Raw genomic sequence first — 72089 nt, 5'->3', positions numbered from 1 at the left:
GTGAGGGCGGTGACAATGATGATGTATGTACAGGGGGTGGAGAATGGTGAGGGCGGTGACAAAGATGATGTAGGTACAGGGGGTGGAGAATGGTGAGGGCGGTGACAATGATGATGTACATACAAGGGGTGGAGAATGGTGAGGGCGGTGACAATGATGATGTATGTACAGAGGGTGGAGAATGGTGAGGGCGGTGACAATGATGATGTAGGTACAGAGGGTGGAGAATGGTGAGGGTGGTGACAATGATGATGTATGTACAGGGGTTGGAGAATGGTGAGGGTGGTGACAATGATGATGTAGGTACAGGGGGTGGAGAATGGTGAGGGCGGTGACAATGATGATGTATGTATAGGGCGAGGAGAATGGTGAAGGCGGTGACAATGATGATGTATGTACAGGGGTTGGAGAATGGTGAGGGCGGTGACAATGATGATGTACATACAAGGGGTGGAGAATGGTGAAGGCGGTGACAATGATGATGTATGTACAGGGGTTGGAGAATGGTGAGGGTGGTGACAATGATGATGCATGTACAGAGGGTGGAGAATGGTGAGGGCGGTGACAATGATGATGTATGTACAGGGGTTGGAGAATGGTGAGGGCGGTGACAATGATGATGTACATACAAGGGGTGGAGAATGGTGAAGGCGGTGACAATGATGATGTATGTATAGGGCGTGGAGAATGGTGAAGGCGGTGACAATGATGATGTATGTATAGGGCGTGGAGAATGGTGAAGGCGGTGACAATGATGATGTATGTACAGGGGTTGGAGAATGGTGAGGGTGGTGACAATGATGATGCATGTACAGAGGGTGGAGAATGGTGAGGGCGGTGACAATGATGATGTATGTACAGGGAGTGGAGAATGGTGAGAGCGGTGACAATGATGATGCATGTACAGAGGGTGGAGAATGGTGAGGGTGGTGACAATGATGATATATGTACAGAGGGTGGAGAATGGTGAGGGCGGTGACAATGATGATGTACATACAAGGGGTGGAGAATGGTGAGGGTGGTGACAATGATGATGTATGTATAGAGGGTGGAGAATGGTGAGGGCGGTGACAATGATGATGTATGTACAGAGGGTGGAGAATGGTGAGGGCGGTGACAATGATGATGTATGTACAGAGGGTGAAGAATGGTGAGGGCGGTGACAATGATGATGTATGTACTGGGGATGGAGAATGGTGAGGGCGGTGACAATGATGATGCATGTACAGAGGGTGGAGAATGGTGAGGGTGGTGACAATGATGATGTATGTATAGAGGTTGGAGAATGGTGAGGGCGGTGACAATGATGATGTACATACAAGGGGTGGAGAATGGTGAGGGTGGTGACAATGATGATGTATGTATAGAGGGTGGAGAATGGTGAGGGCGGTGACAATGATGATGTATGTACAGAGGGTGGAGAATGGTGAGGGCGGTGACAATGATGATGTATGTACAGAGGGTGAAGAATGGTGAGGGCGGTGACAATGATGATGTATGTACTGGGGATGGAGAATGGTGAGGGCGGTGACAATGATGATGTATGTACAGAGGATGGAGAATGGTGAGGGCGGTGACAATGATGATGTATGTACAGGGGGTGGAGAATGGTGAGGGCGGTGACAATGATGATGTACGTACAGAGGGTGGAGAATGGTGAGGGTGGTGACAATTATGTATGTACAGGGGATGGGGAATGGTGAGAGCGGTGACAATGATGATGTATGTATAGGGTGTGGAGAATGGTGAGGGTGGTGACAATGATGATGTATGTACAGGGGTGGAGAATGGTGAGGGCGGTGACAATGATGATGTATGTACTGGGGATGGAGAATGGTGAGGGCGGTGACAATGATGATGTACATACAAGGGGTGGAGAATGGTGAGGGTGGTGACAATGATGATGTATGTATAGAGGGTGGAGAATGGTGAGGGTGGTGACAATGATGATGTATGTACAGGGGATGGAGAATGCTGAGGGCGGTGACATTGATGATGTATGTACAGAGGGTGGAGAATGGTGAGGGCGGTCACAATGATGATGTATGTACAGAGGGTGGAGAATGGTGAGGGCAGTGACAATGATGATGTATGTACAGGGGATGGAGAATGCTGAGGGCGGTGACATTGATGATGTATGTACAGAGGGTGGAGAATGGTGAGGGCGGTCACAATGATGATGTATGTACAGAGGGTGGAGAATGGTGAGGGCGGTGACAATGATGATGTATGTACAGGGGATGGAGAATGCTGAGGGCGGTGACATTGATGATGTATGTACAGGGGGTGGAGAATGGTGAGGGCGGTCACAATGATGATGTACATACAAGGGGTGGAGAATGGTGAGGGCGGTGACAATGATGATGTATGTACAGAGGGTGGAGAATGGTGAGGGCGGTGACAATGATGATGTATGTACAGAGGGTGGAGAATGGTGAGGGTGGTGACAATGATGATGTATGTACTGGGGATGGAGAATGGTGAGGGCGGTGACAATGATGATGTATGTACAGGGGGTGGAGAATGGTGAGGGCGGTGACAATGATGATGTATGTACAGGGGGTGGAGAATGGTGAGGGCGGTGACAAAGATGATGTAGGTACAGGGGGTGGAGAATGGTGAGGGCGGTGACAATGATGATGTACATACAAGGGGTGGAGAATGGTGAGGGCGGTGACAATGATGATGTATGTACAGAGGGTGGAGAATGGTGAGGGCGGTGACAATGATGATGTAGGTACAGAGGGTGGAGAATGGTGAGGGTGGTGACAATGATGATGTATGTACAGGGGTTGGAGAATGGTGAGGGTGGTGACAATGATGATGTAGGTACAGGGGGTGGAGAATGGTGAGGGCGGTGACAATGATGATGTATGTATAGGGCGTGGAGAATGGTGAAGGCGGTGACAATGATGATGTATGTACAGGGGTTGGAGAATGGTGAGGGCGGTGACAATGATGATGTACATACAAGGGGTGGAGAATGGTGAAGGCGGTGACAATGATGATGTATGTACAGGGGTTGGAGAATGGTGAGGGTGGTGACAATGATGATGCATGTACAGAGGGTGGAGAATGGTGAGGGCGGTGACAATGATGATGTATGTACAGGGGTTGGAGAATGGTGAGGGCGGTGACAATGATGATGTACATACAAGGGGTGGAGAATGGTGAAGGCGGTGACAATGATGATGTATGTACAGGGGTTGGAGAATGGTGAGGGTGGTGACAATGATGATGCATGTACAGAGGGTGGAGAATGGTGAGGGCGGTGACAATGATGATGTATGTACAGGGGGTGGAGAATGGTGAGGGCGGTGACAATGATGATGTATGTACAGGGGGTGGAGAATGGTGAGGGCGGTGACAATGATGATATATGTATAGAGGGTGGAGAATGGTGAGGGCGGTGACAATGATGATGTATGTACAGGGGGTGGAGAATGGTGAGGGCGGTGACAATGATGATGTATGTACAGGGGGTGGAGAATGGTGAGGGTGGTGACAATGATGATGTATGTACAGAGGGTGGAGAATGGTGAGGGCGGTGACAATGATGATATATGTATAGAGGGTGGAGAATGGTGAGGGTGGTGACAATGATGATGTACATACAAGGGGTGGAGAATGGTGAGGGTGGTGACAATGATGATGTATGTACAGAGGGTGGAGAATGGTGAGGGTGGTGACAATGATGATGTAGGTACAGGGGGTGGAGAATGGTGAGGGCGGTGACAATGATGATGTATGTACAGGGGTGGAGAATGGTGAGGGCAGTGACAATGATGATGTATGTACAGAGGGTGGAGAATGGTGAGGGCGGTGACAATGATGATGTATGTACAGGGGGTGGAGAATGGTGAGGGCGGTGACAATGATGATGTATGTACAGGGGGTGGAGAATGGTGAGGGCGGTGACAATGATGATATATGTACAGAGGGTGGAGAATGGTGAGGGCGGTGACAATGATGATATATGTATAGAGGGTGGAGAATGGTGAGGGCGGTGACAATGATGATGTATGTACAGGGGGTGGAGAATGGTGAGGGCGGTGACAATGATGATGTATGTACAGGGGGTGGAGAATGGTGAGGGCGGTGACAATGATGATGTATGTACAGGGGGTGGAGAATGGTGAGGGTGGTGACAATGATGATGTATGTACAGAGGGTGGAGAATGGTGAGGGCGGTGACAATGATGATATATGTATAGAGGGTGGAGAATGGTGAGGGTGGTGACAATGATGATGTACATACAAGGGGTGGAGAATGGTGAGGGTGGTGACAATGATGATGTATGTACAGAGGGTGGAGAATGGTGAGGGTGGTGACAATGATGATGTAGGTACAGGGGGTGGAGAATGGTGAGGGCGGTGACAATGATGATGTATGTACAGGGGTGGAGAATGGTGAGGGCAGTGACAATGATGATGTATGTACAGAGGGTGGAGAATGGTGAGGGCGGTGACAATGATGATGTATGTACAGGGGGTGGAGAATGGTGAGGGCGGTGACAATGATGATGTATGTACAGGGGGTGGAGAATGGTGAGGGTGGTGACAATGATGATGTATGTACAGGGGGTGGAGAATGGTGAGGGCGGTGACAATGATGATATATGTACAGAGGGTAGAGAATGGTGAGGGCGGTGACAATGATGATATATGTATAGAGGGTGGAGAATGGTGAGGGTGGTGACAATGATGATGTACATACAAGGGGTGGAGAATGGTGAGGGTGGTGACAATGATGATGTATGTACAGGGGGTGGAGAATGGTGAGGGTGGTGACAATGATGATGTATGTACAGAGGGTGGAGAATGGTGAGGGTGGTGACAATGATGATGTAGGTACAGGGGGTGGAGAATGGTGAGGGCGGTGACAATGATGATGTATGTACAGGGGTGGAGAATGGTGAGGGCGGTGACAATGATGATGTATGTACAGAGGGTGGAGAATGGTGAGGGCGGTGACAATGATGATGTATGTACAGAGGGTGGAGAATGGTGAGGGTGGTGACAATGATGATGTAGGTACAGGGGGTGGAGAATGGTGAGGGCGGTGACAATGATGATGTATGTACAGGGGTGGAGAATGGTGAGGGCGGTGACAATGATGATGTATGTACAGAGGGTGGAGAATGGTGAGGGCGGTTACAATGATGATGTATGTACAGGGGGTGGAGAATGGTGAGGGCGGTGACAATGATGATGTACATACAAGGGGTGGAGAATGGTGAGGGCGGTGACAATGATGATGTACATACAAGGGGTGGAGAATGGTGAGGATGGTGACAATGATGATGTATGTACAGAGGGTGGAGAATGGTGAGGGCGGTGACAATGATGAAGTATGTACAGAGGGTGGAGAATGGTGAGGGCGGTGACAATGATGATGTATGTACAGGGGTGGAGAATGGTGAGGGTGGTGACAATGATGATGTATGTACAGAGGGTGGACAATGGTGAGGGCGGTGACAATGATGATGTATGTACAGAGGGTGTAGAATAGTGAGGGTGGTGACAATGATGATATATGTATAGAGGGTGGAGAATGGTGAGGGTGGTGACAATGATGATGTACATACAAGGGGTGGAGAATGGTGAGGGTGGTGACAATGATGATGTATGTACAGGGGGTGGAGAATGGTGAGGGTGGTGTCAATGATGATGTATGTACAGAGGGTGGAGAATGGTGAGGGTGGTGACAATGATGATGTAGGTACAGGGGGTGGAGAATGGTGAGGGCGGTGACAATGATGATGTATGTACAGGGGTGGAGAATGGTGAGGGCGGTGACAATGATGATGTATGTACAGAGGGTGGAGAATGGTGAGGGCGGTGACAATGATGATGTATGTACAGAGGGTGGAGAATGGTGAGGGTGGTGACAATGATGATGTAGGTACAGGGGGTGGAGAATGGTGAGGGCGGTGACAATGATGATGTATGTACAGAGGGTGGAGAATGGTGAGGGCGGTGACAATGATGATGTATGTACAGGGGGTGGAGAATGGTGAGGGCGGTGACAATGATGATGTACATACAAGGGGTGGAGAATGGTGAGGGCGGTGACAATGATGATGTACATACAAGGGGTGGAGAATGGTGAGGGTGGTGACAATGATGATGTATGTACAGAGGGTGGAGAATGGTGAGGGCGGTGACAATGATGATGTATGTACAGAGGGTGGAGAATGGTGAGGGCGGTGACAATGATGATGTATGTATAGGGTGTGGAGAATGGTGAGGGCGGTGACAATGATGATGTATGTATAGGGTGTGGAGAATGGTGAGGGCGGTGACAATGATGATGTATTTACAGGGGTGGAGAATGGTGAGGGTGGTGACAATGATGATGTATGTACAGAGGGTGGACAATGGTGAGGGCGGTGACAATGATGATGCATGTACAGGGGATGGGGAATGGTGAGGGCGGTGACAATGATGATGTAGGTACAGGGCGTGGAGAATGGTGAAGGCGGTGACAATGATGATGTAGGTACAGGGCGTGGAGAATGGTGAAGGCGGTGACAATGATGATGTATGTATAGGGCGTGGAAAATGGTGAGGGCGGTGACAATGATGATGCATGTACAGGGGATGGGGAATGGTGAGGGCGGTGACAATGATGATGCATGTACAGGGGTTGGAGAATGGTGAGGGTGGTGACAATGATGATGTATGTACAGAGGGTGGAGAATGCTGAGGGCGGTGACAATGATGATGCATGTACAGGGGATGGGGAATGGTGAGGGCGGTGACAATGATGATGTATGTACAGGGGATGGGGAATGGTGAGGGCGGTGACAATGATGATGTATGTACAGAGGGTGGAGAATGGTGAGGGCGGTGACAATGATGATGTATGTACAGAGGATGGAGAATGGTGAGGGCGGTGACAATGATGATGTATGTATAGGGCGTGGAGAATGGTGAAGGCGGTGACAATGATGATGTATGTACAGGGGTTGGAGAATGGTGAGGGCGGTGACAATGATGATGTACATACAAGGGGTGGAGAATGGTGAGGGTGGTGACAATGATGATGTATGTACAGGGGGTGGAGAATGGTGAGAGCGGTGACAATGATGATGTACATACAAGGGGTGGAGAATGGTGAGGGTGGTGACAATGATGATGTATGTATAGAGGGTGGAGAATGGTGAGGGCGGTGACAATGATGATGTATGTACAGAGGGTGAAGAATGGTGAGGGTGGTGACTATGATGATGTATGTACAGGGGATAGGGAATGGTGAGGGCGGTGACAATGATGATGTATGTACAGGGGGTGGAGAATGGTGAGGGCGGTGACAATGATGATGTATGTACAGAGGATGGAGAATGGTGAGGGCGGTGACAATGATGATGTATGTACAGGGAGTGGAGAATGGTGAGGGTGGTGACTGTTGTGAATTTGGATTCTGGGCTCCCCCGGTGGCTACTGGTGGAATTGAACTGGTGTCTTCATCTTCTCTGTTCACCTGTTCCCATCAAGATGTGGGAGTCGCTATATAACCTTGCTGCTCTGTTAGTTGCTTGCCGGTCAGCAATGTTATCAGAAGCCTCTCTGTGCTTGTTCCTGCTCCTAGACAACTACTAGATAAGTTGGACTCTTGTCCATGTTTGTTTTTGCATTTTTGTTCCAGTTCACAGCTGTAGTTTCGTTACTGTGTCTGGAAAGCTCTTGTGAACAGGAATTGCCACTCTGGTGTTATGAGTTAATGCCAGAGTTTTAAAGTAATTTCTGGATGGTGTTTTGATAGGGTTTTTAGCTGACCATGAAAGTGTCCTTTCTGTCTTCTGCTATGTAGTAAGTGGACCTCAAATTTGCTAAACCTATTTTCATACTACGTTTGTTATTTCATCTTGATTCACCGCCAATACATGTGGGGGGCCTCTGTCTCCTTTCGGGGTATTTCTCTAGAGGTGAGCTAGGACTAATATTTTCCTCTGCTAGCTTTATTTAGTCCTCCGGCTGGTGCTGGGCATCTAGAATCAACGTAGGCATGCTACCCGGCCACTGCTAGTTGTGCGTTAGGTTTAGTTCATGGTCAGCTCAGTTTCCATCTTCCAAGAGCTAGTTCCTATATATGCTGATGCTATGATCTCTTGCCATTGAGATCATGACAGTTTGACCGGCCCACCAAAGGGTTAAAATCCTTGGCTGAGAAAGGAGAGAAATAAGTAGTCTGCTGAAATTTTTTTTTTTTTTTTTTCTCTCCTTTGAATGGCTCTGTGTTCACCTGTTTGCAATGGATCTTCAGAGTGTAACTGCAGGTTTGAATAATATCGCCACGAAGGTACAAAATTTGCAAGATTTTGTTTGTTATGCACCTGTATCTGAGCCGAGAATTCCTTTGCCGGAATTTTTCTCGGGGAATAGATCTGGGTTTCAGAATTTTCGAAATAATTGCAAATTATTTTTGTCCCTGAAATCTCGCTCTGCCGGAGATCCTGCACAGCAGGTCAGGATTGTGATTTCCTTGCTCCGGGGCGACCCTCAAGACTGGGCTTTTTCATTGACACCAGGGGATCCTGCGTTGCTCAATGTGGATGCGTTTTTTCTGGCCTTGGGGTTGCTTTATGACGAACCTCATTTGGAGCTTCAGGCAGAAAAAACTTTGATGTCCCTATCTCAGGGGCAAGATGAAGCGGAAATTTACTGCCAAAGATTCCGTAAATGGTCTGTGCTTACTCAGTGGAATGAGTGCGCCCTGGCGGCGACTTTCAGAGAGGGTCTCTCTGATGCCATTAAGGATGTTATGGTGGGGTTCCCTGTGCCTGCGGGTCTGAATGAGTCCATGACAATGGCTATTCAGATCGATAGGCGTTTGCGGGAGCGCAAACCAGTGCACCATCTGGCGGTGTCCACTGAGAAATCGCCAGAGAGTATGCAGTGTGATGGAGTTCTGTCCCGAAGCGAGCGGCAGAATTTTAGACGGAAAAATGGGTTGTGTTTCTATTGTGGTGATTCTACTCATGTTATATCAGCATGCTCTAAGCGCACTAAGAAGCTTGGTAAATCTGTTTCCATTTGCACCTTACCGTCTAAGTTTATTCTATCTGTGACCCTGATTTGCTCTTTGTCATCTATTACCACGGACGCCTATGTCGACTCTGGCGCCGCTTTGAGTCTTATGGATTGGTCCTTTGCCAAACGCTATGGGTATGATTTAGAGCCTTTGGAGACTCCTATTCCTCTGAAGGGGATTGACTCCACCCCATTGGCTAATAATAAACCACAATACTGGACACAAGTAACTATGCGTATTAATCCGGATCACCAGGAGATTATTCGCTTTCTGGTGCTGTATAATCTACATGATGATTTGGTGCTAGGATTGCCTTGGCTGCAATCTCACAACCCAGTCCTCGACTGGAGAGCTATGTCTGTGTTGAGCTGGGGATGTAAGGGGACTCATGGGGATGTACCTGTGGTTTCCATTTCATCATCTATTCCCTCTGAAATTCCTGAGTTCCTGTCTGACTATCGTGACGTCTTTGAAGAATCCAAGCTTGATTCGTTACATCCGCACCGAGAGTGCGATTGTGCCATAGATTTAATCCCGGGTAGTAAATACCCAAAGGGTCGTTTATTTAATCTGTCTGTGCCTGAACATGCTGCTATGCGTGAATATATAAAGGAGTCCTTGGAAAAGGGACATATTCGTCCATCGTCATCTCCCTTAGGAGCCGGTTTTTTCTTCGTGTCAAAAAAAGATGGCTCTTTGAGATCATGTATTGATTATCGGCTTTTGAATAAAATCACTGTTAAATATCAATACCCATTGCCGTTGCTGACTGATTTGTTTGCTCGCATAAAGGGGGCCAAGTGGTTCTCTAAGATTGACCTTCGTGGGGCGTATAATTTGGTGCGAATCAGGCAGGGGGATGAGTGGAAAACCGCATTTAATACGCCCGAGGGCCACTTTGAGTATTTAGTGATGCCTTTTGGTCTTTCAAATGCTCCGTCAGTTTTCCAGTCCTTTATGCATGATATTTTTCGCGATTATTTGGATAAATTTATGATTGTGTATCTGGATGATATTCTGATTTTTTCGGATGACTGGGACTCTCATGTCCAGCAAGTCAGGAGGGTTTTTCAGGTTTTGCGGTCTAATTCTTTGTGTGTGAAGGGTTCTAAGTGTGTTTTTGGGGTACAGAGGATTTCCTTTTTGGGATATATTTTTTCCCCCTCTTCCATTGAAATGGATCCTGTCAAGGTTCAAGCTATTTGTGATTGGACGCAGCCCTCTTCTCTTAAGAGTCTTCAGAAATTTTTGGGCTTTGCTAACTTTTATCGTCGATTTATTGCTGGTTTTTCGGATATTGCTAAGCCATTGACCGATTTGACTAAGAAGGGTGCTGATGTTGCTGATTGGTCCCCTGATGCTGTGGAGGCCTTTCGGGAGCTTAAGCGCCGTTTTTCCTCTGCCCCTGTGTTGCGTCAGCCTGATGTTGCTCTACCTTTTCAGGTTGAGGTCGACGCTTCTGAGATCGGAGCTGGGGCAGTGTTGTCGCAGAAAAGTTCTGACTGCTCCGTGATGAGGCCTTGTGCCTTCTTTTCCCGTAAATTTTCGCCCGCTGAGCGGAATTATGATGTTGGGAATCGGGAGCTTTTGGCCATGAAGTGGGCTTTTGAGGAGTGGCGCCATTGGCTTGAGGGGGCCAGACATCAGGTGGTGGTATTGACTGACCACAAAAATTTGGTTTATCTTGAGACTGCCAGGCGCCTGAATCCTAGACAGGCGCGCTGGTCATTATTTTTCTCTCGGTTTAATTTTGTGGTGTCATACCTACCGGGTTCTAAGAATGTTAAGGCGGATGCCCTTTCTAGGAGTTTTGAGCCTGACTCGCCTGGTAACTCTGAGCCCACAGGTATCCTTAAGGATGGAGTGGTATTGTCAGCCGTTTCTCCAGACCTGCGGCGGGCCTTGCAGGAGTTTCAGGCGGATAGACCTGATCGTTGCCCACCTGATAAACTGTTTGTTCCTGATGATTGGACCAGTAGAGTCATCTCTGAGGTTCATTCTTCTGCGTTGGCAGGTCATCCTGGCATTTTTGGTACCAGGGATTTGGTGGCAAGGTCCTTCTGGTGGCCTTCCCTGTCACGAGATGTGCGAGGCTTTGTGCAGTCTTGTGACGTTTGTGCTCGGGCCAAGCCTTGTTGTTCTCGGGCTAGTGGATTGTTGTTGCCCTTGCCTATTCCTAAGAGGCCTTGGACGCACATCTCGATGGATTTTATTTCAGATCTGCCTGTTTCTCAGAAGATGTCTGTCATCTGGGTGGTGTGTGACCGTTTCTCTAAGATGGTCCATTTGGTTCCTCTGCCCAAGTTGCCTTCTTCTTCCGAGTTGGTTCCTCTGTTTTTTCAAAATGTTGTTCGTTTGCATGGTATTCCTGAGAATATCGTTTCTGACAGAGGGACCCAATTCGTGTCTAGATTTTGGCGGGCATTCTGTGCTAGGATGGGCATAGATTTATCTTTTTCGTCCGCTTTCCATCCTCAGACGAATGGCCAGACTGAGCGGATTAATCAGACCCTGGAGACATATCTGAGGTGTTTTGTGTCTGCTGACCAGGATGATTGGGTTGCTTTTTTGCCATTGGCGGAGTTCGCTCTCAATAATCGGGCCAGCTCTGCCACTTTGGTGTCCCCGTTTTTCTGTAATTCGGGGTTTCATCCTCGATTTTCCTCTGGTCATGTGGAATCTTCGGATTGTCCTGGAGTGGATGCTGTGGTGGAGAGATTGCATCAGATCTGGGGGCAGGTGGTGGACAATTTGAGGTTGTCCCAGGAGAAGACTCAGCTTTTTGCTAACCGCCGTTGTCGTGTTGGTCCTCGTCTTCATGTTGGGGACTTGGTGTGGTTGTCTTCTCGTTTTGTCCCTATGAGGGTCTCTTCTCCTAAGTTTAAGCCTCGGTTCATCGGCCCGTATAAGATATTGGAGATTCTTAACCCTGTTTCCTTCCGTTTGGACCTCCCTGCATCCTTTTCTATTCATAACGTTTTTCATCGGTCATTATTGCGCAGGTATGAGGTACCGGTTGTGCCTTCCGTTGAGCCTCCTGCTCCGGTGTTGGTTGAGGGTGAGTTGGAGTACGTTGTGGAGAAAATCTTAGACTCTCGTGTTTCCAGACGGAGACTCCAGTATCTGGTCAAGTGGAAGGGATACGGCCAGGAGGATAATTCTTGGGTGAATGCATCTGATGTTCATGCCTCTGATCTGGTTCGTGCCTTTCATAGGGCCCATCCTGATCGCCCTGGTGGTTCGGGTGAGGGTTCGGTGCCCCCTCCTTGAGGGGGGGGTACTGTTGTGAATTTGGATTCTGGGCTCCCCCGGTGGCTACTGGTGGAATTGAACTGGTGTCTTCATCTTCTCTGTTCACCTGTTCCCATCAAGATGTGGGAGTCGCTATATAACCTTGCTGCTCTGTTAGTTGCTTGCCGGTCAACAATGTTATCAGAAGCCTCTCTGTGCTTGTTCCTGCTCCTAGACAACTACTAGATAAGTTGGACTCTTGTCCATGTTTGTTTTTGCATTTTTGTTCCAGTTCACAGCTGTAGTTTCGTTACTGTGTCTGGAAAGCTCTTGTGAACAGGAATTGCCACTCTGGTGTTATGAGTTAATGCCAGAGTTTTAAAGTAATTTCTGGATGGTGTTTTGATAGGGTTTTTAGCTGACCATGAAAGTGTCCTTTCTGTCTTCTGCTATGTAGTAAGTGGACCTCAAATTTGCTAAACCTATTTTCATACTACGTTTGTTATTTCATCTTGATTCACCGCCAATACATGTGGGGGGCCTCTGTCTCCTTTCGGGGTATTTCTCTAGAGGTGAGCTAGGACTAATATTTTCCTCTGCTAGCTTTATTTAGTCCTCCGGCTGGTGCTGGGCATCTAGAATCAACGTAGGCATGCTACCCGGCCACTGCTAGTTGTGCGTTAGGTTTAGTTCATGGTCAGCTCAGTTTCCATCTTCCAAGAGCTAGTTCCTATATATGCTGATGCTATGATCTCTTGCCATTGAGATCATGACAGGTGACAATGATGATGTATGTACAGGGGGTGGAGAATGGTGAGGGTGGTGACAATGATGATGTAGGTACAGGGGGTGGAGAATGGTGAGGGCGGTGACAATGATGATGTATGTACAGGGGGTGGAGAATGGTGAGGGCGGTGACAATGATGATGTATGTACAGGGGTGGAGAATGGTGAGGGCGGTGACAATGATGATGTATGTACTGGGGATGGAGAATGGTGAGGGCGGTGACAATGATGATGTATGTACAGAGGGTGGAGAATGGTGAGGGTGGTGACAATGATGATGTATGTACAGAGGGTGGAGAATGGTGAGGGCGGTGACAATGATGATGTAGGTACAGGAGGTGGAGAATGGTGAGGGTGGTGACAATGATGATGTATGTACAGAGGGTGGAGAATGGTGAGGGTGGTGACAATGATGATGTATGTACAGAGGGTGGAGAATGGTGAGGGCGGTCACAATGATGATGTATGTACAGAGGGTGGAGAATGGTGAGGGCGGTGACAATGATGATGTAGGTACTGGGGATGGAGAATGGTGAGGGCGGTGACAATGATGATGCATGTACAGAGTGTGGAGAATGGTGAGGGCGGTGACAATGATGATGTATGTACAGAGGGTGGAGAATGGTGAGGGTGGTGACAATGATGATGTATGTACAGAGGGTGGAGAATGGTGAGGGCGGTGACAATGATGATGTAGGTACAGGAAGTGGAGAATGGTGAGGGTGGTGACAATGATGATGTACATACAAGGGGTGGAGAATGGTGAGGGTGGTGACAATGATGATGTACAGTATGTACAGGGGGTGGACAATGGTGAGGGCGGTGACAATGATGATGTATGTACAGGGGTGGACAATGGTGAGGGCGACGAGGATGATGATGTAGGTATCATGGATGATGTAGGTATCATAGATCAAACAGTTTGGCAACCCTGTAGTCAGCACTATTTTCTTAACAATATGGACAACAATCATGTTGGAGATAGTGCTGCCAGAAGGCACTTATGGGTCAGTCTCTTTCATGAGGTGCAAGTTCATAGTGTGTTGGTGGCGGGATAACACTCAAGCTCTTTTCCCAATCCCCTCCTGGCAACCACGGACAACTGAGAGGGAATCATTATCCTCTTCATCTCCTAACTGTTGTGCGTCCATCACCTCATCCTTCTCGTCCTTCTCCTCATCCTTCTCTACTTGTTCTTCCCATGGCAAACGTCTGTGAGACGACAGACCTGAACTTAGAGATGTTGTTAGCCCTTCCGCATCCTCCTCTGCTTCCTAATCTTCTACCAGGAATACCACCACCTCCTCCTGCAGCATGTAGATGACAGTAATAGTGATGCTGATGACGGCATTGTCAGTGCTAACCGTCTTAGTAGCCATTTCAAAAACGTGCAGAAGGGTGCAGAGGTCCTTCATCTGTGTCAACTCCTTGGGTCGCAGTTTTCGTCTGCCACTTATTCGAGTTGGGATTTGGTAGGTCACCTAGTTACACCCCTCCAGGCTTTCCGAGGGCTAAGGCACAGTGGTGACACCACCTTGCTTGTTACAGTCTACATCTACTGTAGTGGAAGTCCTGTCTGTCGGTCCCCATTCTACTATATCTACTCTGGTGAAATTGATGCCACTTTGGTGTCTGCCAGTAATTTTTGGAAAGGTGAACACTCCTGGTTGGGTCTCCTTCATGTGTATTGCCTGTAGCAGTAGGCCTCCGAGACATCAGGCCTCCACCTCGTTGGATTCAACTACCCGCGTTACTATCCTTAGATTTTTCTGACAATAGAAGTCTACAAGAATATTTGTGCCACCTGAGTGTGGCCCAGCATGAAAGCAGGATGAGCTGTTGCATGTGGTATCAGGGCTCCCAGCACAGGAGGTCTACACCGATCCCTCACCCTCCTCGTCTTAAGGTACCTTCACACGAAACGACATCGCTAGCGATCCGTGACGTTGCAGCGTCCTGGCTAGCGATATCATTTAGTTTGACACGCAGCAGCGATCAGGATCCTGCTGTGATGTCGCTGGTCGCTGAATAAAGTCCAGAACTTTATTTGGTCGTCCGATCGCCGTGTATCGTTGTGTTTGAAAGCAAAAGCAACGATACCAGCGATATTTTACACTGGTAACCAGGGTAAACATCGGGTTGCTAAGCGCAGGGCCGCGCTTAGTAACCCGATGTTTACCCTGGTTACCAGCGTAAAAGTAAAAAAAACAAACAGTACATACTCACCTGCGCGTCCCCCAGCGTCTGCTTCCTGACACTGACTGAGCTCCGGCCCTAAAGTGAAAGTGAAAGCACAGCGGTGACGTCACCGCTCTGCTGTTAGGGCCGGAGCTCAGTCAGTGTCAGGAAGCAGACGCTGGGTGACACGCAGGTGAGTATGTACTGTTTGTTTTTTTACTTTTACGCTGGTAACCAGGGTAAACATCGGGTTACTAAGCGCGGCCCTGCGCTTAGCAACCCGATGTTTACCCTGGTTACCCGGGGACCTCGGCATCGTTGGTCGCTGGAGAGCGGTCTGTGTGATAGCTCTCCAGCGATCAAACAGCGACGCTGCAGCGATCAGCATCGTTGTCGCTATCGCTGCAGCGTCGCTTCGTGTGAAGGTACCTTTACTGTGACGTTTATTGGAAAGCTGTAAATGCTGTCCCAGACCCCGATACCTCATGCCTGGCTGAATGCTGCAGTGCCATGCTGCAATCTGTTCTGTAGGTGAATTGAGGCCACTTTCCTGGTGTCTGTCCCTCATTTGATGTGTTTTGGCAGCTTTTGGGCTTTTTTAAGGTGTGCATGCATTTGATTTTGCCTCCCATTGACTCCAATGGTGTTCGGCTATGTTCGGCAAATATTTGACAAATAAATAGGTGAATACTGCAAAATCGGTGATCATAATCCGGACCGAACATTGAAATATTCGCTCATCTCTAAACCCAACCACAGTCACATTAGACAATCAGCAAATGTTTGCTGCTGCTGCATGCAGTGACTACAGGACTAGTGTTGAGCGATACCTTCTGATATTGAAAAGTATCGGTATCGGACTGGATCGGCCGATATTCAAAAAATATCGGATATCGCCGATACCCGATACCAATGCAAGTCAATGGGACCAAAATATCAGAATTAAAATAACCCCTTTCTTTCCTTGTAGGTTCATTCTACATGAAGGAAAACAACTAAGAATAATGTAGGATGTATTGGGGGAGGTGGAGGAGACAGTAAAGGCACAGAGGTTTAGCCCAATCAAATGGAATAGCAGGAATTAAGGTTTTTTTTAAGACGTTCGGAGTTACAAAGATATTGACTATGTTAAGATTTTTTATATTTTGTCAGATATTGATGTTTCACTAATTCCATGCTCTCCACCTTCTTTTTTACCTCTTCGACACTTTCTTCATTATCATCCTCAGCAGCAGCATCTTTTACATCAACTTTTTCTTCACCTTATTCATCTTCTTCTTCATCTTCTACCTATTATTCTTTTTTGTTACATTCTTCACATTCTTTTTATTCAACTATTATTCTTCTTCATATTCTACTTCTTCATCATATTCTTATTTGTGACAGGCATTCCTGTCGTTGTTATTTATAAAAGTTTGAAGATTACACCTTCCGTTCTGCCTGTCACAAAAGAGTTACAACAGGATGTGTCCGCGTTCAGTTTGGCCTGCAGCAGCAGGCTTTTTCCAGGGGCACCACGAGGAACAGACTCACCCCCATACACTGCTTAGTCTTCGTCTGCTTATAATTTAGATAATATCTTTTGCTCTGATTTTTAGTCTTATGCTTAATGTTCTTCTGCTCTTTGTTCTGCAGCTTCTTGTTCTTCTGCTTCTTGGTCTTCAGGGTTGTCGTCTCCAGGGTCATCGTCTCTAGGGTCGTCATCTCCGGGGTCGTCGTCTCAGCGGTCATCGTCTCTGGGGTTGTCGTCATCTTAGGGGTGGTCTTCCGGGTCGTCGTCTTTAGGGTCTTGAACTTGGAAATGTAGCAGAAGGTACAAGAAGGCTAAGGAAATGCCGAGAACCAGCTGATGGTACTGGAACCCATATGGCTACCCGAAGGTCCAAGAGCCAATGGAACTACCGAGGACCAGCTGACGGTACTGGAACCCGGTTACTAAGCAGGAGGTACCCATGCCAGAAAGCACCACCAAGGACCACCTGACGTTAGTGGAACTCGGATACCCAGAAGGAGGCACCTAAGCCAATGGCTCTGCCTGGAACCAGCTGACGGTGCTGGAACCAGGGGGACCTATTCAAGATTGTCTTCCTAAGAACCAGCTAATGGTGCTGGAACTCAGATAGGCAGAAGGTCAACAGGAAAAACAAAAGTTGCTAGGCCGCGAGCCGGCCGTGGTTGCCGAAAATCCACAGTCCTACAGGGGGAGCTTGTCCTATTGGCACTATGGAACCAGCCTTGATTGCCAGTTCCTGCAGCCCACATAAGAAGCACCTAAACTGCAGGCACCATGGAATCGGCTAACCCGACCTCAACCCGACAGGACAACGAATTGGAGGCCAAGTGACCTTGATACTACCCGGAAACAGCTGGAGTGCTGTAACCGGGCAGGGCAGGAGGTAGTACCTGTGCCAAAGACACTTTTGAGCAGCAACTAGTGGTGTTGGAGCCCAGGGACAGCAGGAGGAGCAGGGTAGAGTTATTGCCGCAACACAGCAGGGGCGCAGCTGGCGTTACTGAACCCCACTAACACAGGAGCGAGTGTTTTTTTCTGTGCAGACAGCACTTCCGAGCAGCAACTAGCAGTGTTGGAGCCCAGGGTCAACAGGAGGAGCAGAGTGTATGCCGAAGCATGCACTTAAGGCAGTTTTATATCTGTTGTTGTGTCAGCGTGGCGGTCGCAGGACACATTGCTGGAAACACAGCTGGGGATCAGCTGACGTTACTGAAACCCAATAACACGGCAGCAAGTGTTGACTGTGCAAACAGCACTTCCGAGCAGCAACTAGCGGTGTTGGCACCCAGGGTCAGCAGGAGGAGCAGAGTGTAGGCCGAAGTCTGCACTCGAGGCAGTTTATTATCTGTTGTTGTGTCAGCGTGGCAGTAGCAGGACACATTGCCGGATACACAGCTGGGGATCAGCTGACGTTACTGAAACCCAATAACAGAGGAGCAACTGTTGACTGTGCAAACAGCACTTCTGGGCAGCAACTAGCGGTGTTGGAGCCCAGGGACAGCAGGAGGAGCTGAGTGTAGGCCGAAGCCTGCACTCGAGGCAGTTTAATATCTGTTGTTGTGAAAGCGTGGCGGTCACAGGACACATTGCCGGATACATAGCAGGGGAGCAGCTGGCGTTACTGAACCCCACTAACACTGGAGCAAGTGTTTTTCTCTGTGCAGACAGCACTTCCAGGAAACAACTGGCGGTGTTGGAGCCCAGGGAATGCAGGAGGAGCAGAGTGTAGGTCAAGGCCTAATTGGAGCAAGTTGAAAGGGAACCTTTACCCCCCGCAGGCGTTAGTAACTGAAAGAGCCATCTTGTGCAGCACTCAGGCTGCACAAGGAAAAGGTGGCTCTTTTAATTATGCTCTTTGCAAACACAGAACTAAACACTTATAAAATGTGTCCCCTGATACGGTGAAACCGTCCTTCGTAATGAGACACAACACAGCCGTCATTCCTACCCCCTTGTCGCCGTGCGCCGCCTCAGCGTTGTTTGAATCTGTCCCGGAGCCTGCGCTGTTATGTTCAACCTTGGCCATGCGCAGTTAGCGCTGTCCGTCTTCTGACATCATTTGGTGTCAGGCTGGCTGCGCCTGTCCGGTCGCACTGCCCGAGAACCCGCCTCGCAGTGTCTTCTGATTTAATCCCACTGCGGGCCTGTGATCCATGGGCATGCGCAGTGCATATCTTCGCCTTTCACTCATCTCCTTCTGCCTTCTTCAGACTGTGCGGCGTCACAGCCGTGGCATGTGATTAGGGATCAGCTGATGCCGCACACTACCATGCTGCAGCACTTCTCTCAGTTGGACTGGAGAAGATGATGGAATTCACCAGTGTGTCTTGGTACTCCCGCATTTTACGCTCCCGGTTCAACGGTGTTATGAGGCTTTGTAAGTTGTCCCAGTAGCGAGAATCTAGGAGGGTGTACACCAAATAATCAGCCGTGTTCAGAATGTGGGCGATGCGGCGGTCGTTTCTCAGGCACTACAGCATGTAATCAACCATGTGCTGCAGACTGCCAACTGGCCAAGAAACGCTGTCCCCTGCTTGAGGCGTGATCTCTGCCTGCTCTGCATCACCCCACCCTCGCTCTACACACTGACTACTGGAGAATTGTGTAACTCCCTCTGTTCTGTCTTCATACACGTTGATACGGTGTGTGATCCAACATACAGCATAAACCACTTCTGTCTTCCGAAATAAGCAGACTGTTTTCTGTAGTCTAACTTGTTTATTGGTAACAGGTATTTAAATGTGGTAAAACTATAAGAATACAAATGATTTGGGTAAGTATTGGGCAAATAACAACACAACTGATACTTATAACTAGCAGGGAAAGCATACAGGATGATGCAACTTCTACATATAACTACATACAGCAAGTGACTGATAATAGATTTCCCAGGTACTAGTTGCTATACAGTAATCACATTCTATAGAACACTATATTGCAAGAACAGGGATAGCAATCTTACCGGATAAACTAACCAGGGTGGCAAGTAAGTGAAGTAGTTCCAACACAGCAGATTAACACGAGTGTACAGGAAAATACACAGAGAGAAAAATGGGGGATTCCCCTATCCCATGATGCTTTGGTGCAACCCAGAATGCAACACTCTAATGATTACTAAGAAAAACACAGGTAATAAATTTATCCACCACTGGGTGGTGCTATAACACAGCAAAACCAAAACTATAGCAGTGAAACTTTAATGCTTGGACGAACCCCTGTCCTTCATTAGGAAGGGCAGAACACTCCCCGCTTGGCATCAACCGATGCCACCTACAGGTTCCTTTGGCGAAAACAGTAAGACAAGTTCCGCCACCGGTCTGAGGAATAGTTTACTTTCCCCGGACTTGCCTACTTTGACCTCGACCTTACGGACCTTCCCATCTTTGCTTGGGAATACTTTAGTGATGAGGCCTAGTGGCCACTCATTACGGTGAGACTGGCTGTCTTTCATGAGAATGACATCACCGGTTTTGATGTTTGGTCTGTCGGTCTGCCACTTCTTCCTTGGTTGAAAGGTGGAGAGGTACTGCTTCCTCCATCTGTCCCAAAAGGTATTGGAGAGACTTTGGACTTGTCTCCATTGCCGTCTGTAAAGGTCCTTGTTGCTAAATTCTCCAGGTGGAGCGCTGAGAATGCTGGCTTTCTGAGTAAGTAACATGGCAGGAGTGAGAATGGTCGCATCCTCAGAGTCACTAGAAAGCGAAGTCAATGGTCTGGCATTTTCCATGTTTGGAACGGTAAAGGCAAGCTTGCAGTGATGCCAACTCTTGCAAGGTTTCTGAATGGCGGGTGACGTTGACTTATAGGACCGAGCCACATGAATCAAACAAACGAGGGCACGAACAAGCGAGTTCCAAGTTGAGAACTTATTGAAATGGTGGGATTTGAGGTGATTGTCTTTAGTCACCATACGTAGAACGGATACCTGAGGGTGGATTTCCTCATCTGCCTCTGGATCTACCAGTTCAAAGATGTTTGACTCGTCCATGTATGGCGTCGAACGGTATAAGAATGTAGGGCCAGTAAACCAGGTCGTGTCCTTAAGGTGACTTGCTTCAACGGATTTGGTTGCGTGGTCCGCAGGATTGTGGTTTGTGGACACATAGTGCCACTGTTTAGGTTCGATGGGTCTCCTGATCCTTAGCACCCGATTGCTGACATAGACATAGAAGCGACGAGTTTCATTGCAAATGTACCCCAGCACTACCTTGCTGTCAGTGTAGAACTCGACTTCTTTCATTTCCAGGTCCATTTCTGTCGAGATAAGCTCAGCTAACTCTACTGCTAGCACAGCTGCACAGAGTTCCAGTCTGGGTACTGTGTGTTCACGGAGTGGGGCCAGTTTTGTCCGACTCATAACAAGCCTTACGTGGCATTGTTCATTGATGTCAGTTATTTTCAAATATGCCACTGCCGCAATTGCTTTGGTTGAGGCATCGCAGAAGATACAAAGCCTTTGCATCTTGATTTCTGTTGATGGCACAGAAGCATATGGTCGTGCCACGTAGAGACTTGACAAGGCTTCTAAAGAGTTCTTCCATCTTACCCACAAGTCTCTTTTTTCGCTGGGGAGCGGATCATCCCAATCGGACGTCTCTCGGGTGAAGTGTCTCAACATCATTTTACCTTGGATAGTCACAGGGGTTACAAATCCCAGAGGATCGTACAAGCTGTTCACAATGGACAGGACGCCTCTACGCGTGAAGGGTTTCTCTTCTTCGCTGATCTGGAAGGTGAATGCATCCTTTTTCAAATCCCAGAGTAAACCCAGGCTCCGCTGCATGGGAAGGGAGTCCGTGCTTAAATCCAAGTCTTTTAAATCGGTTGAGTAATCTTGAGAGGGAAAGGCTGCCATTAGTTTCTGGCTGTTGGAAGCAATTTTGTGCAACCTCAAATTGGATGAAGCGAGCATTTCTTGTGCCCTTTTCAGGAGACTGACTGCCGACTCCTCTGTGGGTGTGGATTTCAGGCAATCATCTACATAGAAATCCTTTTCCACAAAAGATCTTACATCCGATCCATACTTTGCTTCACCCTCTCTGGCTGAATGTCTAAGGCCATAGATAGCGACAGCAGGGGAAGGGCTGTTCCCGAAGATGTGTACTTTCATACGATATTCCACGATGTCCTTGTAGGGGTCATTATCACGGTACCAGAAGAACCTCAAGTAGTTTCTGTGTTCTTCTTTAACAAGGAAGCAGTGAAACATCTGTTGTATGTCGGCCATAAATGCTACTGCATCTTTGCGGAAACGAAGAAGTACTCCCAGAAGTCTGTTGTTGAGGTCTGGACAGGACAGGAAGACGTCATTTAAAGAAACACCTTCGTATCTGGCACTTGAGTCAAATACCACTCTTATCTGACCTGGTTTCTTCGGATGATACACGCCAAAAATAGGTAAGTACCAACATTCCTCGGAATCTTGAAGTACAGGTGCAATTTCCGCGTGGCCACTCTGGAATATTCTCTCCATGAAGGTAAAGAAGTGTTGTTTTGTTTCTGGTGCCTTCTGCAGTTTGCGTCTAAGGGAGACAAATCGACTGTAGACAAGTTCTCTGTTGTTGGGTAAGCATTGCCTCCGTGGTTTGAATGGTAAAGGTGCGACCCAACTCTTTGATTCGTCTCTTACTATCTCTCGCTCCATGATGTCCAAGAACAGTCTGTCCTCTATGGACGTTGCTACCTTTTTGTCTTCTCTTGTCCTGTGGAAAACTGTGCACCCTGTATAATTTTGCTCACCGTCGCATGCATGGTCTTCACAGGAAGGATCAGCTAATGGACAAGGTGGAGGGGTGTGGTGTGGCAATTCTTTAATCAGAAAACTGCTCTCGAATGGCTGGAAGAGAGACGGGCGTCCATTCTCGAGGGTATTGGTGAGCATGCTGTTGACTGATGTCGGCCTGTGTGCTCCACCCAAACAGACATCTCCCACAATGACCCATCCTAGGTCAAGTCTCTGAGCGTATGGGGCGTTTTGTGGGCCGTTGATCTGTCCTCTAGCCTTGTGGACCCGTAGTATGTCTCTTCCGAGAAGTAAGACGATAGGAGCTCCTTGGTCAAGCTCTGGTATCAGGTGAGCTATACATCTCAAGTGGGTGTGATAAGCTGCTACTTCTGGTGTAGGTATCTCAGACCTGTTGTCGGGAATCTGGTTGCACTCCAGTATTGATGGCAAGGATAAGCAGGTTTGACCATCCATAGACTCTACTTTGAATCCAGTTGCTCTCCTCCCCGCTGTCTCGACAGTACCTGCACATGTCTTCAAGGAGTACGGAGAGCCGGGACCAGCAATGTTGAAGGTGTCGAAGAGAAAGGACTTAGCTAGAGACCTGTTGCTCTGATCGTCCAAAATTGCATATACCTTGATTGCCTTATCCCGTTGGCTTGCTGGGAATACTCTGACAAGACAGATCTTTGAGCAGGATCTTCCTGCTACAAGTTCCTTGCAGATCTCTGTGCACTGAGAGGTGACCACTGGGGTGTCCATGTCAGTGTCCATCTGTTTTTCGGCAGACTCTTCTACTCGCGATGATACCCCTGAAGGTGGTCCAGGATGCAAGGCCGTGTTGTGCTCCACACTACTACATTCTGTGCATTTCACACTGGTTTCACAGTTCTTGGCGAAGTGTGAGGTTGTCGCGCAGCATCTGAAGCATATCTTGTTTTCCTTTAGGAAACTCTTACGGTCCTCTAGAGACTTCTCCCTGAAGGCTCTACATTTTAGCAGAGGATGAGGTTTCTTGTGTAGGGGGCAGTGTTTGCTGAGATCCTGCGGTTTGTCCTCTTCTGGAGAAGACTTACTTTCCCTGTAAGGAAAACCTGTGGAGGTAACATTAGTTTTGTGGACTGCCACTGGTGTTTTACTGGGTTTTACACCAGAGGCAGTGGTACATGACATAGTGAAATCGAAACTAGGGTCATTTCTAACTTTAGCCTGCTGAGCAACAAAGTCTACAAACACCCTGAAAGGAGGAAATGGTACCTTATGAGCCTGTTTGTAACGGGACCCGTGACTGACCCACTTTTCTTGTAAGTTGCAAGGGAGCTTTTGGACAATCGGGTTGACACCTCTGGCAGTGTCCAGGAATGCCAACCCTGGTAGATCACCTTCTGCCTGAGCAGCATGTACCTCCATTAACAAGTCGCTCAGTTCCCTGAGCTTTTGATAACCCTTATTTGCTATCTTGGGGAAATCCTCAATTCTTTTATACAAAGCATTTTCTATAGCTTCTATTGACCCATAACATTCTTCGAGTCTCTCCCACACCATACGAAGTCCTGTGTGTGGGTACTTTATGTTAATGTTCCTGATTCTTTTGGCGTGTTCAGCTGACTCGCTCCCAAGCCACTTAACCAGTAGATCTAACTCTTCACTACTGGAAAGATGCAAGTCTCTGGTGACATTCTGGAAAGAGGCTCGCCATGCTCTGTAGCTTTCAGCTCGATCAGTGAACTTTACAAGTCCCTTGGTCACCAGCTCCCGGCGGGTAAAGAACCTTGCAAAGTTCATAGTGGCTGAGTCAGTGCCAACGTGAGCTGGTGTGCTGTTGTCATGCGGTGTATGTGGTGCATCCTCATACCTGGTAGGAGCTTCTGGCTTAGGAAAGTCTGTATAAGCCCGTTCAGTGGCGAAGGGTATCCCTGTCAGTCTGGGCGGAGGCCGTACCTTCTGTTCCGTAAGACGGTAGTGGTGGTCAATGTCGTTTCGCAGTATACCTTCCTGCTTCCAGTACGGTGTTTGGAGGAAAGATCTCTGGTAATCTGTATAGGCTGGTTGGTGTAACGGATCAGAGTTGTCTTCCACTTTGGGATGTTGGCGGACATATTCTGAGACGCGTTGAGCAGGGTCCTGACGATCAAGGTCTGGTCCACGTACGTCACTGTCACGCTCAGATTCAGGAAACTCCACGGCTTCTAAGAACTCAGCTTTGGCTATTGCGGCTGCTGCTTCTTTTTCAGCGGAAAGCCTTTCTAAGGTCGCTTGCAGGCGGGCTCTTTCTGCTTCTTGTTCTGCTTGCAGGCGGGCTCTTTCTGCTTCTTGCTCTGCTTGCAGGCGGGCTCTTTCTGCTTGTTGGCGGGCTCTTTCTGATTCTTGCTCTGCTTGCAGGCGAGCGCTTTCTACTTCTTGGTCTGCTTGTCTTAACTTTAACTGCATCTCTTGTGCGGCGAAGGAGGATCTTACTTTCGCCGCTTCAGCTTCTGCTCGGGCGAGGGTGACAGACCTTTTCGAGGAAGACTTGCTAGAGCGGCTTGTTTGGGACCTCGTCCTGAGTGAAGATGTTTGACTTGCAGACATTTTATGTCCGTTTGCAGGCTGTAGGACATCTCAGAGCGGGTAGGGGTGACTTGAGCGTGGTCTGAGACGTGTGGTGCTTGGTGGGCTGCACTCTCGGTACTTGTGACCGTATGGCGGCCGCTGCGGTATCTGCAGGCAGTGCGGTGTGGTACAAGCGGCTGCGTAAGTGGTATTTGCTATCACTGGCGTCTAGCCTCCTTCCTGGCCTCCGCTGGTATTTAGCCTCCGTTTTACTGTCATCCCGGCATCTAGCATCCGTTTTACTGTTCTGTCTTCATACACGTTGATACGGTGTGTGATCCAACATACAGCATAAACCACTTCTGTCTTCCGAAATAAGCAGACTGTTTTCTGTAGTCTAACTTGTTTATTGGTAACAGGTATTGAAATGCGGTAAAACTATAAGAATACAAATGATTTGGGTAAGTATTGGGCAAATAACAGCACAACTGATACTTATAACTAGCAGGGAAAGCATACAGGATGATGCAACTTCTACATATAACTACATACAGCAAGTGACTGATAATAGATTTCCCAGGTACTAGTTGCTATACAGTAATCACATTCTATAGAACACTATATTGCAAGAACAGGGATAGCAATCTTACCTGATAAACTAACCAGGGTGTCAAGTAAGTGAAGTAGTTCCAACACAGCAGATTAACACGAGTGTACAGGAAAATACACAGAGAGAAAAATGGGGGATTCCCCTATCCCATGATGCTTTGGTGCAACCCAGAATGCAACACTCTAATGATTACTAAGAAAAACACAGGTAATAAATTTATCCACCACTGGGTGGTGCTATAACACAGCAAAACCAAAACTATAGCAGTGAAACTTTAATGCTTGGACGAACCCCTGTCCTTCATTAGGAAGGGCAGAACACCCTCCTCTGGACCGATGTCTTCCTCCTCCATTGACTCCTCCTCATCCTCCTCACAAAGTGTCCCCTGCCTAGGCCTTTGTGAGGAACCACGTTGCGCTGACTGTCCAGAAGCTGATGGAATTGGTGACTCCTCATCCTCCACCTCTTCCACAACATCATCCCTTAGCGCTTGCAGTGTTTGTTGAAGCAGGCAGATAAGGGGGACAGTCATGCTGACTAGTGCATCATCTGAACTCGCCATCCGCGTGGAATCATCGAAGGAATGCAAAACCTGGCAGACGTCCTTCATAGTGGCCCACTCAGTGGTTGTGAAGTCTGAACGGCGCGCAGTGCGACTTCTTTGCGCCTGATGCAGCTGGTACTCCATTACTGCTGCCTGCTGCTCACACAACCGCTCCAACATATGTAACATGGAATTCCACCTGGTGGGTAGGTCACATACGATGCGATGTTCCGGAAGGCGGAATCGGCGCTGCAGAGCTGCAATGCGCGACCTTGCCATGCTGGAACGCCGCAAGTGAGCACACTCTAGGCGGACCTTGTGCAGCAGTGCATCAAGATCCGGATAGTCCCTCAAAAAACTCTGCACCACCAAGTTGAGCACATGTGCCAGACATGGGATGTGAGTGAGGTTGCCGAGGCCCAGAGCTGCCACCAGATTTCGGCCATTATCACACACTACCATGCCTGGCTGGAGATTCGCTGGCACAAACCACAAATCGCTCTCCTGCTTGATGGCATTCCAGAGCTCCTGCGCTGTGTGGCTTCGATTCCCCAAAGAAATTAATTTCAAGACAGCCTGTTGATGTTTTGCCACAGCTGTGCTCATGTTGGTCGGAACAAGTAAACGCTCATGGGTCCATGTGGAGGTGGACTGTGACGGCTCCTGCAGCGATGATTCTGAGGAACTTGAGTATGAGGAGGAGTCAATGTGTACAGACTGGATTCCTGCAATCCTTGGAGTTGGCAGAACACGTCCTGCACCACTTGCACGATCTGTACCCGGCTCAACAACATTAACCCAATGGGCAGTGAGGGAAAGGTATCGCCCCTGTCCATGGTGACTGGTCCACGCATCGGTGGTGAGGTGGACCTTGCTACTGACGGCGTTCAGTAGCGCATGTGTTATGTGTCCCTCCACATGCTTGTGCAGGGCAGGGACGGCTTGCCTGCTGAAATAAAAGCGGCTGGGCACATTGTACTGTGGGACTGCTAATGCCATCAAGTTACGGAAGCTGTCAGTCTCCACCAGCCTGAATGACAGCATTTCAAGGGACAGTAGTTTTGCAATGCCAGCATTCAGAGCCTGTGCTCGGGGGTGGTTTGCCGAGAATGGCTGCCTTTTCTCCCATGCCTGTACTACCGATGGCTGTAGACTGGCCTGGGAGTGTGAGGATGACTGGGAACGTGGAGCTGCAGGTGGAATTACAGTGGGTCTCTGGACAACAGTGCCAGAGGTTCTTCCATGGCGATCCTGTGAGGAAGCCAAACCAGCTGTGTGTGAGCTGGAGGAAGAGGCAACACGAGCTGAAGAGGTGGTAGCTGCCGCTGTTGGTTGGCCTAGCTCTTCAGTGTGTTTCTGTAACTCCGCCGTGTGCCTGGTCCGCACATGTTTCCACATATTTGTGGTATTGAGGTTGCTGACATTTCTCCCTCTTTTGACTTTCTGAAGACACACCTTGCATTTGACAAAGCAAATGTCATCTGCAACTGTGTCAAAAAAGGACCAGGCACTGCAAGTCTTGGGAGCGCCCATTTTGGGTTTTGGAAGAGGCATGCTCCTAATGGGTGCCGAAGTGGAGGCTACAGGATCCGCAGTCTTCCCCCTCCCTCTTTGGCCCATTCGGGGAATCTCTTCCTCAGAGCTGCTCCCACCACTTTCCTGTCCCTCACGCCACGATGGGTCAAGGACCTCATCATCTACACTACCCTCTGCCACCAACTGCTCCTCCTGGGTAGTCTGAGCAGCAGAGCACGCACCAGAAAGTGGTACCTGAGTGTCATCAGCGGATGCGTCCTGCGATGTGGTGACCGGAGCCACTGGCCCACCCGCCTCTTCAGAGGAAGATAGAAAAAGCTGTTGGGCATCACTGCACACTGCCTCTTCTTCCATTTCTCCAATGCTGCTTGGCTGGCCCCCTGTTTCCAAGCCAAGAGATTCAGAGAACAGAAGTAGAGACGGCTCCTGTCCTGGGCTCTCTGTCTGCCTGGGCAATTTGGCAGGTGGTGAAGAGACAGATGGCTGCTCTCCAGTGCTCTGTGCCTGAGAGGATGTGGCACTAATTGAAGTCGATGCATTAGCTGCCATCCATCCGACAACGGCTTCAATTTGTTCTTCACGCAGCAGCGGTGTACGGCGAGCTCCTACAAAGCTGCACATGAAGGACTGTTCCCTGCTGAAACTGGGTGATGATGAGTCACCGATGCCCGCAGCAGGCACAGAATCCCCACGTCCTCTCCCTGCTCTGCGCCCACGCCCACGTGCCTTACTCCCTGCCTTCTTCATCTTGGTAGACTGATAAAGATAAGCAGAAAAGTACTAACGGCTTAGTGTGCTTATTCCTGAACAGCTCCTAACAGGTATAAGAAACACTAATTTTCTAAAGTGTGGACTAGACTTTAATATGAGCTAATGTGGCCTACACAACTGTAAAGTGGTGTGTTTGGTGAACTTTATTAACTTTTTTTTTTTGGCAGAACGGACTACAGAGTGAGCTGCACTCACACAGAGACCGTGCAGACAGCCATGAACGCCACTGCAAGGCCAAAAAAAGCTCCTGTACGTAATGCTATGTAGTGTTTTTACACAATCTAGCAGGATACGGATGGAAAGCCACTAATAGGAGAAATTTGAAAAAAATGTGCAGCAGGCAGCACTAATTGAGAAACAGACAATGGATTGAACAGTATGAGGCAGTGAAGCACCCTGAGCTGACTCCAACCGGCTGTGGCTGCACACAGACTACAGAGCGATGTGCACTCACACAGAGACCGTGCAGACAGCCGTAAACGGCGCTGCAAGGTTCTCACACAGCGGTTGCTAAATTAGCCTGGGTAAAGCACAATGAAGCAAATCGCTATCTCTAAACTGGCCCTCAGTCAGAACACAGCGTCCTGTCCCTAACTGAATTCACAGCAGAGTGAGCCCAAAATGGTGGCGGCGACTTTTATAGTGCATCATGACATCATTTCAGCAGTCAATCACAGCCATGCCAGTAGTTACATGCCCACCATGCCGAACAGGATGTGCCCACACTTCTAATTAGTCCTCATTGGCTGAATTCTGGCTATGTGAATTATGGGAACTTCCGATTCCGGTATCTGATATACTGAAAGTATCGGAACTCGGTATCGGAATTCCGATACTGTGAATATCGGCCGATACCCGATACTTGTGGTATTGGAATGCTCAACACTATACAGGACACAGCACAGATCAATGATATGGTGGGCACACAATGTAATGACAAGGTGGTGTTCAGACTGATGTGACAATATAGTAATATAACATACTAGATGGTGGCCCGATTCTAACGCATCGGGTATTCTAGAATATGTATGCAGTTTATTTATGAAGATTTCAGAATAATGCAATGAATACACAGGATTCGGCCGGCCGGGTAACTCGTGATGATGTAGAGGTCTCATGAGACCGCTACATCATCTCCGGTCATTACCACAATGCATTCTTGGGACCGGAGCGTCGCGAGGAGCGGGAAAGGCTGCCGCGGACGCCGGAAGTTGAGAATATAATGATTATTTTTTTATTATTATTTTTAACATTATGTTTTTACTATTGATGCTGCATAGGCAGCATCAATAGTAAAAAGTTGGTCACACAGGGTTAATAGCGGCGTTAATGGAGTGCTGAAACGCTATGTGTGCGCTGACTGGAGGGGAGTATGGAGGGGCCAATTCGCGGCCGGACTGTGCCTGTCACTGATTGGTTGTAACCAATCAGCGATGCGGGATTTCCAGGACAGACAGACAGACGGACAGAAGTGGACCTTAGCCGATTATATAGAGAGATCAAGGTAAATATAAGTTGCGGTTTGGATCCTCAGTGGTTACATCTCAGTGAATGGTGCTATTATACATATAGTTTGGTTTTAGTTTTGTTTTTATCCTTTCCACAATATTTGATCATTCCAAATCCACTTGTCTGTGTGTGCAATTATCTATATGGTCTCTTCAGAGAGGGAGAGGACTAGAACTCTAGCGCCACCTACAGGAAGTAGCAATCCTAACAGTCAATGTTGGCCCTTTAACGAGCCTTGTCACATGACTCAGGATGAAAGCCAAAACCAGAATCTCAATTTGCAGACACTGTGTTTCGGCGTCCTGCCCCTCGTCAGTGCAAAGTGTGAGTAATTATCTGCACACACTTATTGCTGTCTTGGCATTTGTGCACCTCACGTCTCCACAACATACTGTACACATTCGCCTTTCTCGCCCCTCACTGCCACACTTTCTCTCACCTCCTCACTCCTGTAGCCTCAGCCGGCTGGGCTCGGTTGCCATGGGAACGAATCCCCAAGTTTCATCCTCCCCTCCTGCCTTCTGATGCATCAGGGGATGGCGGGGATCGATGGCGTAGGATGCTGGAACCGCAGCTTCCGGCTCTTGTCTGACCGTCTCAGCGCTTTCAACCTGCTGAACAGCTGTGATGCCCTTACTGAAGGATCGCACTACCACTATAGCCATCTAAGCCCCCAGGAAGAAGTGATTGTGAAACGCGCGTCGGGGCCCTTTGCCTGCCCAAGAAGACATACCAATATACAGGTTTATGTCTGATGACTTTATTATTCATATATATATATATATATATATATATATATATATATATATATATACGTATGTACTGTATGTTCTAGCTTTCCAGCTGCCGCTATAATATACACAGCGGATTTGACTTTCCTATTTGCTGCACGTGCACTTTATTATCTATTATCTCATATATCCACATTTATATACTTTTCTGCACCTTAGAATGACCAATATGGACTTGATTAAACATTTATTTTTGCATTGTTCACCTTATCTGCATTTGACATTGGGATACAAGATAGTAGCACTATTCATGGAGATGTAACCACAAATCGCAACTTATATTTACCCTGATATAGTCCTTCAGTGTTATAAATCTGAATACTGCCTTGTCATTACACTGTGTGCCCACTAGGTGGCCTCAGCACACCATGTGATTGATCTGTGCTGTCTCCTGTAGTCTCTGCTTGTCTAGGGTGACTGTGGTTGGGTTTCATGCTGCGCCTGGACCATCCCCAACTTTATAACAAATGTTACTGTTCTTTAAGAAATAATTGTTCAATAACGATTACTATATTTTACTATTTGGGTTTCCCTACTTTTCCGCTTCGTTTGGTTATTATACTTTTTGGAAGTACCCACTCCATTATAAGTATAGCAGCCCAATGTCGATCATCTAGAAGCTAGTGCAGCGCCCCAGGGTTCTGGTTGTCACAGTGGTATTGCTCTCCTCTTGGGGAGAGTGATGCTTCGTTTGGAAGCAAAGAAGGATAACTGCATCCAGGTATCACAAACATGCAACACATTCACCCTCCAGGCCAGCAGGGGGAGCTTTTGCTGCTATTTATTAGGTCACTCCCCACATATATATAACTGGTAGTCTGTAGGGAAAGTAGTTAGTTGCTGGCTGAGCTCAGCTCAGTTAGTTCCAGACCGGAGTCTGAGGAGGACAGAGGGTCCATGTAGCTGTGCGTGCCCTCAGAGCTGCAGCTCCCAGAAAGAGACATTCAGAAGGAGAATTGTATTGCAGCGAGCGTGAAGGACGTCAAAGCAAAGGAGAGGATACCAGAAGGGGACCAGCCCCGCTCAGGCTGCCTCCTTCTGAGGTGCAAAATCCCGGTAGCCGGAACACCGAGGGAGTAAGGACCTCTACGCCTTATTTCAGAGACCGGCAGGACAGCTAATTACAGGTTACCTGTCCGCACCTACACCCACGAGGCACGGTGACACCTACAGAGCCGGGTTATCTAAGAGACCCTATAAACAGGCTCAAGTCACCAGTCATACGGGGGTGTCCTATCCTATACGGGGGACCGAGAGAGAGACATTACATCTGTGAGGACCTTATGTGAAGCCATAGGCAGTAAGGAACTACAACACTGCAGCGCAAGGGAAGGCTGCTGATTTCCACCTGGACAAGGGAACTCTGGACTTGCCTCCCAACCGGCCGGACTCTGCCTGCCCTGTGATCTGGTGCCCTGGACTGTGGATGCACAAGTCCTCAGTAAAGGTAAAGAGACTGCAACCTTGTGTCCTCGTTATTCACTGCGCCTCTCATCATCTACACACCGGGAGCCCTGGGGACATACTTCACCTGTGGGAAGGTATACCATCTAGCTGCCATAACATCACCCCAGTGGACCCCTTAAGTAGCATCGGTCACCCTGACCGAATACCACAGGTGGCATCACGAACACAAACTTTATCCCTTTAAAGACCTTTTCCCTTTTACACGGACGTGCCAGGGCCACGGACCGGGTCAGCCACCATGACATCCCCCTATGAAGTACCGGACCCGGTACCGAGTACCACTAATGTCTCATCGGACCACCACGATGGACAGAGCACAGCAATAGACAGTGATTATAAATCTCACCTCTTGATCACAGGTTTGACCATTTCTGGTGAGCTGTAGGAGTTCATGTCTTCCTGAAAGTCTGTCTCTTTGATATGCCTTCCTTTATCCTCCAGCAAAGGATAAATCCCATGTCCAGCTTTTAAAAAGTGATGAAATATGCAAACTGTCTCTTCAGAGAAGAAGAGGACTAGAACTCTAGCGCCACCTAATGGAAGCAATATCGGCTCTTTAACAAGCCTTGCTACATGACTTAGGTAAAAAGCCAAATTATTACACTAAGTCATATTGCAAGGCTCGTTAAAGAGTCGATATTGACTTTTAGGATTACTGCTTCCAATAGGTGGTGCTAGAGTTCTATTCCTCCTCTTCTCCTCTGGAGACAATTTTCATATTTAATTTACCAGAGGATCATGGATGGCTTATAAGTCTCCTCACTCTGACATGCCAGGTCTGGCATGTAACTCTCCACAAGAAGAAACATTACCCCTTATATCCCTAAAAGTGATGAACAAATGTGTCTCATGCAGAGAATTGTCCAATTGAGAGGATCGTCTTGCAGAAAAGAACTCACAGATAAACTGTTCCTGAAAACACCTGAGTGAATCAATTAATGATCAACCTAGAAATGTGCAAATTGCCTCTTCTGAGAAAAAGGACTTAACTCTACAGCGCCACCTGTTGGAAGTAGCGATCCTACAAGTCACAATCAACCCTTTAACGAGTCGTGCAATATGACTTCGGATAAAAGCCAAATCAGTATCTCAATTCGCAGACACGGTGTTTCGGGCTGTTGGCCCTCATCAGTGCGAAGCATGAGAACTGATTTGGCTAGGTGGCTACTTCCAACAGGTGGCGCTATAGAGTTAAGTCCTCTTTTTCTCAGAAGAGGCAATTTGCATATTTAAATTCCCAGAGGAGCATTGTATGGCAAATAAGCCTCCTTACCTTGACAAGCCAGAGATGGTATGTCACTCTCCATAAGGAGAAACGATACCCCTTAGACCCCAACCTAGAAATGGTCATCCAAAAATTCCATGTCATTTTGGCCCTTTTTCTGTCATCAGTGTGCCCATTGGAGCTTGATCAATCTTTGAGGCTGGATGATTCAAGAATATCTGGCTCTTCCACATCCTCAGGAAGTGTTTTGCATATGAAGGGATGCAAGATGCCCCCATAGCGGTTCCCTTGATGTGCAGATAGAGAGTTTCCTACAAAATTAATCAGCCACCTTTTACCCCTTTAAAATTAAATATTAAATGATTTTTAAAATGAACATATTTGTTATCTCATTTCCATAAAAGTCAAATCTATCACAATACGTTACAGAAACCATAAGCTAGACATTGAAAAAAAAAGAAAATGTTTTTTGCACTTTACATAAAAAGCGCTGAAAATTGATTAAAACATCGTATATAAACCCTAAATTGGTATCAATAAAAGTATCAGCTTCATGAGCCAAAAAGCAAACAACCTGTTACCTAACTTACTGGAAAAATATAAAATGTACAGTCTTTCTTTGCCTGCTGGTTTTCCTTTTTTTCTCAGTCTGTTGACTCTCTGATGTGATGGTGTTTTATTCTGCCCCGTGGACATGTATGATGACACCCATCTACACCTTTTTATGATAATCTGGTCTTGGTTTATTCCCTTTTAACCCGTTCATTTCTGACTCCCAAAAGTCCCACAGGAAATTCTAAATTTTCTGGCCCAAAAACTCATTTACGTTTTTGAAGTCACACCCCAGAAAGCTGAGATAAGAGTCAAAAGCCAAACTGAGGCGGATTCCTGGAGATGCCGAATGTATGAAGATCAGGTCCCCGATGCACACATGATGGCCAGAGATGTCAAATATTAAGTATCATGATGCCTGCAAAGACGCTGTGTGACAGATACAGATGTGTCCCTCACATGAGCTCCTTCCTTCTCTCTGCATCCTGCACATGAGCTCCTTCCCTCTCTGCATTCCGCACATGAGCTCCTTCCTTTGCATTCCGCAAGTGAGCTCCTTCCCTCTTTGCATCCCGCACATGAGCTCCTTCCCTCTCTGAATCCCGCACATGTGCTCCTTCCCTCTCTGCATCCCGCACATGAGCTCCTTCCCTCTCTGCATCCCGCACACGAGCTCCTTCCCTCTCTGAATCCCGCACATGTGCTCCTTCCCTCTCTGCGTCCCGCACATGAGCTCCTTCCCTCTCTGCATCCCGCACATGTGCTCCTTCCCTCTCTGCGTCCCGCACATGAGCTCCTTCCCTCTCTGCATCCCGCACATGAGCTCCTTCCTTCTCTGCATCCCGCACATGAGCTCCTTCCCTCTCTGAATCCCGCACATGTGCTCCTTCCCTTTCTCGTCCCGCACATGAGCTCCTTCCTTCTCTGCATCCCACACGTGAGCTCCATCCCTCTCTGCATCCCTCACGTGAGCTCTTTCCCTCTCTGCATCCAGCACATGATCTCCTTCCTTCTCTGCATCCCGCACATGAGCTCCTTCCCTCTCTGAATCCCGCACATGTGCTCCTTCCCTCTCTGCGTCCCGCACATGAGCTCCTTCCTTCTCTGCATCCCGCACATGAGCTCCTTCCCTCTTTGCAACCCTCACGTGAGCTCCTTCCCTCTCTGCATCCAGCACATGATCTCCTTCCTTCTCTGCATACCACACGTGTGCTCCATCCCTCTCTGCGTTCCACACGAGCTTCTTCCTTCTCTGCATCCCACGTGAGCTCCTTCTGAGTCACCCGCCAAGGCCGTGGGGTACCCATTACCAGGTCCGGTGTTCACAGGGGGATGTCACGGTGGCGACCCGATCCGTGGCCCTGGGCGCTCATATAAAAGGGGAAATTGAATAAAGTTTATGTTCGTGATGCCACCTGTGGTATTCGGTCAGTGGGGACCGACGCTGCTTTAAGGGGTCCTCTGGGGTGATGTTATCGCAGCTAGATGGTATAACTTCCCACAGGTGAAGTATGTCCCCAGGGCTCCCGGTGTGTAGATGGAAGATGATGGTGAGTGGTGCAGTAAAGAACGAGGACACAGGTTTGCAGTCTCTTTACCTGGTTTACTGAAGACTTCAGGCAACCACAGTCCAGAGTACCAGATCACAGGGCAGGCAGGGTCTGGCCGGCTTGGAAGCGAATCCAGAGCCCCCTTTACCAGGTGGAGTAGAAAGCCTTCTTCTAGTGCAGTGGTGTTGTAGTCCCTTACTGCCTATGGCTTCTGATAAGGTCCTCAGTTCTCTCTGTCCCCCATATGGGATAGGACAATACCTGCATGACAGGTAACTCGAGCCTTTTTACAGGGACTCGACTCTATCACGCCCCGGGCTCTATGTGTTACTGTGTCTTCAGGTGTGTGTGGGAACAGATAACTTGCAATTCAGCTGTCCTGCCGGTCTCTGCTATGTGTCTTAGAATCCCACAAAAGCCTCGGTGTTCCAGCTACCAGTGATCTGCACTTCAGAGAGGGATCGCTCATTCGCAGCTGGTCTCCCCGATGTCACTCTCCTGTGCTTCGCTCTCCTTCATGCTCACTGAATATTCGGCTTTCTGTATGTCTCTTTCCAGGAGCTGTAGCACTTCAGACTACACGACCCCTTCAGACCTTCTGACACTCTGTCGGTCTGCTCTCTTCTCCGTCTGTAACTTTCTGAACTCTCTGACCCTTTTCCTCCAGATCACAATGTATTTATAGGGGAGTTCACCCTAAACTAGGCTTAGAGCTCCCCCTTCTGGCCTGGAGTGTGAACATGTTGTATGCATTGTTATTACCTGTTAAAGAAGATCTTTCATCGCTTCCAAACGTAACATCACTCTCCCTGTGAGGAAAGCAATACTACTGTGACGACCAGGACCCTGGGGCGTCACACTTCCCTCTCTGCATCCCGCACGTGAGCTCCTTCCCTCTCTGCATCCCGCACATGAGCTCCTTCCTTCTCTTCATCCCGCACATGAGCGCCTTCCCTCTCTGCATCCCACACATGAGCTCCTTCCTTCTCTTCATCCCGGACATTAGCTCCTACCCTCTCTGCATCCCACACACGGGCTCCTTCCTTCTCTTCATCCCGCACACGAGCTCCTTCCCTCTCTGCATCCTGCACATTAGCTCCTTCCCTCTCTGCATCCCACACATGAGCTCCTTCCCTCTCTGCATCTGGCCCGTGAGCTCCTTCCCTCTCTGCATCCAGCGCGTGAGCTCCTTCCCTCTCTGCGTCCCGCACGTGAGCTCCTTCATTCTCTGCATCCAGTACGTGAGCTCCTTCCCTCTCTGCATCCAGCACGTGAGCTCCTTCCCTCTCTGCATCCAGCATGTGAGCTCCTTCCCTCTCTGCATCCAGCACGTGAGCTCCTTCCCTCTCTGCATCCAGCACGTGAGCTCCTTCCCTCTCTGCATCCCGCACATGTGCTCCTTCCCTCTCTGCATCCCGCACATTTGCTCCTTCCCTCTCTGAAGCACTGTTATGGAGGATCTGAGAATGATGCACTGTTATGGGGGATCTGAGGATGATGCACTGTTATGGGGGATCTGAGGATGATGCACTGTTATGGGGGATCTGAGGGTGACGCACTCTTATGGGGGATCTGAGGATGATGCACTGTTATGGTGGATCTGAGGATGACGCACTGTTATGGGGGATCTGTGGATGACGCACTGTTATGGGGGATCTGTGAATTACACACTTATGGGGGATCTGTGGATGATGCACTGTTATGGGGGATCTGAGGATGACGCTGTTATAGGAGATCTGTGGGTGACGCACTGTTATGAGGGATTTGTGGATGACGCACTGTTATGGGGATCTGAGGATGATGCACTATTATGGGGGGTCTATGGATGACGCACTGTTATAGAGGATCTGTGGATGATGCTGTTATAGGGGATCTGTGGATGATGCACTGTTTTGGGGGATCTGTGGATGATGCTGTTATGGGAATAATGTAACATGAGGGGACATAATTTATGGTGACACATGGTCGCTGGAGGAACAGATTTTCACACCACACATAAATCTGCTAAAGTCTTTATTTGTTAGAATTTCTGATGATCCGACTGGACAATCGTCTTTAGATCACTCTTTGGGTCACGCTTAGATCGCAGTCACATGATCTGTCATATTTCATCTCTCTTGTCCGGTCGTCTCCACGATTATTATTATTTTGGGAAATTAGACATTTGTGTTATGGGATTATTGTCACCTCATTGCCGCCCACCTGAAGTCCTCACATGGATCCCTCGGGCTGATCAATGACTGTACATGGTATGATGAGAATATTCAGTGTTAGGGAGAGTTGATGATAAATTAGGAGCGAGGGTCTGCTAGGGCAGAGGACAGGGTAGCAGTCTGTAGAGGTGTAATGCTTGTTGGAGAGGATTGGGAATCTTGGATGATAAGATCGTTGTCATGGTATAGGACATGGTTCATGTCCTGCTCTCTCAGGGTTAATATTGCTGGCCTCTATTTGGATCTGGGAGGGGTATTTATATACACTCCAAACTAGGATTCCCTGTCAGCTATTCTTTCATTTAGTCTGTGTGTCTGACCCCTTGAGTGTGTGCTCGGTTTGCATTGGCTTGTTTTGCTCTCCGTGCTTTACTGTGCTTGTTTTGCTCTGTTGGCTTTCTGACCTTTGGCTCCCTTTCTGACTACCCTCCGTCTTATCCCTCGGTTACCTCATTATCTCCTGATTTTGATCTTGGCACGTTAAATTATTCTCCAGTGTATGTTGTCTCCCCTACATCCCGGTCGTCTGGCGTCACCCTCGACCACCTCCTACCCTGTCATGTGGTTCAGGTCCTGTTTGTTACTCGGTGAGTTCTCCGCCGCTCTTCTCTCTGCTCCCTTGCTGCAGCAAGCAGCTCTCCCCACAGCAGTATACCCAGGAGTCCTGACAATCGTGACATCATGACTAGGGTCCTCACGGGCAAGGTCCTCTCTCCTCCTGTACCAGTTGTGACTTGTATTGTGTAAGATTATTGTACTTGTTTTTATTATGTATACCCCTCCTCACATGTAAAGCGCCATGGAATAAATGACACTATAATAAATAATAATAATAATAGGGTGTAGGGATCTGTGGTGGTGAGCAGGACTCTACAATGACAAGGTGAGGTGTAGGAAGAGAAGCTGCTGCTGGTGGTGGGTGGTGTTGACGGCAGGCTGCGGTCTTGGAGATGGTGCCAACGTGATTTCAGTTTCCAGGGATTGTTTATTTCCTTGTGGGAATGATGTGTAGAGAGTGGTAAGCAGACTGTGGTTTGTGAGGGCAGGGGGTTAGCTGAAGAGCATTGAGTCTCTTCAGGTGGTGAAAAGGATGAGTTATGTACGGTGATCTTCATGATGAAGGATCTGCTACGAAGTGAGAAGTTGGGGTTTGGGTGACAGATTGGGTGGCATGGTATTAGCTGTTCACTATTTTGGGGGTAAAGTATTGTGATTCTTATTACAGTAGGGTAATGCTTCCCCCATGAGGGTGTGACCTGTAAACTGTGAGGGTCCTTGGGGATCAGGTTCTTTACATGTGTGGTGTGACAAGATGCCGTCCACCCTAAGACTCAATCACTCATTATGAATGTGCAAATGTGTAGCTATGTCTATCCACAGCTCTGGCTGTCCACACAGGTTAGACCTAGTGTTGTCCACAAAGCCTCCAGAGATGCATACAAAGTTTCCAAACATACCTAGGAAGCCTCCTGAGATAAGAAGTCTCCTGAGATACCCAGGAAGCCTCCTGAGATACTATTGCAAGTTGTTCTCGGTCATTGCCATGGTTTCCGGGGTTTGTTCCATCCAGAAATTATTATGTTTAGCAATAAATTACCGTAATAACACCAATTTCCTTTTGGCATTTTGTGTTCTTCTCCATCAGTGAGGTTCTCGGCATAGACATGGAGTCAGCAGACACTGCTCAATGCATTCCTGGAAAGATTTAGCAGGTTTGCGACCAATGACAGGAAACTGATCAGCAAAGAGATTTCCTTCTCTGGGCCGTTTTACCATTAAAGACCAGATCTTTACAGAGCTTAGGGTCATTGGATCGTCCAGAGCGCAAGACACAGAGAAGGTTCGTCTTACAGGCCTCTTGGCATACCTCACTGACATGTCCCTTGTGATGGAGAAACCAGAAGGTCTGGAAGAGTAGATCATCCTGGAAGAACCTCTGCACCAGCTGGTCCCAGTCAGAAGGATAAGAGGATTTCAGGTTGTAGGTGTTGAGTGCGCTGTACAGGAGCGTCCACTGCGGAGTCACGCTCGGCTTCCTGTTGGCCTCAGTCAGGTTCAGTATATATGTCTCGTGGTCTAATACCACGTGTGAGCTGTGAGGGTACTCACCATCCACGAGGTATACTCGAAATCCTGGAGAAGAAGATAACACGTGAGATCCACCACAAAGACAAGAGAGAGAGATAAGACACAAAAAGACAAGAACAATAGGAAAGTATCCATGACCTTCACCTGCAAACTCACCACCAGAATTCCCCTATTGGGTTTGCACTGGTGAAGATGGTGATCAGCGAATCTGCTAAAATTTGGTTTGGCGGGTCAACACAAATGTGGATGGAAAGTGTGATTCGTTATCGATTAAATTTGCTATAAATCAGATCAAATGTGTCTTATTATTCTCAGAGGTTTCTCCAAACCCCAGAGCATGATCAATGGGGTTAGAGGTAAATTCCCCCCCCCCACACACTTCCCCGGCCCCCATCTGTCCAGCTGTGTTGCCCTTCTCTGGTCTGGTCTTCAGTCAGCCCAGGCATCTGGCATTTCGCTAACTATGCTCTGAAATGTCATGACGTTACCCCACAACATTGGGGTAACGTCATGACAGTGTGGAGGAGCAAAAGATGTCAAGATGTGGCGGCAGTGTGGAGAGGGGCTGTGTGGATGGACAGGTGGGAGCTGGGGGCAAGAGGAGTATAATAAAAAAAAATGAATAACATATAACCCCTTCCCAGCTGTGGAGAATCTCCCAAAATCCAACGAATCGCCTGAAATTCTAATTCATGTGAATCCACAAATTTTGGGAAATTCTAAGGCTGTGTGCACGAGTTGCAGATTCGGTGCATTTTTTCCTTGCCGTTTTTCTCGATAATTCTCATGGCAGCAAAGTGAATGAGAAACCTGAAGTTTCATTCACAGGTGGAGTATGTTTGACTTGCAGATTTGGTGCAGAAAATAATCTTAGGCCTCAATTCTCTGTGCGTTTTACAGTAGTGTTTTTCCTGCCAAGAGATGCAGAAGTTGTACTCCACGTGTGCACATAGCCTTAGACTTTGCCCTGTTTAGAATGGATCCACTCATCTCAGGTCGATGTTGCCCACGGACCATAACGTCAAGAACACAACCTGCTAGAGCAGCAGAAGGTGTGAGAGCCGGCCGGAGCACAGGACTCATCTCCAGTCCAGGGCTGTGTGTCTTTACTGCAAACCCTGACATTGTCCGGTCCATCACCACTTACAAAAATGTGACCTATAGCAGTTATACCCCGAGATCTGTCCACCCATGACACCTCTGGTGACCCAATAACGTCTTGTGTTATTCACTGGTATGGACCCACAAGGGGCATAACACCTAAACACCTTCTAAGAAATACAGGGGTGGAGGTTACCTGGGTTCAGGTTGATGAAGGTGGTGACGCTTGGTGCAATGAAGGCCACGGACAGCGGCCGGGACAAGGTCTCCTCATCGTAGAAGATCTCAAACTCATCCAGGTGAGTGTGTCCAAAGAACTGCGCAGCGATGGAGGCCTCATACCTGTGGAAGAAGAAAGGGGAAAACTACTAAACAAATCTTCTGAAGAAGGCAGAAATACTGCAGAAATGTCATGATCAGAGGGAGCCACAGGACCACGTTAGATCAGACACGAGGAATGTGACAGTAGGACAATGTACAGCAAAGGATGTAAGCAGGGGCAGGACAGGGAGCCGTAAGCCCATCACACTTGTCCATACCGTTACCTGCCCCGGTATGGACCAGTGACATCTGCCCCAGGAGCACATGGAGATCATCTCACCACAATCCTAGGTATCAGATCGGAGGATGGCCGGGCTCACCTGTTCACAATCCGGTAATAATTCCAGCTCCAGCTCTTCAGGCAGATTCCAGGGGGGATGTGACCGATAATGTGAACCTAGGAGTAACGATTAGAAGGATAAGACCTCGCCACACCGACCTACAGAGATGACACTCTACACTGATCTTAGAACCTTCACTTTCCTCCATTTTGAGCACGTCGACTTTCCAGCCCCCTGACTAAGCCAATACAAAGAGGTTTATCAGTGAGCACATCATTATATTACAACCCCAAGTCCAATAATGTCTGACCACTGTAAAATGTGCAGAAAAACATAATGTGATGATCAGGAAACCTCTTCTCTCCATATTTCATCACACGGATCAGAGAACAGATCAAAAGTTGAATGTTGGACATTTTTCCATTTCATTAGAAACAAATGTTGTCAGTGACACATCTCAAAAAGATGTCAGCTCTCTGTCTGAGAATGTTGAAGGTGATTGTTTCAGCTTCTTTTGCTTGGTGTTGATGCCGAGAGGTTCAATGAGACATGGCAGCGGCTTCAGTCTGATCAGAATGATGACTAAGACCCTCATGTTCAGCCCTGTAGATCTCTGCAGTAATAGGTGAATGTATAAGGTTTGGATGTGCGGCCGGGGGCTTTTTCTACAGCTATGGAACACATCTGAGAACAATTGTGATGTGGCCATGTCCACCATTGCCCAGTGTCTCCTCTTCATCTTCTTACACCAGCCTGTAAATGTTGGTAAAGTGCAGAGACAATTGCTGAAGTTTTAGGAGAGGAACGTTGTCCCCTTCTTGTATGATGTCAGATTCTCGATGCTACACAATTTGGGGTCTTTCAGATTTTTGTTTCATAATATTTTCTATTGGTGAAAGGTCCAGACTGCAGGAGACCGGTTCATCCCCTGGGACACGTCTTCTGCTAAGGAAGGATGAAAGCCTCGGATGGAGGCAGTATGTGTTTTACCATTGTCCTTCTGAAATATAAAAGGTCTTCTCTCACGTAGATGTCTGGATGGAGCAGATGTTCTATAACCTTTGGAAAATGGTCAGCATTGATGGCGCTTCTCATGTGTGAGCTGCCCCTGCCATAGGCACTAATGCCCCCATATATTAGAGATGTTAACTGTGAGCTGATAACAAGCTGGATGGTCCCTCTCTTCAATAACAAGCTGGATGGTCCCTCTCCCCTATAACAAGCTGGATGGTCCCTTTCTTCGAAAACAAGCTGGATGGTCCCTCTCCCTGATGATAAGCTGGATGGTCCCTCTCCTCATAACAAGCTGGATGGTCCCTTTCCCCAATGACAAGCTGGATGGTCTCTGTCCATGTTGACAAGCAAAATGGTTTCTCTCTTCCTTTAGAAGATGGATGGTCCCTCTCTTCGATTACAAGCTGGATGGTTCCTCTCTTCCATTATAAGATGGATGGTCCCTCTACTCGATAACAAGCTGGATGGTCACTCTCTTCTATTAGAAGATGGATGGTCCCTCTATTCGATAACAAGCTGGATGGCCCCTCTCTTCCATTTGAATCCTCGATAACAAGCTGGATTGTCCCTCTCTTCCATTAGAAGGTGGATGGTCCCTCTCATCGATAACAATCTGGATGGCCCCTTTTCTCCATAGAACATGGCATCATAATAAATGAGCTTAGGCCCAGAGAAGATGGCTGCATTTCTGTATTGTGACATTTGGCTTCTTATTTACATGACAGAGCTGTCACTTACATTTGTGGATTACACAGTGATATGTGATCACATCGATTTCTGGATTGTGTCTGACCCCATGCAGGAATTCATGCCTGTATTTAGTACAGTGAGATCTGAGAGACCAGCGATCATAAGCTTCCAACAAAGCGTCAGCCTCATCCCTCGTGCACATGGATTTCTCCAGAATCTCTGATAATATCTGCTTTAGATGGAGGATATTCAAAGTCTTTGTACTTTTATGGTGAGGAATATTTTTCTGAAGTAGTTCCATAGATTTTCTATGCAGTTGTTCCCAGATTGGTGACCTCTGATCATGTTTGCTTCAGAGAGACTCTGCCACTCTCATATGCTCTTCTTATATTGACATGTGGCTTAGTTGAACATTTACCCTCCAGCTATTTGCCATTGGTCCCACTTCCTTTTCCAGCCTTTTGTTATCTAGGTCACGATTTTTCTGAGATTTGCCATCAATCTTTAAATGAGCTAATTCAAATGAAAAGGAGAAATGTCTGACCTGTTCTGTGGGATAAAGCTTCACTGAAGAGAGGCCACTGATTCCCGACTCTTTCTGTTGTCTTCTGATCTGGGGGTTGGGGCGTATATGGGAACCATATGCCATTGTTCTGATGGTCCTCTAAGCCCCCATCATTGTGGGATGTGGCACCAGAGTGGGCACTGTATGGCAACTAGTGATGAGCGAATCTGCCCAATTTCCAAGTTAATAGCTCACCGTTGGCCAGGAGATTCAACTTGTGAATCAAATGTTCCTCAATGTTTTTAGTAGCATGACCCTCTACAGATCACAACAAAAATTTGGATTCGATTTTTCATGAAATTTCAGGCAAATTAAATTTGGACATTTTGGCAGTATATGGCTTCATTATATGGATTATTATGACAGCACTCCGTAGTTTCACTATGTAGGGGGCACAACGTGGCACTGTTATTTCAATACTTTGTTGTGGCCATATTATGTGAGATTTCGTCAGTTGCATGGGCACAGTATTACAGAACTATCTGGGAAAACTATCTGGCACTATTAGGTGTCACCTATCATTTCTGTACTGCCCTCACCTTCTCGTGGTTGTTCTCCGCCTCTTGCAGGACCCCAACCAGCCACTGCAGCTGCCCTGCGGGGTCTGTGTAGTTGACCATAAGCCAGAAGTTCTCTGTGGCACAGAAGTTCATGTTAAGTGACACCAGACGTAAGCCAGGTGCGATCTTCGTTGTGTAAAATCCAGAGGTCCTGTAAGAGTGGGAGGCAAAGGTGCGGGAATAAGTACAGACAATATGTATGGGGGGATCATGAGTGAAGGTGGATGGTCTCACCTGAGCGTCTCCAGTGAAGACGTCGGCAGCCATCCTTCCCATTCCTGTGCCATGGCGTCATAGAGCCAGTGAGACGACAGGTTTCCATAAATAGAGGGTGGTGGGAAGCTGTTGACTGGGGCACTTTCATGGTTGCCCACAGCTGGGTACACGGGTACTGGCCCCAGATATTTCCTAATGAGGCCAGTAATGATCCGCAGGGCATTCAGCTGCTGTGCCCGGGTCTGCTCCCACACATTGTGAGCCGGGATGTCACCCGTCCAGTACACCCGGTCGAACGGGCCATTGCTGGCAACATGTTGGAGAAGAGACTCAATGGTGTGCAGAGGAAGGTCGCAAGTGCTATACTCCCCCCAGTAACCGGCGGGGTTGTGACCACCTGATGATGACTGGTTGCGACAGCACAGTGGCTCCTTGCAAGTAGCGGTGGCCCCAGGAGAATAGCTGTGGTCCCAATGTATGTCAGTGAGAAACAGCACTCTGGAGACAGGGGACCCTGGTGGAGGTGGCACAGGAGGGTGCAGCGGAGGTTTGGGCACAGGTGGAAGGGTAATATTCCAGTCTGACCCAATGTCCCAGTGTCCACACTCTTCGCCCAGAAGAAGCCCACAGACCTCTGAGGGGCGCAGCACTGACATCACCCAGGCAGTAATAACGTCCTGCTTAAAGAGCTGCACCGCCTGCTGGCAAATATCGGGCTCCGCGAGATGCAGAGTCTTACACACCTTCACGGCTACCTCGGCCACTAGATCCATGTTACTCTCCACCTGCAAACATACAAGAGCGGTAATCACAGTGATGGATCATAAGCCCAAGACAGGTGCATTCTGCTGACCCAGACATGGAGAGGAGGGGGAACAAAGAGTCTCCATGGAAGAGGACAGAGGGGTCTGGAGGAGGAAGAGACCAGAGGGGTCCGGACGATGAGGAGGAAGAGGTCAGAGGGGTCAGAAGGAAGAGGACAGAGGGGTCCAGAGGATGAGGACAGAGGAGTCCGGAGGAGGAAGATAGAGGGGTCTAGCAGAGGAGGAGGACAGAGGGGTCAGGAGGATGAGGACAGAGTGGTCCAGAGGATGAGGAGGAAGAGGCCAGGCGGGGTCGGGAGGATGAGGAGAAAGAGGCCAGATGGGGTCCGGAGAATGAGGAAGAAGAGGCCAGGCGGGGTCTGGAGGATGAGGAGGAAGAGGTCAGAGGGGTCCGGAGGATGAGGAGGAAGTGGTCAGAGGGGTCAGAAGGAAGAGGAAGAGGACAGAGGGGTCCGGAGGATGAGGAGGAAGAGGTCAGAGGGGTCTGGAGGATGAGGAGGAAGAGGTCAGAGGGGTCCGGAGGATGAGGAGGAAGTGGTCAGAGGGGTCAGAAGGAAGAGGAAGAGGTCAGAGGCGTCCGGAGGATGAGGAGGAAGAGGCCAGAGGATGAGGAAGGAGAGGACAGAGGGGTCCAGAGGATGAGGACAGGGGAATCTGGAGGAGGAAGATAGAGGGGTCTAGCAGAGGAGGAGGACAGAGGGGTCAGGAGGATGAGGACAGAGTGGTCCAGAGGATGAGGAGGAAGAGGCCAGGCGGGGTCGGGAGGATGAGGAGAAAGAGGCCAGATGGGGTCCGGAGAATGAGGAAGAAGAGGCCAGGCGGGGTCTGGAGGATGAGGAGGAAGAGGTCAGAGGGGTCCGGAGGATGAGGAGGAAGTGGTCAGAGGGGTCAGAAGGAAGAGGAAGAGGACAGAGGGGTCCGGAGGATGAGGAGGAAGAGGTCAGAGGGGTCTGGAGGATGAGGAGGAAGAGGTCAGAGGGGTCTGGAGGATGAGGAGGAAGTGGTCAGAGGGGTCAGAAGGAAGAGGAAGAGGTCAGAGGCGTCCGGAGGATGAGGAGGAAGAGGCCAGAGGATGAGGAAGGAGAGGACAGAGGGGTCCAGAGGATGAGGACAGGGGAATCTGGAGGAGGAAGATATAGGGGTCCAGCAGAGGAGGAGGACAGAGGGGTCCGGAGGATGAGGATGGAGAGGACAGCGTGGTCCAGAGGATGAGGAGGAAGAGGCCAGGCAGGGTCCAGAGGATGAGGAAGAAGAGACCAGGCGGGGTCTGGAGGATGAGGAGGAAGAGGCCAGGGGGGTCTAGAGGATGAGGAGGAAGAGGTCAGAGGGGTCCAGAGAATGAAGGGAAGGAGGACAGCTGGGTCCAGAGGAGTAGAAAAAGGCCAGGTGTGTTAGGCGCGGGGATTCTCCTGCTGCACAGGGTTGATCCCAAGCCTTGTCTGCCTCAACGGTTTCCCATTCGGACTCGGCCGCTGCTCAGCCTAGATGTCAATCCCAGCGTCTAGCTCAGGCTCGTGGTATACGGTTGGTTACTGCAGGCTCTCCAGCCAAGTCCTTTGTAACCAGTGTTATACAGGAGCAACCTGACACTCTGGAGCGGCGGAGCCGAAGTCCAGAAATCACCTTGCTGAGCATGTCCGTGATGTGGCGTCTTCTCATTGGTGGTCAGCCGTCAGCTGCTCTGGTGATGTGGCAGTGCCGGATTGGTCCAAGGGCAAGGTCCTGTCCGACTGGACATGAGCCTAGTGTATAAAAGCTTCCAGTGGCACCTGTGCTAGTATCTTTTGTGTGTGGCTATATGTGTGGAGGCTCTACCACTCTGACTGCAATTGTCGTAAGTCTGTCCAGCTTTGGGACTGTACACATACCTCCCAACCGTCCCGGATACAGCGGGACTGTCCTGATTTTGACAGTCAGCCCCGCGATCCCGGGCGGGACATTAGTTGTCCCGCAGTGGTTGGGAGGTGTGCTGCAATATCAGGCGGTGACTGCGGTCAGCCTCTTCCCTGCACCCGCAGAGCTGCCTGAGCACAGCACAGCACATATTGGCTGCTTCGTGGCCACAGGACCTGTGATGAGGTCACAGGGGGGAGGAGTCAGGGGTCACATGATCGGGACCTCGTGGATTGCAGGACTCGGCTTGCTGGTTGCCAACTTGCCATGCTGCCTGCTGGATGAGGTAAGCTGCCGTGTGTGGGGTCAGGAGGTGTACAGTGTGGATGTAGCGGAGCCGTGTGTGTACGAGGTGTACGGAGCAAAGCCACGTGTGTACGAGGTGTATGGAGCGGAGCCGCGTGTGTACGAGGTGTATGGAGCGGAGCCGCGTGTGTACGAGGTGTATAGAGCGGAGCCGTGTGTGTATGAGGTGTATGGAGCGGAGCCGTGTGTGTACGAGGTGTATGGAGCGGAGCCGTGTGTGTACGAGGTGTATGGAGCGGAGCCGTGTGTGTACGAGGTGTATGGAGCGGAGCCGTGTGTGTACGAGGTGTATGGAGCGGAGCCGTGTGTGTACGAGGTGTATGGAGTGGAGCCGCGTGTGTACGAGGTGTATAGAGCGGAGCCGTGTGTGTATGAGGTGTATGTAGCGGAGCCATGTGTGTATGAGGTGTACGGAGCGGAGCCGTGTGTGTACGAGGTGTACGGAGGGGAGCCGTGTGTATACGAGGTGTATGGAGCGGAGCAGAATGTGTACAATGTGTATGGAGCGGAGCAGAATGTGTACGAGGTGTATGAAGCAGAGCAGAATGTGTACGAGGTGTATGGAATGGAGCCGTGTGTGTATGAAGCGGAGCCGTGTGTGTACGAGGTGTACGGAGCGGAGCCGTGTGTGTACGAGGTGTACGGAGCCGTGTGTGTATGAGGTGTATGGAGCTAAATGTGTACGAGGTGTATAGAGTGGAGCGCGTGTGTACGGAGCGCAGCCGCGTGTGTAGGAGTAGCTATGTGTGGCCATTATACAATATGGAGCATCATGTGTGGCCATTATACTGTATGGAGCATCATGTGCGGTCATTATACAGTATGGAGCATCATGTGCGGTCATTATACAGTATGGAGCGTCATGTGCGGTCATTATACAGTATGGAGCATCATGTGCGGCCATTATACAGTATGGAGCATCATGTGTGGCCATTATACAGTATGGAGCATCATGTGCGGTCATTATACAGTATGGAGCATCATGTGCGGTCATTATACAGTATGGAGCATCATGTGTGGCCATTATACAGTATGGAGCATCATGTGCGGTCATTATACAGTATGGGGCATTATGTGCTGTCATTATACAGTATGGAGCATCATGTGCGGTCATTATACAGTATGGAGCATCATGTGCGGCAATTATACAGTATGGAGCATCATGTGTGGCCATTATACAGTATGGAGCATCATGTGCGGTCATTATACAGTATGGAGCATCATGTGCGGCAATTATACAGTATGGAGCATCATGTGTGGCCATTATACAGTATGGAGCATCATGTGCGGCCATTATACAGTATGGAGCATCATGTGCGGCCATTATACAGTATGGAGCATCATGTGCGGCCATTATACAGTATGGAGCATCATGTGCGGTCATTATACAGTATGGAGCATCATGTGTGGCCATTATACAGTATGGAGCATCATGTGCGGCCATTATACAGTATGGAGCATCATGTGTGGCCATTATACAGTATGGAGCATCATGTGTGGCCTTTATACAGTATGGAGCACTGTGTGGCCATTATACAGTATGGAGCACTGTGTGGCCATATTTTTTTGTTTATAATTATTCTTTATGAAACAGTGTGATCAGCAGTACTAAATGGGTGTGGTTGGGACGTGGATATGGGTGTGGCTAGTTATGAACAGGTGTGGTCAGAGGCGTGGCCTCTTCAAAAGTTGGGAGGTACGCTGTACATCTAGACAGGCAGCTAGCATCAGTGGGGGCAATTAGCCATTTAGCTTAGCATCTGTTACCTACTTGTGTGTGGTTAGCACAGCAGAGTTTTCAAGCAAGCTCAACCCTAGTCGGGGTATTATACTGAGCATCTGTTCTGTTTCTGTGTGCAAGTGACACAGCTCAGTAGCAGAGCATATGTTTTGTTTCTGTGTGCAAGTGACAGCTCACTTGTAGAGGATTGGTTACGTTTCTGTGTGCGAGTGACACAGCTCAGTTTTAGAGCATCTGTTTCGTTTCTGTGTGCGAGTGACAGCTCAGTAGCAGAGCATATGTTATTTTCTGTGTGCGAGTGACACAGCTCAGTTGCAGAGCATCTGCTTCGTTTCTGTATGCAAGTTCAGTTCATGTGCTTGTCCTGTGCTGTTTTAACAGGACAAAGCACTTTGTAATCATTGCACTGTTCCTTCCTGTGGAGTAACAGAGTTTGGATCTCAGCGTCCTGTTCACACTGAGTGATGATTTTCCCAGTGCGTACAGGCAATTGCTCGCCGTGTGTTCCGTCATTGTACACTAGCAGCAGTTTTCCATCTCTGCACGGTGGACCCTGGGTTGGATTGCGCTTCATTGTTTATTTTATTTAGTACAATCCGCCAAACCTAACAAGGTGGATCTGGGGGATTAGGAGGAAGAGGCCAGACTGGTCCGGGTAATGAAGAGGAGGAGGAGGACAGATGGGTCCAGAGGAGTAGAAAGAGGCCAGGTGGATCCAGAGGATGAGGAGGAAGAGGCCAGACTGGTCTGGAGAATGAAGAGGAGGAGGAAGACAGATGGGTCCAGAGGAGTAGAAAGAGGCCAGGTGGATTCGGGGGATGAGGAGGAAGAGGCCAGACTGGTCCGGAGAATGAAGAGGAGGAGGACAGATGGGTCCAGGGGAGTAGAAAGAAGTCAGGTGGATCCAGAGGATGAGGAGGAAGAGGCCAGATTGGTCCGGAGAATGAAGAGGAGGAGGACAGATGGGTCCAGAGGAGTAGAAAGAGGCCAGGTGGATCCGGGGGATGAGGAGGAAGAGGCCAGACTGGTCTGGAGAATGAAGAGGAGGAGGAGGACAGATGGGTCCAGAGGAGTAGAAAGAGGCCAGGTGGATCCAGAGGATGAGGAGGAAGAGGCCAGACTGGTCTGGAGAATGAAGAGGAGGAGGAAGACAGATGGGTCCAGAGGAGTAGAAAGAGGCCAGGTGGATTCGGGGGATGAGGAGGAAGAGGCCAGACTGGTCCGGAGAATGAAGAGGAGGAGGACAGATGGGTCCAGGGGAGTAGAAAGAGGTCAGGTGGATCCAGAGGATGAGGAGGAAGAGGCTATACTGGTCCGGAGAATGAAGAGGAGGAGGAGGACGACAGATGGGTCCAGAGGAGTAGAAAGAGGCCAGGTGGATCCGGGGGAGGAAGAGGCTATACTGCTCCGGAGGATGAGGAGGAAAAGGCCAGACGGGTCCGGAGGATGAGGAGAGGACAGAGGGGTCCAGAGGAGGAGAACTTAGGGGTCTGGAAGAGGAGGAGGCAGATATATGGGTCCAGAGGAGGAAGGCAGAGGGGTCTGGCGGAGGATAGCGGCTTTCTCATATTGAGCACACAAAGGCTCAGAGTTCACATCTCCACCTCGCATACAATCGCCATTGTATCAGGCAGCGCCCACACTTGGACACTAATGGCCGCTGTCCTGCTCCTTAGATACAATAGGGTAAACACATACGTAGCAATACCTATATATCAAAAAGTAAAAATAGCAGCCAATTTGTATGAGATGACATATAGTTGTGAGGTAGATTAATTAATATCTGAAAAATTAGAAAAAAACGAACAAAGAGAACCTCGGACTATGGTCTAGTAGGAAAGAATTAGGACCAAATGATGTTTCAGATAAAAAAAACAAAAAACACCCCTGACGAAGGACTCTGTTCTGAAACGCGCGCGGGGTGTGTTCTGTTCTTGGACCGGTGGACCATATAGGTCTAAGCCCTTATTATTGTTTCCCTGAGCTGCTACTGCTGCACATCTTGCACCTTCTTCCCTGTGCCGCTATTTGCTTTGGTCTTATACACTCGCTCACACTCATTGTTCCCCCACTGCTTCTTTTTATCTACTGTTGAAGGTCATTTTCTGGCAGGACCCTTTCTCACAAAAACGGATTAACTGTTTAACATCTCCCAATTTTTTAGTGTATATATATATATATATATATATATATTACCCTGGTGATTTTCAGGTACATTCTTCCTCTTTGTGCCGACAGCCGGGAGCACACCGTCACTTATTATTTACTTTCCATCATGTTTTCTATTATTTTCCGTCTCTTTTCTGGCTTTACCATTGGTGACATGTGAGGCGATACCTTTGTGATTATATGTACATGTATTTATGGCCATTATTATGACCTCTGCTCCGCTGGTTCCTCTCTCCTAGATGTTATTTCCCTATTATTGACTCTATGATCCACGTTGTTGGTGTAGCGCTGCCGTTTAGCAGGTATTTATATCTCACCCATCATTTGGTCCTTATGCTTCCGGCTACTTTCACACATCAGGCACAATCCGCTCCGTTTTTCTCATAGAGTTGTATTAGTGCCGGATTGTGCCTGATGGCCGCACGTTTCATCCGTTTTTTGACAGATCCGTGCAAAATTTGAACGTTTTTTCTGTCCAGCGATAACCGGATGAAACGTGAGGTGCACTGACGGCATCCGGCTACTGATTCCGGTTTTTCGCACTGCGCATGCCCCGCTCCTGCATTGTCCATTCTGGAGAGTCTCTCCCTCTCCAATCCCCAGAACAGGAAGTCAGAATTTTACGTAAAAACCTAAACGGAGCCAGAGCATCAGTTGTTCACAATTTGCACCGGATCAGGTTTTTTTTTCAAAATTAGATGGCAAAAAACTGATGTGTGAAAGTAGCCTAAGGCCATAAGGTGCAGGATGCTCCTTAGATACAATGTATCCTCTCCCTGCACCGGCTGCATTAGATACATTGTATCCTCTCCCTGCACCGGCTGCATTAGATACAATGTATCCTCTCCCTGCACCGGCTGCATTAGATACAACGTATCCTCTCCCTGCACCGGCTGCATTAGATACAACGTATCCTCTCCCTGCACCGGCTGCATTAGATACAACGTATCCTCTCCCAGCACCGGCTGCATTAGATACAACGTATCCTCTCCCTGCACCGGCTGCATTAGATACAACGTATCCTCTCCCTGCACCGGCTGCATTAGATACAACGTATCCTCTCCCAGCACCGGCTGCATTAGATACAACGTATCCTCTCCCAGCACCGGCTGCATTAGATACAACGTATCCTCTCCCTGCACCGGCTGCATTAGATACAACGTATCCTCTCCCTGCACCGGCTGCATTAGATACAACGTATCCTCTCCCAGCACCGGCTGCATTAGATACAACGTATCCTCTCCCAGCACCGGCTGCATTAGATACAATGTATCCTCTACCTGCACCGGCTGCATTAGATACAATGTATCCTCTCCCTGCACCGGCTGCATTAGATACAATGTATCCTCTCCCAGCACCGGCTGCATTAGAAACAATGTATCCTCTACCTGCACCGGCTGCATTAGATACAATGTATCCTCTCCCTGCACCGGCTGCATTAGATACAATGTATCCTCTCCCTGCACCGGCTGCATTAGATACAATGTATCCTCTCCCTGCACCGGCTGCATTAGATACAACGTATCCTCTCCCAGCACCGGCTGCATTAGATACAATGTATCCTCTCCCTGCACCGGCTGCATTAGATACAATGTATCCTCTCCAAGCACCGGCTGCATTAGATACAATGTATCCTCTCCCAGCACCGGCTGCATTAGATACAATGTATCCTCTCCCTGCACCGGCTGCATTAGATACAATGTATCCTCTCCCAGCACCGGCTGCATTAGATACAATGTATCATCTCCCTGCACCGGCTGCATTAGATACAATGTATCCTCTCCCTGCACCGGCTGCATTAGATACAATGTATCCTCTCCCAGCACCGGCTGCATTAGATACAATGTATCATCTCCCTGCACCGGCTGCATTAGATACAATGTATCCTCTCCCTGCACCGGCTGCATTAGATACAATGTATCCTCTCCCTGCACCGGCTGCATTAGATACAATGTATCCTCTCCATGCACCGGCTGCATTAGATACAATGTATCCTCTCCCTGCACTAGATACAATGTATCCTCTCCCTGCAGTAGATACAATGTATCCTCTCCCTGCACTAGATACAATGTATCATCTCCCTGCACTAGATACAATGTATCCTCTCTCTGCAGTAGATACAATGTATCCTCTCCCTGCATTAGATACAATGTATCCTCTCCCTGCACTAGATACAATGTATCCTATCCCTGCATTAGATACAATGTATCCTCTCCCTGCATTAGATACAATGTATCATATCCCTGCATTAGATACAATGTATCTTCTCCCTGCACTAGATACAATGAATCCTCTCCCTGCATTAGATACAATGTATCCTCTCCCTGCAGTAGATACAATGTATCCTCTCCCTGCACTAGATACAATGTATCCTCTCCCTGCACTAGATACAATGTATCCTCTCCCTGCACTAGATACAATGTATCCTCTCCCTGCAGTAGATACAATGTATCCTCTCCCTGCACTAGATACAATGTATCCTCTCCCTGCACTAGATACAATGTATCCTCTCCCTGCACTAGATACAATGTATCCTCTCCCTGCAGTAGATACAATGTATCCTCTCCCTGTAGTAGATACAATGTATCCTCTCCCTGCAGTAGATGCAATGTATCCTCTCCCTGCATTAGATACAATGTATCCTCTCTCTGCAATAGATTACAATGTATCCTCTCCCTGCAGTAGATACAATGTATCCTCTCCCTGCAGTAGATACAATGTATCCTCTCCCTGCACTAGATACAATGTATCCTCTCTCTGCAGTAGATACAATGTATCCTCTCCTGCATTAGATACAATGTATCCTCTCCCTGCACTAGATACAATGTATCCTCTCCCTGCACTAGATACAATGTATCATCTCCCTGCAGTAGATACAATGTATCCTCTCCCTGTAGTAGATACAATGTATCCTCTCCCTGCAGTAGATGCAATGTATCCTCTCCCTGCATTAGATACAATGTATCCTCTCTCTGCAGTAGATTACAATGTATCCTCTCCCTGCAGTAGATACAATGTATCCTCTCCCTGCAGTAGATACAATGTATCCTCTCCCTGCACTAGATACAATGTATCCTCTCTCTGCAGTAGATACAATGTATCCTCTCCTGCATTAGATACAATGTATCCTCTCCCTGCACTAGATACAATGTATCCTATCCCTGCATTAGATACAATGTATCCTCTCCCTGCATTAGATACAATGTATCCTCTCCCTGCACTAGATACAATGTATCCTCTCCCTGCATTAGATACAATGTATCCTCTCCCTGCATTAGATACAATGTATCCTCTCCCTGCACTAGATACAATGTATCCTCTCCCTGCACTAGATACAATGTATCCTCTCCCTGCAGTAGATACAATGTATCCTCTCTGCAGTAGATACAATGTATCCTCTCCCTGCACTAGATACAATGTATACTCTCTGCAGTAGATTACAATGTATCCTCTCCCTGCAGTAGATACAATGTATCCTCTCCCTGCACTAGATACAATGTATCCTATCCCTGCACTAGATACAATGTATCCTCTCCCTGCAGTAGATACAATGTATCCTCTCCCTGCATTAGATACAATGTATCCTCTCCCTGCACTAGATACAATGTATCCTCTCCCTGCATTAGATACAATGTATCATCTCCCTGCAGTAGATACAATGTGTCCTCTCCCTGCACTAGATACAATGTATCCTCTCCCTGCAGTAGATACAATGTATCCTCTCCCTGCAGTAGATACAATGTATCCTCTCCCTGCACTAGATACAATGTATCCTATCCCTGCACTAGATACAATGTATCCTCTCCCTGCAGTAGATACAATGTATCCTCTCCCTGCACTAGATACAATGTATCCTCTCCCTGCATTAGATACAATGTATCATCTCCCTGCATTAGATACAATGTATCCTCTCCCTGCAGTAGATACAAATGTGTCCTCTCCCTGCATTAGATACAATGTATCCTATCCCTGCACTAGATACAATGTATCCTCTCCCTGCAGTAGATACAATGTATCCTCTCTGCAGTAGATACAATGTATCCTCTCCCTGCACTAGATACAATGTATCCTCTCTGCAGTAGATTACAATGTATCCTCTCCCTGCAGTAGATACAATGTATCCTCTCCCTGCAGTAGATACAATGTATCCTCTCCCTGCACTAGATACAATGTATCCTCTCCCTGCAGTAGATACAATGTATCCTCTCCCTGCACTAGATACAATGTATCCTCTCCCTGCACTAGATACAATGTATCCTCTCCCTGCATTAGATACAATGTATCATCTCCCTGCAGTAGATACAATGTATCCTCTCCCTGCACTAGATACAATGTATCCTCTCCCTGCACTAGATACAATGTATCCTCTCCCTGCACTAGATACAATGTATCCTCTCCCTGCATTAGATACAATGTATCCTCTCCCTGCACTAGATACAATGTATCCTCTCCCTGCACTAGATACAATGTATCCTCTCCCTGCACTAGATACAATGTATCCTCTCCCTGCACTAGATACAATGTATCCTCTCCCTGCACTAGATACAATGTATCCTCTCCCTGCAGTAGATACAATGTATCCTCTCCCTACATTAGATACAATGTATCCTCTCCCTACATTAGATACAATGTATCCTCTCCCTGCAGTAGATACAATGTATCCTCTCCCTACATTAGATACAATGTATCCTCTCCCTGCAGTAGATACAATGTATCCTCTCCCTGCAGTAGATACAATGTATCCTCTCCCTGCACTAGATACAATGTATCCTCTCCCTGCAGTAGATACAATGTATCCTCTCCCTGCACTAGATACAATGTATCCTCTCCTTGCACTAGATACAATGTATCCTCTCCCTGCACTAGATACAATGTATCCTCTCCCTGCAGTAGATACAATGTATCCTCTCCCTGCACTAGATACAATGTATCCTCTCCCTGCATTAGATACAATGTGTCCTCTCCCTGCACTAGATACAATGTATCCTCTCCTTGCACTAAATACAATGTATCCTCTCCCTGCAGTAGATACAATGTATCCTCTCCCTGCACTAGATACAATGTATCCTCTCCTTGCACTAGATACAATGTATCCTCTCCCTGCACTAGATACAATGTATCCTCTCCCTGCACTAGATACAATGTATCCTCTCCCTGCACTAGATACAATGTATCCTCTCCCTGCACTAGATACAATGTATCCTCTCCCTGCAGTAGATACAATGTATCCTCTCCCTGCACTAGATACAATGTATCCTCTCCCTACATTAGATACAATGTATCCTCTCCCTGCAGTAGATACAATGTATCCTCTCCCTGCACTAGATACAATGTATCCTCTCCCTGCAGTAGATACAATGTATCCTCTCCCTACATTAGATACAATGTATCCTCTCCCTACATTAGATACAATGTATCCTCTCCCTGCACTAGATACAATGTATCCTCTCCCTGCAGAAGATACAATGTATCCTCTCCCTGCATTAGATACAATGTATCCTCTCCCTGCAGTAGATACAATGTATCCTCTCCCTACATTAGATACAATGTATCCTCTCCCTACATTAGATACAATGTATCCTCTCCCTACATTAGATACAATGTATCCTCTCCCTGCAGTAGATACAATGTATCCTCTCCCTACATTAGATACAATGTATCCTCTCCCTGCATTAGATACAATGTATCCTCTCCCTGCATTAGATACAATGTATCCTCTCCCTGCACTAGATACAATGTATCCTCTCCCTGCACTAGATACAATGTATCCTCTCCCTGCAGTAGATACAATGTATCCTCTCTGCAGTAGATACAATGTATCCTCTCCCTGCACTAGATACAATGTATCCTCTCTGCAGTAGATTACAATGTATCCTCTCCCTGCAGTAGATACAATGTATCCTCTCCCTGCAGTAGATACAATGTATCCTCTCCCTGCACTAGATACAATGTATCCTCTCCCTGCAGTAGATACAATGTATCCTCTCCCTGCACTAGATACAATGTATCCTCTCCCTGCATTAGATACAATGTATCCTCTCCCTGCAGTAGATACAATGTATCCTCTCCCTGCACTAGATACAATGTATCCTCTCCCTGCACTAGATACAATGTATCCTCTCCCTGCACTAGATACAATGTATCCTCTCCCTGCAGTAGATACAATGTATCCTCTCCCTGCATTAGATACAATGTGTCCTCTCCCTGCAGTAGATACAATGTGTCCTCTCCCTGCATTAGATACAATGTATCCTCTCCCTGCACTAGATACAATGTATCCTCTCCCTGCACTAGATACAATGTATCCTCTCCCTGCACTAGATACAATGTATCCTCTCCCTGCACTAGATACAATGTATCCTCTCCCTGCACTAGATACAATGTATCCTCTCCCTGCACTAGATACAATGTATCCTCTCCCTGCACTAGATACAATGTATCCTCTCCCTGCACTAGATACAATGTATCCTCTCCCTGCACTAGATACAATGTATCCTCTCCCTGCAGTAGATACAATGTATCCTCTCCCTGCACTAGATACAATGTATCCTCTCCCTGCACTAGATACAATGTATCCTCTCCCTGCACTAGATACAATGTATCCTCTCCCTGCACTAGATACAATGTGTCCTCTCCCTGCAGTAGATACAATGTATCCTCTCCCTGCACTAGATACAATGTATCCTCTCCCTGCACTAGATACAATGTATCCTCTCCCTGCACTAGATACAATGTATCCTCTCCCTGCACTAGATACAATGTATCCTCTCCCTGCAGTAGATACAATGTATCCTCTCCCTGCATTAGATACAATGTGTCCTCTCCCTGCAGTAGATACAATGTGTCCTCTCCCTGCATTAGATACAATGTATCCTATCCCTGCACCGGCTGCATTAGATACAATGTATCCTCTCCCTGCACCGGCTGCATTAGATACAATGTATCCTCTCCCAGCACCGGCTGCATTAGAAACAATGTATCCTCTACCTGCACCGGCTGCATTAGATACAATGTATCCTCTCCCTGCACCGGCTGCATTAGATACAATGTATCCTCTCCCTGCACCGGCTGCATTAGATACAATGTATCCTCTCCCTGCACCGGCTGCATTAGATACAACGTATCCTCTCCCAGCACCGGCTGCATTAGATACAATGTATCCTCTCCCTGCACCGGCTGCATTAGATACAATGTATCCTCTCCAAGCACCGGCTGCATTAGATACAATGTATCCTCTCCCAGCACCGGCTGCATTAGATACAATGTATCCTCTCCCTGCACCGGCTGCATTAGATACAATGTATCCTCTCCCAGCACCGGCTGCATTAGATACAATGTATCATCTCCCTGCACCGGCTGCATTAGATACAATGTATCCTCTCCCTGCACCGGCTGCATTAGATACAATGTATCCTCTCCCAGCACCGGCTGCATTAGATACAATGTATCCTCTCCCTGCACCGGCTGCATTAGATACAATGTATCCTCTCCATGCACCGGCTGCATTAGATACAATGTATCCTCTCCCTGCACTAGATACAATGTATCCTCTCCCTGCAGTAGATACAATGTATCCTCTCCCTGCACTAGATACAATGTATCATCTCCCTGCACTAGATACAATGTATCCTCTCCCTGCACTAGATACAATGTATCCTCTCCTTGCACTAGATACAATGTATCCTCTCCCTGCACTAGATACAATGTATCCTCTCCCTGCACTAGATACAATGTATCCTCTCCCTGCACTAGATACAATGTATCCTCTCCCTGCAGTAGATACAATGTATCCTCTCCCTGCACTAGATACAATGTATCCTCTCCCTACATTAGATACAATGTATCCTCTCCCTGCAGTAGATACAATGTATCCTCTCCCTGCACTAGATACAATGTATCCTCTCCCTGCAGTAGATACAATGTATCCTCTCCCTACATTAGATACAATGTATCCTCTCCCTGCATTAGATACAATGTATCCTCTCCCTGCACTAGATACAATGTATCCTCTCCCTGCAGTAGATACAATGTATCCTCTCCCTGCATTAGATACAATGTATCCTCTCCCTGCAGTAGATACAATGTATCCTCTCCCTACATTAGATACAATGTATCCTCTCCCTACATTAGATACAATGTATCCTCTCCCTACATTAGATACAATGTATCCTCTCCCTGCAGTAGATACAATGTATCCTCTCCCTACATTAGATACAATGTATCCTCTCCCTGCATTAGATACAATGTATCCTCTCCCTGCATTAGATACAATGTATCCTCTCCCTGCACTAGATACAATGTATCCTCTCCCTGCACTAGATACAATGTATCCTCTCCCTGCAGTAGATACAATGTATCCTCTCTGCAGTAGATACAATGTATCCTCTCCCTGCACTAGATACAATGTATCCTCTCTGCAGTAGATTACAATGTATCCTCTCCCTGCAGTAGATACAATGTATCCTCTCCCTGCAGTAGATACAATGTATCCTCTCCCTGCAGTAGATACAATGTATCCTCTCCCTGCAGTAGATACAATGTATCCTCTCCCTGCACTAGATACAATGTATCCTCTCCCTGCACTAGATACAATGTATCCTCTCCCTGCATTAGATACAATGTATCCTCTCCCTGCAGTAGATACAATGTATCCTCTCCCTGCACTAGATACAATGTATCCTCTCCCTGCACTAGATACAATGTATCCTCTCCCTGCACTAGATACAATGTATCCTCTCCCTGCAGTAGATACAATGTATCCTCTCCCTGCATTAGATACAATGTGTCCTCTCCCTGCAGTAGATACAATGTGTCCTCTCCCTGCATTAGATACAATGTATCCTATCCCTGCACTAGATACAATGTATCCTCTCCCTGCACTAGATACAATGTATCCTCTCCCTGCACTAGATACAATGTATCCTCTCCCTGCACTAGATACAATGTATCCTCTCCCTGCAGTAGATACAATGTATCCTCTCCCTGCACTAGATACAATGTATCCTCTCCCTGCACTAGATACAATGTATCCTCTCCCTGCACTAGATACAATGTATCCTCTCCCTGCACTAGATACAATGTATCCTCTCCCTGCATTAGATACAATGTGTCGTCTCCCTGCAGTAGATACAATGTGTCCTCTCCCTGCATTAGATACAATGTATCCTCTCCCTGCACTAGATACAATGTATCCTCTCCCTGCATTAGATACAATGTGTCGTCTCCCTGCAGTAGATACAATGTGTCCTCTCCCTGCATTAGATACAATGTATCCTATCCCTGCACTAGATACAATGTATCCTCTCCCTGCACTAGATACAATGTATCCTCTCCCTGCACTAGATACAATGTATCCTCTCCCTGCACTAGATACAATGTATCCTCTCCCTGCACTACATACAATGTATCCTCTCCCTGCACTAGATACAATGTATCCTCTCCCTGCACTAGATACAATGTATCCTCTCCCTGCACTACATACAATGTATCCTCTCCCTGCACTAGATACAATGTATCCTCTCCCTGCACTAGATACAATGTATCCTCTCCCTGCACTACATACAATGTATCCTCTCCCTGCACCGGCTGCATTAGATACAATGTATCCTCTCCCTGCAGTCACCAGTATACATTGCTGTCCTGAGTGTTTACTGCAGGGGACACGTGACCTATGCCTGCCCCGCCCCCTGCTCCTGTCAGTCACTCAGCAGTTAACCCCCTCAGTGCTGGATGTCAGCCGCTCGGTACTTTCCGCCGCACTGCTGCTCCCCGCCATTAACCTCCTCCTGCCCGGCTGACCACTGACGCCCCCCCCCCGCAGCCTTCCTGCCTCCCCCGTGTTAACCCCGTGTGCGCCGTTACCTGCAGGCTGATGTCCAGGGCGATGACCAGCGCTTTACAGGCGGCGCAGGAGACATTGGACCAACCGGAGCCCGGGGCCAGCGGGGACCCCCCGGGAGATACAGGAAGGGCCGAGGTGAGGGGCCACAGCAGGAGGAGGAGAGAGGAGGAGAGGGCCGCCATCTGCGGAGGAGGAGGAGGAAGAGGAAGAAGAGGAGTCACCGGTGCTGTGTGTGTGTGTGTGTGTGGAGGAGAGACAGCAGCTGACACCACCGAGAACTAGGGAGGAGGAGAGAGGAGGAGAGAAGAGACAGCAGAGGGAGGAGAGAGGAGAGACAGCAGAAGGGAGAGGAGAGAAGAGGAGGAGAGAGGAGGAGAGAAGAGACAGCAGAGGGAGGAGGAGGAGAGGAGAGAAGAGGAGAGAAGAGGAGAGAGGAGGAGAGAGGAGGAGAGAAGAGACAGCAGAGGGAGGAGGAGGAGAGGAGAGAAGAGGAGAGAGAAGGAGAGAGGAGGAGAGAGGAGGAGAGAAGAGACAGCAGAGGGAGGAGGAGGAGAGACAGCAGAAGGGAGAGGAGAGAAGAGGAGGAGAGAGGAGGAGAGAGGAGGAGTCACCGGGGCTGTGTGATCCCTGTGTGTGGAGGCCCCGACAGCAGCTGACACCACCGAGAACTAGGGAGGAGGAGGAGAGACAGCAGAGGGAGGAGAGAGGAGGAGGAGAGTGAGCAGTGCTGGAGGGGGAGTGCCGGGGAGGAGGAGAGCCTGCAGGGTGCAGAGGGGAGGACACACAGCCACTCACCTCAGGAGACTCTCCGACCTCTTCCCGGATTTCAGCTCCATGATCCTGCCGGGTGAAGAAGAGAGCGCGGTGGAGAAAGCAGCGCAGTATGTCAGCGCGTGCCATAGACTGCGAGAAAGACAGCCATGATATGCCACGGACTTCCTTACCCCACCCTGTGCCCCATCCATCGTTCCGATGGTTCCCACCCATTATCCCCACAGTCCCTACTCCGTATTCATTGCTTTGGAACAGCTACTGAGTGTCTGGTCATGACAATAAAGCGTCTTTGGATTTGATTTGTCATGATCAGCCATAAACGGCTGCAGCCCCTCCCCCGAGGAGCCCCTTCCCTCCCCCGAGGAGCCCCTTCCCTCCCTTCCCTCCTCGGCAGTAATAACATGGACCTGGCCCTGACAAACATGAGAATGCAGGGATAGCAGGAGGAGAGCCTGCCTGGGAGAAAGAGAGATGGTGATAGAGTGCAGAGAGGGGAGGAGTGAGGGGAGGAAGAGGAAGTGCAGGCAGGAGGGGAGAGACTGCAGGAGAGGAAGTGTAGGAGAGGAAACTAGAGTACAGGAGAGGTGGAGTGAGTGCAAGGAAAGCTGCACGCAATAGTGGAGAGAGTGCTAGGAAGAAGGAGTTGGCAGAGAGATGGTGGGAGAGCAGTGGAGAAGACAGTGGAGAGAGTACACGTGCAGGGAGAGTTGGAGGGAGAGCAGGGGAGAAGTGAAGAGAGTGTAGAATAAAAAGAGGTGGAGAAAGTTCAGTGGAGGAGGAGAATCAGGAAAAAGGAAGAAGTTCTGATTACTTCAATTACACATACAGAGCTCTCAGCTGCAGTTTCCTGTGCCTGCATGTGTAATCTTAAATCCCTTATTTCCCCCCTCCTTCAAAATTTTTATGGCTTTGAGCTGCGAAAGCAGGTTTCCATAAACTCCTCATTCCCCCCTCCCACCTAAAACCAGCCAAAACTGATACAGAAAGCATGGGATTCTATTGTTCTTTTAAAGTTATATATATATTGGCACTGATCACGGCTAGAGATATAAGGGTTATATATTTCGGATGTCTATCGAGAGATCTATACCTCATGGAAATCACTAGGAGCTAAACCCAACGAGTGCAAGGAGCAGGTTGCTCCGTAAGCGGGGCATGTAACTATGCCGTATTTACAATCCCCTCAACATGGTGCACATCCTGATCATTGTGTCTTTCGTATACAAGGTTCATAGAGCGAGCTATGTATAAAAATGGTTGCCATAACTCTGAGGAAAGGGGAGGATTCAGCCTCTAAATGAGGTCACCACAGGGGAGTGCCTTGGTTTTAGGCTGGGAAATAAGGGAGTGAAGCAGCAGTCTTCACATGTCTTTTGTCAGGGGCTAGATGAGAGACGGGTAATGCATCTGGATATATGCTTGCCCATCCCCCACAGCACATGGCCAGCCATGAGATGAAATGACATAACACAATGTAAGTGTTTTTTCAACTTTAATCCCATTTTATTTGTAATTGTACTGTACATACGATACTTGTCTTCATTATAATATCTTTTTATACTTTCTGTAAACACTGCCTACCTTTTTTGGAGTAAAATATATAAAATGACTAGCTTTGTCTATAATGAACTGTCATGTATTCTGAGGTGAATTACGGTACTAATCTGGGTTGGCTCCGGACCCGTTAATAATTAAGAAATCGGAGCTGGTGGCAGCGGAATTTGTTCTGTGTGTTTGGGAGGCTTTGTAGCGACGCACGGCATTGATAATTATTGTTCCCACCTGAGTGGGAGTAGTTATATCGCCCTCGTTGCAGTGTGCCCATTAGCCAGTACAAAGTAAGGCAGCCTTTCTGGCGACTAATTATCCTAGGTACAGTACCCTGACTGACCTGAGGGTAAGGGGGCGCCAGAGAGCTGCAAGATCCAAACCGGAAGTGGGATATAGATGAATCCCCTTTGGAAAGAACTAGGGGCAACCAAACAACCCCGGGTCATGACAAATTGGTGTGAGTGGTGGGGATGATAAGGGTATCCTCCCCATGAACCGTGACAGAGTGCTGGGAGGAGGGAGAGATGGAGGGGGAGGAGAGTGCAGGGAAAGGTAGAGTTCATTATGAGGAAGACAGTACAAGGAGAGGTGGACAAAGTGCAGGGAGAGGAGGAGAGAGCAAAGGAAGAGGAGAGAGAACCGCGAAGGTTGAGGGAGAAGAGGGAGTGATGGTAAAGTTGTAGAGAAAGCAAGGAGAACTAGAGGGAGTGATGACGAGAGTGGATGGAAAGAGAGATAAATAGAGTCCAGGGGAGAGAAGAGAGTTAAGGGAGAGCGAGCATGTAGAGGGAAAAATAGAGAGCAGGGAGAGGTGAAGGAAGAGAGTATAAGCATGGTGGGGTGGAGAATGTAGGGGAGAACAGACTGCAAGGAGGGATGAAGAGTGGAGGGGAGGAGGATGGCGAGGAGAGAGTGATGTAGAGTTGGAGAGAGCAAGGAGAAATGGAGAGAGTGCAGGGAGTGATGAAGAGAGTGGAGTGGTGGATGGAGAGAGTACAGAGAGAGGGAGAGGGTGAGAGAGTGAGTGCAGGGCTGTATCGGTGAGAGGATGGTGGAGGACGGGCCCAGTAAGTAGATATCACGGGACAGTCACGTTGCCCGGATAATTCTGTGTGAAATCCACAACATTCTGGTAATGACGGCCGCGTGACTGCTCACACAGAGAACACTCTGGGCTCACGAGAGAGATTAACCCTTCATCTCCTGTCTGTGGCCTCCACAATTTTTATGAGGATACAGCACCACGGGATAGTCCTCACAACTGTCGTGTCTGTTTCTGATGTTCTTTCTCTCTCCATCCCCCAGTTTGGATAGGACGCACGCGTATGACGGGGTAGGCCTGGAGTTATTTTATAGGGACCCTAGAGACGCCCCTCTCCCACAATTGCATCCGTTGTCTTCATTAGGTGTAAAAGCTGAGACAGCCAACCTATAGTTAACTGCCCGGCCGTTGGTTTGAAGTAATGCGTAGAGCCCAATACTCCCTCGGCGTTCCGGCCGCCGGCTACGCGCCTCAGTAGGATGTTGCCGATCTCGGGGCACGACTCCTACTGGTTCTATCTCCTTAGTGCTGTGATCTTGTTTCTCACTTCTCCACAATATCCTTCGCTTCGTGTCCTTTCTTAAGATGCCGCCGCAACGAGGTGCAGGCACGGCTCCGTAACGATCTGTCCTTTTCGCTAGGCCTCTGTCAGGATCCCACCCCTGACAGGGACCCCCCTGAATCTTCCCAAGTAACGCTCCCCTCTCACTAGATGTTACCTGGGCAAAACCCAGTCAGCTTCTCCCTAACTTCCTATCCAACTCCCAGTTTTACCAGTATGTGAGGAGTGGCCTAATACATAGAACCCTTTGCTCCCCCTGGTGGCCGGAGTGTGAAGTGTAGTGTGTGACTGTGATACCTGGTCAGGTGAACTCCTTTAGTGCCATCAGACGTAACATCACTCCCCTTAGCGGCAGAGCGACGTTACTGCAACGACCAGGACTCTGGGGCGCTGCACCTGTACTTCTCTTACCCTGGCTTCTCAATATGGCATTTTGAAGAATTTTTAAGACTCACCTCCTTATTTTTTATTTCCATGTTTGGGCCTGTGACAAAGACTTTTCTGGGTGTGGTGTCTTTAAGGCTACTTTCACACTAGCGTTAACTGCAAACCGTCTCAAAACGTCTTTTTTCAGAAAAAACGCATCCTGCAAAAGTGTTTGCAGGATGCGTTTTTTCCCCATAGACTTGTATTGGCGACGTATTGCGACGGATTGGCATACGTCGTGTACGTCGTACGACGGATGCGTCGAAATTTGGCGACACGTCGTCAGCAAAAAACGTTGCTTGTAACGTTTTTTGTCTCCGCCTAAAAAATGTGTCCCGACGCATCCTGCGGCATGCGTCGTTGGCTACAATTTTACACTGAGCATGCTCAGAAGCTGGATTTTGTTGCCAATTGGCCAGACACCCCCAAATCTATATAAACCTGGCCTGGGCCTTCAACCCCACATATATGGCCACGTACTTAAGTGCCACGTATATAAGTGCCACGTACATAGGTGCCACGTACATAGGTGCCACGTACATAAGTGCCACGTACATAAGTGCCACGTACATAAGTGCCACGTATTTCACGTAAATGCCACGATATTTCAGTGCCATGTATTTCAGTGCCACGCATTTAACTGCCACGTATTTACGTTCCACGATATTTCAGTGCCACGTATAACCACGTAGTTATAGTATTATTTAAATACGTGGCACTGAAATACGTGGCACTATGACTGTCAGAAAATGTTCATTAAACGGTTAGGTGTGAGGTTAGGGGTAGGGTTAGGGTTTGGATCCCTTTATCATCATCCGTAGTTCATTAATCGGATGTATCCAGAGTCGCCTCCGTCTCCGTTGCTGCAGAAGCATCCTACGTTTTTCCGCTGCCGCCTCCTTCTCCCGCACTATGATATCCAGGCGATTCGTCTCAAAGATAACGTCGGTAACCAAACTAGCAATCCTCCCAAGAACACCTTCCATCGCTGCCACAAAACTAAAACCCTCAAAGATGGGCTGTAAAAACAGTAACTATATAGTTTTCCATATTTTCCAGTAGCCAATCAAATTTGGGAGCCTCCCATTTTAAAAACGGATCCGTCGTAAAAACGTATGCAACGGATGGTAAAAACGGATGCAACGTATGCAACGCATCCAGTATTTCGACGGAAACATTTAGTGGATTTGCGACGGATCCGTCGAAATGCTGTATGCGTTGCATACGTTTTTCACTTTTTTTGACGCATCAATTTTTTCGGCAAAAAACGGATTTGCGACGTAATGCAGTTAACGCTAGTGTGAAAGTAGCCTTAGTCATGTTCCTCCTGGTAGTCTAGGAGAATGTGTGCCACCATCAAGTTACTCGCTCCTTGAAATGTCCAGATCTAGGACAAGGCTCGCGGCGGACACTGTAGCGGTTGCCCGGATTGAGGGCAGGAATAAGACGGGCTCCTTTAAGGTGAGGCCGCTGAGTCTGACTTCTATACCAGGAAAGATCTTTGAACAAATTATTAAACAACATGTATGTAAGTACCTGGATAAGAATGAAGTGATTAACCAGAGTCAGCATGGGTTTGTAACTAATAAGTCATGTCAGACTAACTTAATTTCCTTCTATGACAGACTCACTGACTGGGTGGATCAGGGAAATGCTGTAGATATGGTATATCTTGACTTCAGCAAAGCATTTGACAAAGTATCTCACACCATCCTTATTGAAAAAATGACTAAGTATGGAATGGACAATGCAACTGTTAGGTGGATTCATAACTGGCTTAGTGATCGGACCCAAAGAGTGGTTGTAAATGGCTGCACATCCAGTTAGAAGAATGTGTCATGTGTACCACAGGGTTCTGTCCGGGGTCCTGTATTGTTCAACATCTTTATCAATGACTTAGATGAAGGAATTGAGGGTAAACTGATTAAATTTGCTGATGACACAAAGCTAGGAGGGATAGCTAATACTAGAGAAGAGAGAGGATTCAAAAAGATATAAATAAACTGGAGCAGTGGGCAGCAACTAACAGAATGGTTTTTAACAAGGAAAAATGCAAAGTCCTACATCTGGGCAATAAAAATGAAAAAAGCATATAAAGAATGGGAGGAATAGGGCTAAGCAACAGCACATGTGAAAAAGACTTGGGTATACTAATAGATCACAGACTGAACATGAGTCAACAGTGTGATGCAGCAGCAAAAAAGGCAAATGCAATTCTGGGATGTATTAACAGAAGTATACAGTCTACATCACGTGAAGTCATTATTGCCCTCTACTCCTCTTGGTCAGACCTCATCTAGAATACTGTGTCCAGCGAACTCGGCTTCAGGAAAATGGCCACCGCGATCTCCATCTGCGCACGAGCGGCATCCCGCGGCCATTTTCCTGAAGCCCCGGGAAGCAGAGCACTCCATCTGAGCATGCGTGGCCTCAGGAAGATGGCAGCCGCCACCGATAAACCGTTGAATAGCGCAGATCGCGCTCTTTTTCTGCTGCTGCGCAGTGCATTCGGCTGTTGCGCATGCACAAACCACTACGCCAACGCCGGGAAGAAAAGCAAGAGGTGGGGGAGAAACAGCGATTTCACCACGCCCATTTGACCAGACCTGCGTGATTGACAGCCGAAAACGGCGACTTTACTAAGGTATTTTGGCAGCAAAGGTGGGGAATCAGGGGATAATAAAGGCACTATTGTACAGCACAGCTCAGGCCCTATTGAACACTATTTTTACCTCATATTGAAAAAACGGGGTGACAGGTTCCCTTTAATAAAGACATCAACAAACTGGAGCAAGTTCAGAGAAGAGCGACCAGAATGGTGACCGGCCAGCAAACCATGTCCTATGAGGAACGGTTACAGGATTTGGGAATGTTTAGCTGCAAAAAAGAAGACTGAGAGGCGACTTAATAGCTGTCTACAAATATCTCAAGGGCTGTCACATTGTAGAAGGATCATCTTTATTCTCATTTGCACAAGGAAAGACTAGAAGCAATGGGATGAAACTGAATGGGAGGAGACACAGATTAGATATTAGGAAAAACTTTCAGTGTGATCAGTGAGTGGAACAGGCGGCCACGAGAGGCGGTGAGTTCTCCTTCAATGGAAGTCTTCAAGCAGAGGCTGGACAGACATCTGTCTGGGATGATTTAGTGACTCCTGCTTTGAGCCGGGGGTTGAACCAGATGACTCAGGAGGTCCCTTCCAACTCTACCATTCTATGATCTATGTAAAGATGCTTGACACTATTCACATGACGTGATTGGTGTCTTCACGGGCAGGAACGTCTCAGTACAGTCTGCACCCTTACACAAACACAACTAAAGCATCCATCATCCGTCCTTCCTCCTCATGATATTGATAAGGACTTTATATCATCCTCCTCTCTGTCTGGACTTGATGAGAGAGACTGATATGGAGGCCACCCCCGGCCGCTCCAGAGACATCTCGGTACTCATAACATTTTGGGCTGTTTCCTTGATGGGGATTTTCCGGTTAGCCAATAAAGGTATGACCTTTAATACTAGAATACTTCTGTCATCATTGGGCAGACAAGTATTCACATCGATTTTTCTGGCTAACACGGTACCACAATACAATTTGTTATTGTACATCTTGATGGGGATACAATGACAATTTTGTTTGTGTTATTTGTTTGCCCTTGTAGTGACCTTTACCAAGGAAGTCTTCCCATCTTTGCAGTATAAGGTAGACACATATTGGGGGGCTCTACACATGTAGGGCCACTTTGTATTTTACACTGGTCCAATAGCCAAACCTTTATATGGGGCTCTTAGTGGGGATTGCAGGGAGACATGGGGTGTCAGGAGCACTTGGCGTGTATTAAAAGAAGACAATAAGTGTCAGGGTCTCTTGGTGGGGAATAGAGGGAGATACTGGGAATCAGAAACTCTTGGTGAGGATTAGAGGGAGGCATGGGGTGCCAGGGACTTTTGGCGGGGATTAGAGGGAGACACAGGTTGGCAGGAGCAGTTGGTGGGCATTAAAAGAAGACACTAACTGTCAGGGTCTCTTGGTGGGGAATAAAGGGAGGATATTGGGTGGCAGAGGCTTTTGGTGAGTATTAGAGAGAGACACGGGGTGGCAGGGTCTTTTGGTGGGTATTAGAGGGAGACACGGGGTGGCAGGGTCTTTTGGCGGGTACTAGAGGGAGACACGGGGTGGCAGGGTCTTTTGGGGGGTTTTAGAAGGGGACACGAGGTGGCAGGGTCTTTTTGGTGGGTATTAAAGGTCGAGACTGGGTGACGTGTTCTCTTGGTAGTGATTAGAGGAAGATACTGGGTATCAGTGGCACATGGTGGGGATTAGAGGTAAACATTGGTTGTTAGAAACGCTTGAGGTTTAACGGGACACGGGTGTCAGGAGTTTTTGGTGAGTATTAGAGGAAGAAACTGGATGGTGGGTTTTTGAGGGAGGGTCTTGGTGGGGATCAGAGGGTGGTTTTGGTGGGGTTTAAAGTGAGACACTGGGTTTCAGAGACACTTGGTAGGGATTAGAGGGAGTCACTGGGCGTCAGATGCTTTTGGTGGGGATTAGATGAAGTCAATGGTTATCAGGGGCTCTTGGTGGTGATTTGAGTGGGAACGTGTATGTCAGGGGCTCTTGTTGGGGACTAGATGGACCTACTGGTTGTCGGGATTTTGGTGGGGATTGGTGGGAGTCAAAGGGTTTCAGGGGCTCTTGGAGATTATACGGAAACATTGGGTGGGAAGTGCTCTTCATTGGGTTTTGAGGGAGTCAATGGGTGTCAGGGGCTCTTGGGGATTATCCAAAGACAGTGGCTTGGAAGTGTTCTTCCTGGGGTTTTGAGGGAGACAATGAGTGTCCAGGGCTCCTGATGTGGATTAGAGGGAGACAATGGGTGTCAGGGGTGATGTTGGGGATTAGAGGGAGGCACTGGGTGTCCGGGGCTCTTGGTGGGGATTAGAGGGAAATCTTGGGTGTCAGGGGCTGATGGTGAGGGTTATAGGGAAGTCCTGGGTGTCCGGTGTCCAGGGCTCTTGGTGCGGATTAGAGGAAGACCCTGGGTGTTAGGGGTTGATGTTGGGGATTAGTGGAAGGTACTGGATGTATGGGGCTCTTGGTGGGGATTAGAGGGAGACAATGGATGTCAGGGGTGATGTTGCGGATTAGAGGGAGGTACTGGTTGGTGTCCGGGGCTCTTGGTGGAGATTAGAGGAAGACCCTGGGTGTTAGGGGCTGATGTTGGGGATTATAGGAAGGTACTGCATGTACGGGGCTCTTGGTGGGGATTAGAGGGAAACAATGGGTGTCGGGTGATGTTACGGATTAGAGGGAGGTACTAGGTGTCCGGTGTCCGGGGCTCTTGGTGGGGATTAGAGGAAGACCATGGTTGTTAGGGGCGGATGTTTTGGATTAGAGGAAGGTACTGGGTGTCCGGGGCTCTTGATGTGGATTAGAGGGAGACAATGGGTGTCAAGGGCTGATGTTGGGGATAAAAGGAAGGTACTGGGTGTCCTGGGCTCTTGATGTGGATTAGAGGGAGACAATGGGTGTCAGGAGCTGATGTTGGGGAGTAGATGAAAACCCTGGGTGTCTGGGGCTCTTGGTGGGGATTAGAGGAAGACTCTGGGTGTTAGGGGTGGATGTTTTGGTTTATCGGAAGGTACTGGGTGTCCGGGGCTCTTTGTGGGGATTGGAGGAAGACCCTGGGTGTTAGGGGCTGATATTGGGGAGAAGATGAAAACCCTGGGTGTCCGGGACTCTTGGTGGGGCTTAGAAGAAGACCCTGGGTGTTAGGGGCGGATGTTTTGGATTAGAGGAAGGTACTGGGTGTCCGGGGCTCTTGGTGGGGATTGGAGGAAGACCCTGGTTGGCTATCCTTCCTGGGTGGGGTTACATTGTGGAGTTAATTTTAGAAATGTGTTGATTCCCGCAGTGGATGACTGAAATCATTTATACAGTTCCCTTCAAGTGGACTTTTACAAGAATGGCGCTTTTATGGAGGTCTCACACAAGGCTGCTAGAGTTGCATGCACCTAATTTATTATGAGGGTAGAAGATCACAGATTTGCAGGATTGCTACTTGGCGGTAAAACTTCTAATAAAGGTTGGAGCTGTGCCTGGCTCTGCGACTCCCTCTGATCTCTGCCCCCTTCCAAAAATTGGTGTGAATAATGGAGAAAGCAAAATATTGGCAAACTGTGATGTAAATGTGACGTTCACGGTAATAATTCACTTTACTCCAGGCAGCGATAAATGTCCAGAATCTGACAATGCGACAGATTTACCAGGGTGGATCAGGCTGGCTGATAAATCTCTGGATTGTCTGGTCTAAGTTTTCACCAACTATTTGCTTCCTTTGTGCCATGAGG

The 72089-nt window shown here is 48.2% G+C and overlaps 1 protein-coding gene across 2 annotated transcripts; it reads right to left on the bottom strand.

Annotated features, from left to right (window-relative positions):
* Positions 1–37557: 37557 nt before the first annotated feature.
* Positions 37558–61672, bottom strand: SMPD1 (sphingomyelin phosphodiesterase 1). Of its 2 annotated transcripts, none has more exons than XM_077298980.1 (6): positions 61401–61672; positions 44625–45391; positions 44370–44541; positions 41601–41677; positions 41156–41301; positions 37558–39903 (listed from the first exon to the last, which is right to left on the bottom strand). In XM_077298980.1, exons 1-6 carry the CDS (start codon positions 61560–61562, stop codon positions 39509–39511), a joined length of 1719 nt encoding a protein of 572 aa, XP_077155095.1. In that variant the 5' UTR covers positions 61563–61672; the 3' UTR covers positions 37558–39508. The 2 variants fall into 2 exon arrangements, with proteins under 2 accessions (XP_077155095.1, XP_077155096.1); XM_077298981.1 differs by lacking the exon at positions 61401–61672 and adding an exon at positions 51567–52023.
* Positions 61673–72089: the final 10417 nt, after the last annotated feature.

This window comes from Ranitomeya variabilis, chromosome 3, assembly GCF_051348905.1.
Source record: "Ranitomeya variabilis isolate aRanVar5 chromosome 3, aRanVar5.hap1, whole genome shotgun sequence".
In the NCBI taxonomy this organism is placed as follows: domain Eukaryota; kingdom Metazoa; phylum Chordata; class Amphibia; order Anura; family Dendrobatidae; genus Ranitomeya; species Ranitomeya variabilis.
This window is presented reverse-complemented; position numbering and strand designations above follow the sequence as displayed.

Excerpts from the sequence above, each read along its gene's own strand:
- SMPD1 (XM_077298980.1), bottom strand. The coding sequence starts at position 61,562 with ATGGCGGCCCTCTCCTCCTCTCTCCTCCTCCTGCTGTGGCCCCTCACC. Across the intron at positions 44,542-44,624 it reads TCTTCACTGGAGACGCTCAG|GACCTCTGGATTTTACACAA; the intron begins GTGAGACCATCC and ends CCACTCTTACAG. Across the intron at positions 41,302-41,600 it reads TATTACCGGATTGTGAACAG|GTATGAGGCCTCCATCGCTG; the intron begins GTGAGCCCGGCC and ends CTTCTTCCACAG.